The sequence below is a fragment of the Ranitomeya imitator genome, chromosome 2, assembly GCF_032444005.1.
Source record: "Ranitomeya imitator isolate aRanImi1 chromosome 2, aRanImi1.pri, whole genome shotgun sequence".
In the NCBI taxonomy this organism is placed as follows: Eukaryota; Metazoa; Chordata; class Amphibia; order Anura; family Dendrobatidae; genus Ranitomeya; species Ranitomeya imitator.
The window spans coordinates 22,849,741-22,921,829 of NC_091283.1; the positions used below are offsets into that span (position 1 = coordinate 22,849,741).

The 72,089-nt window shown below is 45.4% G+C and overlaps 1 protein-coding gene across 2 annotated transcripts; it reads right to left on the reverse strand.

Moving 5' to 3' along the window:
- Nucleotides 1-9,919: 9,919 nt before the first annotated feature.
- TBX22 (T-box transcription factor 22) lies at nt 9,920-37,734 on the reverse strand. 2 transcript variants are annotated; one of them, XM_069755422.1, is made up of 8 exons: nt 37,620-37,734; nt 30,276-30,420; nt 26,582-26,683; nt 26,186-26,360; nt 20,213-20,377; nt 19,950-20,014; nt 18,563-18,648; nt 9,920-10,751 (listed from the first exon to the last, which is right to left on the reverse strand). In XM_069755422.1, exons 1-8 carry the CDS (start codon nt 37,732-37,734, stop codon nt 10,180-10,182), a joined length of 1,425 nt encoding a protein of 474 aa, XP_069611523.1. In that variant the 3' UTR covers nt 9,920-10,179. The 2 variants fall into 2 exon arrangements, with proteins under 2 accessions (XP_069611523.1, XP_069611522.1); XM_069755421.1 differs by having other exon boundaries at nt 30,276-30,423.
- Nucleotides 37,735-72,089: the final 34,355 nt, after the last annotated feature.

Here is a 72,089-nt window from a genome sequence, read left to right on the forward strand (position 1 = left end):
CTCAGCAGACAGTATCACACAGGATAGGATTAGATACACAGCTCAGCAGACAGTATCACACAGGATAGGATTAGATACACAGCTCAGCAGTCAGTATCACACAGGATAGGATTAGATACACGGCTCAGCAGTCAGTATCACACAGGAGAGGATTAGATACACGGCTCAGCAGCCAGTATCACACAGGATAGGATTAGATACACGGCTCAGCAGTCAGTATCACACAGGAGAGGATTAGATACACAGCTCAGCAGACAGTATCACACAGGATAGGATTAGATACACGGCTCAGCAGACAGTATCACACAGGATGGGATTAGATACACGGCTCAGCAGACAGTATCACACAGGATGGGATTAGATACACGGCTCAGCAGACAGTATCACACGTGGTAGGATTAGATACACAGCTCAGGAGACAGTATCACACAGGAGAGGATTAGATACACGGCTCAGCAGTCAGTATCACACAGGATAGGATTAGATACACGGCTCAGCAGACAGTATCACACAGGATGGGATTAGATACACGGCTCAGCAGACAGTATCACACAGGATGGGATTAGATACACGGCTCAGCAGACAGTATCACACGTGGTAGGATTAGATACACAGCTCAGGAGACAGTATCACACAGGAGAGGATTAGATACACAGCTCAGCAGACAGTATCACACGTGGTAGGATTAGATACATGTGTGGCCCCCATTACAATCAGTGTTGGGCCCTGGTGTCTGGACATTTGCTGGATGCACCTGATGTATCTGATGTTTCCCCCTCGTGTAGACACGTGTCACTCAGCGTCTCGGGGGGGATTTGCTGACATTTGGCTGCAAATTGATCTACAAGATGTCGGGAAACAGATGGAGGCGAAATGTGGTTTCCATTAGACCTGAATGAACAGGAATCTCCACGTATTGGGGCGTCCGACATGTGGAGGAAATCATGAGTGATAGACGTGTGGGGGGTCCCCGACCTGCTGAGGGGTTCATGTCCTCAGCTCCATGACTGACAGGCGCCACGTGATGTCTCTGTCCGGCTCTCTGCTGAATCTCAGCGACAGGTAAAGGGGAGCAATACATGAAATCTGAGGGGTGACCCCAAATAACACCAGCGGAGGGGGCTACCTGGGGCTCCGCACTGGCATCATGCGACCCCAGGGGGCCCAATGTTCATATTCTGCTGAGAAATAATCTATTCATCCTGTAGAAGACGATGTCCATGTACCCCAGAAACGGGGACACAAACAGCGGAGACGCCAAGCCTGGACCCCGATAGAACGTAGTAAGACAGCGCCCCCAGAGTCCACCACATGCAGTATTACAGTGCCCCCCACAGTACTACAGCGCCCCCCAGAGTCCACCACACACAGTATTACAGCGGCCCCCCACAGTACTACAGCGCCCCCCCAGAGTCCACCACACACAGTACTACAGCGCCCCCCAGAGTCCACCACACACAGTATTACATCGGCCCCCCACAGTACTACAGCGCCCCCCCAGAGTCCACCACACACAGTACTACAGCGCCCCCCAGAGTCCACCACACACAGTATTACAGTGCCCCCCACAGTACTACAGCGCCCCCCAGAGTCCACCACACACAGTATTACAGTGCCCCCCACAGTACTACAGCGCCCCCCAGAGTCCACCACACACAGTATTACAGTGCCCCCCCCACAGTACTACAGCGCCCCCCAGAGTCCACCACACACAGTATTACAGTGCCCCCCAGAGTACTACAGCGCCCCCCAGAGTCCACCACACACAGTATTCCAGCGCCCCCCAGAGTAATACAGCGCCCCCCAGAGTCCACCACACACAGTATTACAGTGCCCCTCCCCCCCCACAGTACTACAGCGCCCCCCAGAGTCCACCACACACAGTATTACAGTGCCCCTCCCCCCCCACAGTACTACAGCGCCCCCCAGAGTCCACCACACACAGTATTACAGTGCCCCCCAGAGTACTACAGCGCCCCCCAGAGTCCACCACACACAGTATTACAGCGCCCCCCAGAGTAATACAGCGCCCCCCAGAGTCCACCACACACAGTATTACAGTGCCCCTCCCCCCCCCCACAGTACTACAGCGCCCCCCAGAGTCCACCACACACAGTATTACGGTGCCCCCCACAGTACTGCAGCGCCCCCCAGAGTCCACCACACACAGTACTACAGCGGCCCCCCACAGTACTACAGCGCCCCCCAGAGTCCACCACACACAGTATTACGGTGCCCCCCACAGTACTGCAGCGCCCCCCAGAGTCCACCACACACAGTACTACAGCGGCCCCCCACAGTACTACAGCGCCCCCCAGAGTCCACCACACACAGTATTACAGTGCCCTCCACAGTACTGCAGCGCCCCCCAGAGTCCACCACACACAGTATTACAGCGGCCCCCCACAGTACTACAGTACCCCCCAGAGTCCACCACACACAGTATTACAGTGCCCCCCCCCAGAGTACTACAGCGCCCCCCAGAGTCCACCGCACACAGTATTACAGTGCCCCTCCCCCCCCACAGTACTACAGCGCCCCCCAGAGTCCACCACACACAGTATTACGGTGCCCCCCACAGTACTGCAGCGCCCCCCAGAGTCCACCACACACAGTACTACAGCGGCCCCCCACAGTACTACAGCGCCCCCCAGAGTCCACCACACACAGTATTACGGTGCCCCCCACAGTACTGCAGCGCCCCCCAGAGTCCACCACACACAGTATTACAGTGCCCCCCCACAGTACTGCAGCGCCCCCCAGAGTCCACCACACACAGTATTACAGCGGCCCCCCACAGTACTACAGCGCCCCCCAGAGTCCACCACACACAGTATTACAGTGCCCCCCCCAGAGTACTACAGCGCCCCCCAGAGTCCACCACACACAGTACTACAGCGCCCCCCAGAGTAATACAGCGCCCCCCAGAGTCCACCACATGCAGTATTACAGTGCCCCCCCCCACAGTACTACAGCGCCCCCCAGAGTCCACCACACACAGTACTACAGCGCCCCCCAGAGTAATACAGCGCCCCCCAGAGTCCACCACACACAGTATTACAGCGGCCCCCCACAGTACTACAGCGCCCCCCAGAGTCCACCACACACAGTATTACAGTGCCCCCCCCCCAGAGTACTACAGCGCCCCCCAGAGTCCACCACACACAGTACTACAGCGCCCCCCAGAGTAATACAGCGCCCCCCAGAGTCCACCACATGCAGTATTACAGTGCCCCCCCCCACAGTACTACAGCGCCCCCCAGAGTCCACCACACACAGTATTACAGCGGCCCCCCACAGTACTGCAGCGCCCCCCAGAGTCCACCACACACAGTATTACAGCGGCCCCCCACAGTACTACAGCGCCCCCCCAGAGTCCACCACACACAGTATTACAGTGCCCCCCCCAGAGTACTACAGCGCCCCCCAGAGTAATACAGCGCCCCCCAGAGTCCACCACATGCAGTATTACAGTGCCCCCCCCACAGTACTACAGCGCCCCCCAGAGTCCACCACACACAGTATTACAGTGCCCCCCACAGTACTACAGCGCCCCCCCAGAGTCCACCACACACAGTATTACAGTGCCCCCCCCAGAGTACTACAGCGCCCCCCAGAGTAATACAGCGCCCCCAAGAGTCCACCACATGCAGTATTACAGTGCCCCCCCCACAGTACTACAGCGCCCCCCAGAGTCCACCACACACAGTATTACAGTGCCCCCCACAGTACTACAGCGCCCCCCAGAGTCCACCACACACAGTATTACAGTGCCCCCCACAGTACTACAGCGCCCCCCAGAGTCCACCACACACAGTATTACAGTGCCCCCCCCCACAGTACTACAGCGCCCCCCAGAGTCCACCACACACAGTATTACAGCGGCCCCCCACAGTACTGCAGCGTCCCCCAGAGTCCACCACACACAGTATTACAGCGGCCCCCCACAGTACTGCAGCGCCCCCCAGAGTCCACCACACACAGTATTACAGTGTCCCCCACAGTACTGCAGCGCCCCCCAGAGTCCACCACACACAGTATTACAGTGTCCCCCACAGTACTACAGCGCCCCCCAGAGTCCACCACACACAGTATTACAGTGCCCCCCCCACAGTACTACAGCGCCCCCCAGAGTCCACCACACACAGTATTACAGTGCCCCCCCACAGTACTACAGCGCCCCCCAGAGTCCACCACACACAGTATTACAGCGGCCCCCCACAGTACTGCAGCGCCCCCCAGAGTCCACCACACACAGTATTACAGCAGCCCCCCACAGTACTGCAGCGCCCCCCAGAGTCCACCACACACAGTATTACAGCGGCCCCCCACAGTACTGCAGCGCCCCCCAGAGTCCACCACACACAGTATTACAGCGCCCCCAGAGTTCTGCTCTCTGATGCAGTCACTGACCTGCAGGTGTCTGTTTCTCCAGCATCATTATATTCAGCTGTATCTGTGCCCTGAGGATTAGACCAGGGGCCGCTCCCCAAATTCAGAATAGTCCAATTTGATCTCAGATAATTGAAAAATATCTAATGGACTCCCAGTATAGAAAAGGTGCAAAAAGTAGAGGCCCATACCACTCCAGGGTGGGATACAGATTTGTGTACAGAGTTGATCTCTCCTGAACATTTCTGATGTAGAAAAGGCCACAGTCCAAACTATACTACACCTCTACAATGTTATACTTATAATCACCACAAGAGGGAGCTTCCTGCATTCAAAATTATTACTGAGGTCAGTGAGAGCTATATATATAAGCTTGCAGCTCCCCCTAGTGGTGGCTGCAGAAATGCTCTTATCATGTATCTCTGTATACAGGGAGCTCCCCCTAGTGGTGGCTGCAGAAATGCTCTTATCATGTATCTCTGTATACAGGGAGCTCCCCCTAGTGGTGGCTGCAGACAGGATCTTATCATGTATCTCTGTATACAGGGAGCTCCCTCTAGTGGTGACGGCAGACATAATCTTATCATCTATCTCTGTATACAGGGAGCTCCCCCTAGTGGTGACTGCAGACAGGATGTTATCATGTATCTCTGTATACAGGGAGCTCCCCCTAGTGGTGACTGCAGACAGAATCTTATGTATCTCTGTATACAGGGAGCTCCCCCTAGTGGTGACTGCAGACAGGATCTTATCATCTATCTCTGTATACAGGGAGCTCCCCTAGTGGTGACTGCAGACAGGATCTTATCATGTATCTCTGTATACAGGGAGCTCCCCCTAGTGGTGGCTGCAGACAGGATCTTATCATCTATCTCTGTATACAGGGAGCTCCCCTAGTGGTGACTGCAGACAGGATCTTATCATCTATCTCTGTATACAGGGAGCTCCCCCTAGTGGTGACTGCAGACAGGATCTTATCATGTATCTCTGTATACAGGGAGCTCCCCCTAGTGGTGGCTGCAGACAGGATCTTATCATCTATCCAGGGAGCTCCCCCTAGTGGTGGCTGCAGACAGGATCTTATCATGTATCTCTGTATACAGGGAGCTCCCTCTAGTGGTGACGGCAGACATAATCTTATCATGTATCTCTGTATACAGGGAGCTCCCCCTAGTGGTGGCTGCAGACAGGATCTTATCATCTATCTCTGTATACAGGGAGCTCCCCCTAGTGGTGGCTGCAGACAGGATCTTATCATCTATCTCTGTATACAGGGAGCTCCCCCTAGTGGTGGCTGCAGACAGGATCTTATCATCTATCTCTGTATACAGGGAGCTCCCCCTAGTGGTGGCTGCAGACAGGATCTTATCATGTATCTCTGTATACAGGGAGCCCCCTAGTGGTGGCTGCAGACAGAATCTTATCATGTATCTCTGTATACAGGGAGCTCCCCCTAGTGGTGGCTGCAGGCAGGATCTTATCATGTATCTCTGTATACAGGGAGCTCCACCTAGTGGTGACTGCAGACAGGATCTTATCATGTATCTCTGTATACAGGGAGCTCCCCCTAGTGGTGACTGCAGACAGGATCTTATCATGTATCTCTGTATACATGGAGCTCCCCCTAGTGGTGACTGCAGACAGGATCTTATCATGTATCTCTGTATACAGGGAGCTCCCCCTAGTGGTGACTGCAGACAGGATCTTATCATGTATCTCTGTATACAGGGAGCTCCCCCTAGTGGTGGCTGCAGACAGGATCTTATCATGTATCTCTGTATACAGGGAGCTCCCCCTAGTGGTGACTGCAGACAGGATCTTATCATGTATCTCTGTATACAGGGAGCTCCCCCTAGTGGTGGCTGCAGACAGGATCTTATCATCTATCTCTGTATACATGGAGCTCCCCCTAGTGGTCGAAAACATGAAGATAGCCTGTAAACTGATATGTTACCTTTAATTGTCTCCTACTAGTGTATCTAATCATATCATGTTTCTCTTTCTGCTGTGATACAACCTACTCAGCCACTGTATCTAATCCCGTCACATATGATACTGTCGTCTGCGCTGCTGTATCTAAGCATTTTGGCTGTGTGATACTTTCTGCACCCCACACATAAGTGATGTATTATAGTAGGGGTTTTTCTCAGTGTCTGGTCTCAGTGTCCTGCGGGGGTCCGTGGTGCCCCCTCCTACGCCTCGTCTTGCGCCCGTCTCGCAGGTGAGCTGCGCTGATTAGCTGTTAAGTGTTTGCAGGTGTCCGGGAAACGGGGAGGAAATTGTTTGCATGAGGATCATGATTGGGGGAGGTCTGTGTCATCACCCGGAGGATGCGACCCCCGACCATCCCGAGCCCCTCACTGATCATAGAAAATAACTTAGGAAATTGCCAGAACACTTCTCTGATAATTCCTGAGCTTCCAGGAGGTGAATGGTTAATACTTTCCTGTGTTTTTTGGGACAGGACAGAATATCTCAGCGGACCGGACCGACCTCCCTAGTAGCGGAGCCGCGGCCGAGGACTGATGACATCACAACGTGCCGCATTTATGTCACCATATACATGACTGCATCCGGCTGGACCCCTCTACATCTGTCGCCCTGTTTTAGTGGGGTACATATATTTACCACTTGTGCCCGTCCGCTCCTAGGGGCCGATTGTGTCAGTATGGAGCGAAAAAAACGAGTTTCTGGTTTGGAGACATTTTTAATTACATTAATAAAAGTCCAGAATTTCCCATCTGAATGCTTCGTCAATAATGTCGGGCAGGAGATGATGGGAGTGCGCCTCCAGGTGACAGACCGTCGAACGATTCTCCTTAAATCGCCCGAAAAAGAGGACAAATGGTGCCCGTTCCTCGCCCACCGCCCCTCCGCGCACAATGAGGGCGCTGTACGCATCACCCGCCATTTGTAAACATTCACGGTGGAAAGTTCAGCAGGAAATTAGACATCGGCCGCTTCTCCTTACTGACCTTTATTGGAACAACATGTTTCTGCGAGCGGCGAGGAGAGAATCCGGAACAGTCCGCCATCGGGTCCTCGCCTAATTGGCGGCTGCCGGATTGTTTCTGAATTGGAAGTTTGAGAAGTTTGTGGTTTCTGGGAAATAAAAGTTTTATAAATCATGAAAAATAGTTCAAAGGTTGAAAATATCTGATATTTGAAAGGAGACGTCCCCGGATGTGACGGCCGCGATCCGTCTATTCCCAGCATTCCGCTTTTCCACCCGGGACACAGATCAGAATTTCCCCCAATACCAAAAAGATCGAAATCTGATGAAATGGCAGAAAAAGAAACGAGAAGAAAAAACGCTTTTTATCATGCAGTTCCTATGTGTTCTGGAGATATTTAATCTCATGGACTGCAAGGAAAAGCCCCGGAATGCCAACATGGGAAAATTCCCCAAATCATTTCCCTTATGAGTATTAACTACTCATGTTCCACTTCAACAACACAACATTTATCTGATGAAGGTCCATGCGGAGCGAAACGTTATCCACTAGCTGTCGATCCACGGACTGTAAATAAATTCACCTTGTTTTTCCACATTTCCATTTGAGTGCTGAGTTACATTAGCATTAATGGTACGGATTGGAACCCAACTCGGGCACCTATGGCACCTCCGGAGTGCCTTGTATGATTTTTCTACTGAGGCCATAGTACCGCCACGTGCCTGAGGCTATAGTACCGCCACATGCTTGATGTCATAGTATCGCCGCGTGCTTGATGTCATAGTACCACCGCGTGTTTGATGTCATAGTATCGCTGCATGCCCGAGGCCATGGTACCACCGCGTGCCTGAGGCCATGGTACCGCCACGTGCCTGAGGCCATGGTACCGCTGCGTGCCTGTGGCCATGGTACCGCCGCATGCCTGAGGCCATAGTACCGCCGCGTGCCTGTGGCCATGGTACCGCCGCATGCCTGAGGCCATAGTACCGCCGCGTGCCTGTGGCCATGGTACCGCCGCATGCCTGAGGCCATAGTACCGCCACATGCTTGAGGCCACAGTACCGCTGCGTGCTTGATGTCATAGTATCACCGCGTGCCTGAGGCCATAGTACCACCGCGTGCTTGATGTCATAGTATCACCGCGTGCCTGAGGCCATAGTACCACCGCGTGCTTGATGTCATAGTATCACCGCGTGCCTGAGGCCATAGTACCACCGCGTGCTTGATGTCATAATATCACCGTGTGCCTGAGGGCATGGTACCACTGCATACCTGAGGCCATAGTACCGCCGCGTGCTTAATGCCATAGTACCGCCGAGTGCCTGAGGCCATAGTACCACTGCATACCTGAGGCCATGGTACCAAAGCATGCCTGAGGCCATAGTACCACCGCGTGCTTGATGTCATAGTATCACCGCGTGCCTGAGGCCATAGTACCACCGCGTGCTTGATGTCATAATATCACCGCGTGCCTGAGGGCATGGTACCACTGCATACCTGAGGCCATAGTACCGCCGCGTGCCTAATGCCATAGTACCGCCGAGTGCCTGAGGCCATAGTACCACTGCATACCTGAGGCCATGGTACCGAAGCATGCCTGAGGCCATAGTACCGCCGCGTGCCTGAGGCCATAGTACCGCCGCGTACCTGAGGCCATAGTACCTCCGCGTGCCTGAGGCCATAGTACCTCCGCGTGCCTGAGGCCATAGTACCTCCGCGTGCCTGAGGCCATAGTACCTCCGCGTGCCTGAGGCCATGGTACCGCCGCGTGCCTGAGGCCATGGTACCGCCGCGTGCCTGAGGCCATAGTACCGCCGCGTGCCTGAGGCCATAGTACCGCCGCGTGCCTGAGGCCATGGTACCGCCGCGTGCCTGAGGCCATAGTACCGCCGCGTGCCTGTGGCCATGGTACCGCCGCATGCCTGAGGCCATAGTACCACCACATGCTTGAGGCCACAGTACTGCTGCGTGCTTGATGTCATAGTATCACCGCGTGCCTGAGGCCATAGTACCACCGCGTGCTTGATGTCATAGTATCACCGCGTGCCTGAGGCCATAGTACCACCGCGTGCTTGATGTCATAATATCACCGCGTGCCTGAGGGCATGGTACCACTGCATACCTGAGGCCATAGTACCGCCGCGTGCCTAATGCCATAGTACCACCGCGTGCCTAATGCCATAGTACCGCCGAGTGCCTGAGGCCATAGTACCACTGCATACCTGAGGCCATGGTACCGAAGCATGCCTGAGGCCATAGTACCGCCGCGTGCCTGAGGCCATAGTACCTCCGCATGCCTGAGGCCATAGTACCTCCGCGTGCCTAAGGCCATGGTACCGCCGCGTGCCTGAGGCCATGGTACCGCCGCGTGCCTGAGGCCATAGTACTGCCGCGTGCCTGAGGCCATGGTACCGCCGCGTGCCTGAGGCCATAGTACTGCCGCGTGCCTGAGGCCATAGTACTGCCGCGTGCCTAAGGTCATAGTACTGCTGCCTGCCTAAGGTCATAGTACCACATGTTGGGACAGACATGACGCCGCAGCTGTTGAGTTCAGGCGTTTTTTTGTATCTGAGGAGTCACGATTTATTACGTATCAATTGCGCTGAATATTCAGAAAGTTCAGAATAATAAAATGGACAAAGCAAAAGGCGGAAATACATAAACTACACAGTAAATGTCCGTCCTACGGGACCGCGGAGCCGTGCGGCGTCCTCATCAATGCACAGAACACCTGAAGTTCCCGGTTGCTCCTCACGAGGGTCTCGGCATCTTCCGGCTCGTTATCCAACATTAAATAATTATCTCCATTCCCATCATCCCCCGTGAGCGTCCATTACAGGCAATGATTGACAGACGAGGGCGTCCAGCGGGAGGCTCCGGGCCGGATGTCTCTGAATGAGCTGGGACAAGTGTCAGTCGTCTGTACATTCCCGGCTGCGGTGATGAGATGTGACGGCACGGAGAAGTTGTAGCCGTAGAAGCCATAGGGCGGGTGCAAGGAGCAGTTTAGGGTTTCCCGGGCGAGAGGGAAAATGTTCCCAGATGTGGGAATCCCGTACAACATGGGGCTGGTGGCGGCCGCTCCGGGGACGCTGTGACCCTTGAACGTTTCCAGTTTGTTGTGTCTGGAGATGCCAAACGTAGACAAGAAAGGAACGTCCACCATGAGAGGAGAAAGTATGTGCCCCCCCGGGGATGCGGGCTTATCCAGCAGAGACCGGGGTCTTAGGATGCCGCTGGGGCAGATCTTGTAGCAGAACGGGGCGCTTATGTGGTGGAGATAGGTCTCCGAGCAGTGAAGACTCCCGGCGGGCAGGTGAAACGTAGGAGGGGAACAAGATGGAGACAGAAGAGGGGATGGAGCGCCCCCACTGGGCGTGAGCGGAGACGAACCGGAGCTTCCTCCTGTGCACGAGAGAACAATCATCAGGAGTAATAATCATCATCATAAGTCATCAATAATCATCAGACATCGCCATAGTATTCAGCACCAATCATTACTGGTCACTGTAGGAACGATCATCGATAAAATCATTACATGAACACAGTTTTTAACCCCGAAAACAACACTCGTGGCCTCTGCTGATTGTGCTGTCTACATCATGAGAGCTATTGACTTCCGTGATTGTCTGCAGTGGTCATGGGCGCTATAGTCATGGTGCCACCAATGCAATGAAGACCAGAGCTGCGGTGGAGAGCCGGGGCAGGGGAATAAAGCGGATTATATTTCCGTAATCATATTTAGAGCCAGCCGACGGAGTTAAAAACTTTATTTATGGAAGACCCCTTCATCTGTGGCATCAAACTCAGATTTCTTGCTCCTCAACAGACGTCAGAACGGCCTCGGTGGTCCTCCGACTACTTCTACTACAAAACTGGCAAAACAAAAAATGCAACATGTGGCGATTCCCGATCCGCGTCCTCGAACAGACCGATGTGACGAATGAATGAGAAACTATCGACACTGCCGCCCCGGAGGGAAAAGATGCCGGGAACGAGGGGAAATAATCATTCTCATCAATTGTCATTAGTGATCAATAACATCGTTAATTAAGGGAAGAATGAACACAAAAAAATGAATACGTAGGGCCCCATACATACACATGTACCGTCATACGGTGCCCACACTGTACATATTATATATATACACAATATATAACTATATAGTGCCCAATAATAGCCGCGCACAATGTCTACACAACACTGTCACCTAATAATCATTACTGCCATCCATTGCCTTCACAGTACGAGTAATACCGTCACATAATAACTAAATAATAATAATTGTAAAATGCTTGTAAAAAAAAAAGAGCTACTTCGCAGTTTACCTTTTGGCTTTCAAGAATGGAAGAAAGTGGACATGTTGTTGCCATGGTAACCAGCCACCCGTGCAGTGTCAGAGTGGTCGGTTACCTAGGTAAGGGGCAGGTGTCACAGTCAGTCTGTATGTATTAGAGGCGGTATGTGTCGCTCTGAAGTTGCCCGGATCACTGGAGCAGTGCGGAGCAGGGGCCCGATCATGTGTCCGGTCCGGTCTGTCAATCCTCAGGAGCGCACGGTCGCCGGCATCCAAGAGGCAGAGGAGCTGCTGCACACGGATGATACAGCCCTGGTCTATTAGGCCTCAATCCGTGTTTTATGGACGTGTTCTATACGTGATTTCTACAGACACAGCGTGTACCCATTACAGTCTATGTTCACATGTCCGTGCTTTTCTGCGGAACGTGTGTCCGTGCAAAAATTACAGAGATGTGCCCCTTATTTTACCAACTTCAAAGATGAAAAGTGCCAATATGTGTCTATAAGGATATGCAGATCACTGACAGCCCACGGACGGCATCAGTGTACCATCCAAGCGCTGTCCGTGATTAACCCTGCGATGTACAGGAGAAGCTGGCAGATATTATCCATAGAGGAAAAATCACTGAAAATGATGGTAAAAACTGACACACAGAGCACAGACAACTCAGATCCAAAACACAGAGGACCCTCAGATCCAAAACACAGAGGACCCTCAGATCCAAAACACAGAGGACCCTGAGATCCAAAACACAGAGGACCCTCAGATCCAAAACACAGAGGACCCTCAGATCCAAAACACAGAGGACCCCCAGATCCAAAACACAGAGGACCCCCAGATCCAAAACGCAGAGGACTCTCAGATCCAAAACACAGAGGACCCTGAGATCCAAAACACAGAGGACCCTCAGATCCAAAACACAGAGGACCCTCAGATCCAAAACACAGAGGACCCTCAGATCCAAAACACAGAGGACCCCCAGATCCAAAACGCAGAGGACTCTCAGATCCAAAACACAGAGGACCCTCAGATCCAAAACACAGAGGACCCTCAGATCCAAAACACAGAGGACCCCCAGATCCAAAACACAGAGGACCCTCAGAACCAAAACACAGAGGACGCTCAGATCCAAAACACAGAGGACCCTCAGATCCAAAACACAGAGGACGCTCAGATCCAAAACACAGAGGACCCTCAGATCAAAAACAGAGGACCCTCAGATCAAAAACACAGAGGACCCTCAGATCCAAATCACAGAGGACCCTCAGATCCAAAACACAGAGGACACTCAGATCCAAAACACAGAGGACACTCAGATCCAAAACACAGAGGACCCTGAGATCCAAAACACAGAGGACCCTCAGATCCAAAACACAGAGGACCCCCAGATCCAAAACACAGAGGACCCTCAGATCCAAAACACAGAGGACCCTGAGATCCAAAACACAGAGGACCCTCAGATTCAAAACACAGAGGACCCCCAGATCCAAAACGCAGAGGACCCTCAGATCCAAAACGCAGAGGACCTTCAGATCCAAAAACGCAGAGGCCCCTGAGATCCAAAACACAGAGGACCCTCAGATCCAAAACGCAGAGGACCCTCAGATCCAAAACACAGAGGACCCTCAGATCAAAAACAGAGGACCCTCAGATCAAAAACACAGAGGACCCTCAGATCCAAATCACAGAGGACCCTCAGATCCAAAACACAGAGGACACTCAGATCCAAAACACAGAGGACACTCAGATCCAAAACACAGAGGACCCTCAGATCCAAAACACAGAGGACCCTCAGACCCAAAACACAGAGGACCCTCAGATCCAAAACACAGAAGACCCTGAGATCCAAAACGCAGAGGACCCTCAGATCCAAAACGCAGAGGACCTTCAGATCCAAAAACGCAGAGGCCCCTGAGATCCAAAACACAGAGGACCCTCAGATCCAAAACGCAGAGGACCCTCAGATCCAAAACACAGAGGACCCTCAGATCAAAAACACAGAGGACCCTCAGATCAAAAACACAGAGGACCCTCAGACCCAAAACACAGAGGACCCTCAGATCCAAAACACAGAGGACCCTCAGATCCAAAACACAGAGGACCCTCAGATCAAAAACAGAGGACCCTCAGATCAAAAACACAGAGGACCCTCAGATCCAAATCACAGAGGACCCTCAGATCCAAAACACAGAGGACACTCAGATCCAAAACACAGAGGACACTCAGATCCAAAACACAGAGGACCCTCAGATCCAAAACACAGAGGACCCTCAGACCCAAAACACAGAGGACCCTCAGATCCAAAACACAGAAGACCCTGAGATCCAAAACACAGAGGACCCTCAGATCCAAAACACAGAGGACACTCAGATCCAAAACACAGAGGACACTCAGATCCAAAACACAGAGGACCCTCAGATCCAAAACACAGAGGACACTCAGATTCAAAACACAGAAGACCCTGAGATCCAAAACACAGAGGACCCTCAGATCCAAAACACAGACGACCCCCAGATCCAAAACACAGAGGACCCTCAGATCCAAAACGCAGAGGACCCTCAGATCCAAAACGCAGAGGACCCTCAGATCCAAAACACAGAAGACCCTGAGATCCAAAACACAGAGGACTCTCAGATCCAAAACGCAGAGGACCCTCAGATCCAAAACACAGAAGACCCTGAGATCCAAAACACAGAGGACTCTCAGATCCAAAACGCAGAGGACCCTCAGATCCAAAACGCAGAGGACCTTCAGATCCAAAAACGCAGAGGACCCTCAGATCCAAAACGCAGAGGACACTCAGATCCAAAACACAGAGGACACTCAGATCCAAAACACAGAGGACACTCAGATCCAAAACACAGAGGACCCTCAGATCCAAAACACAGAGGACCCTCAGATCCAAAACACAGAGGACCCTCAGATTCAAAACACAGAAGACCCTGAGATCCAAAACACAGAGGACCCTCAGATCCAAAACACAGAGGACCCCCAGATCCAAAACACAGAGGACCCTCAGATCCAAAACGCAGAGGACCCTCAGATCCAAAACACAGAGGACCCCCAGATCCAAAACGCAGAGGACCCTCAGATCCAAAACACAGAGGACCCTGAGATCCAAAACACAGAGGACCCTCAGATTCAAAACACAGAGGACCCCCAGATCCAAAACGCAGAGGACCCTCAGATCCAAAACGCAGAGGACCTTCAGATCCAAAAACGCAGAGGCCCCTGAGATCCAAAACACAGAGGACCCTCAGATCCAAAACGCAGAGGACCCTCAGATCCAAAACACAGAGGACCCTCAGATCAAAAACACAGAGGACCCTCAGATCAAAAACACAGAGGACCCTCAGACCCAAAACACAGAGGACCCTCAGATCCAAAACACAGAGGACCCTCAGATCCAAAACACAGAGGACCCTCAGACCCAAAACACAGAGGACCCTCAGATCCAAAACACAGAGGACCCTCAGATCCAAAACACAGAGGACACTCAGATCCAAAACACAGAGGACCCTCAGATCCAAAACGCAGAGGACCTTCAGATCCAAAAACGCAGAGGACCCTCAGATCCAAAACACAGAGGACACTCAGATCCAAAACACAGAGGACACTCAGATCCAAAACACAGAGGACCCTCAGATCCAAAACACAGAGGACACTCAGATTCAAAACACAGAAGACCCTGAGATCCAAAACACAGAGGACCCTCAGATCCAAAACACAGAGGACCCCCAGATCCAAAACACAGAGGACCCTCAGATCCAAAACGCAGAGGACCCTCAGATCCAAAACACAGAGGACCCCCAGATCCAAAACGCAGAGGACCCTCAGATCCAAAACACAGAGGACCCTGAGATCCAAAACACAGAGGACCCTCAGATTCAAAACACAGAGGACCCCCAGATCCAAAACGCAGAGGACCCTCAGATCCAAAACGCAGAGGACCTTCAGATCCAAAAACGCAGAGGCCCCTGAGATCCAAAACACAGAGGACCCTCAGATCCAAAACGCAGAGGACCCTCAGATCCAAAACACAGAGGACCCTCAGATCAAAAACACAGAGGACCCTCAGATCAAAAACACAGAGGACCCTCAGATCAAAAACACAGAGGACCCTCAGACCCAAAACACAGAGGACCCTCAGATCCAAAACACAGAGGACCCTCAGATCCAAAACACAGAGGACCCTCAGACCCAAAACACAGAGGACCCTCAGATCCAAAACACAGAGGACCCTCAGATCCAAAACACAGAGGACACTCAGATCCAAAACACAGAGGACACTCAGATCCAAAACACAGAGGACACTCAGATCCAAAACACAGAAGACCCTGAGATCCAAAACACAGAGGACACTCAGATCCAAAACACAGAGGACCCCCAGATCCAAAACACAGAGGACCCTCAGATCCAAAACGCAGAGGACCCTCAGATCCAAAACGCAGAGGACCCTCAGATCCAAAACACAGAGGACCCTCAGATCCAAAACGCAGAGGACCCTCAGATCCAAAACACAGAGGACCCTCAGATCCAAAACATTGAGGACCCTCAGATTCAAAGAGGACCCTCAGATCCAAAACACCAAGGACTCTCAGATCCAGAACGCAGAGGACCCTCAGATCCAAAACGCAGAGGACCCTCAGATCCAAAACACAGAGGACTCTCAGATCCAGAACGCAGAGGACCCTCAGATTCAAAACGCAGAGGACCCTCAGATCCAAAACACCAAGACCCTCAGATCCACAACGCAGAGGACCCTCAGATCCACAACGCAGAGGACCCTCAGATTCAAAATGCAGAGGACCCTCAGATCCAAAACACTGAGGACCCTCAGATCCAAAACACCAAGACCCTCAGATCCAAAACGCAGAGCACCCTTCAGATCCAAAACGCAGGGGACCCTCAGATCCAAAACGCAGAGGACACTCAGATTCAAAACGCAGAGGACCCCTCAGATCCAAATCGCAGAGGATCCTCAGATCCAAAACGCAGAGGACCCTCAGATCAAAAACACAGAGGACCCTCAGACCCAAAACGCAGAGGACCCTCAGATTCAAAACGCAGAGGACCCCTCATATCCAAAACGCAGAGGATCCTCATATCCAAAACGCAGAGGACCGCTCAGATCCAAATCGCAGAGGATCCTCAGATCCAAAATACCAAGGACCCTCAGATCCAAAATACCAAGGACCCTCAGATCCAAAACGCAGAGGACCCTCAGATCCAAAACGCAGAGGACCCCTCAGATCCAAATCACAGAGGACCCTCAGATCCAAAACACCAAGACCCTCAGATCCAAAACGCAGAGGACCCTCAGATCCAAAACGCAGAGACCCTCAGATCCACAACGCAGAGGACCCTCAGATCCAAAACACAGAGGACCCTCAGATCCAAAACGCAGAGGACCCCTCAGATCCAAAACGCAGAGGACCCTCAGATCCAAAACACAGAGGACCCTCAGATCCAAAACACAGAGGACCCTGAGATCCAAAACGCAGAGGATCCTCAGATCCAAAACATCAAAGACCCTCAGATCCAAAACACAGAGGACCCTGAGATCCAAAACGCAGAGGATCCTCAGATCCAAAACATCAAAGACCCTCAGATCCAAAACACTGAGGAGCCTCAAATCCAAAACACCCAGGACCCTTGGAGCATTTTTTGCATATGTAAATAAACACAGACATGTGAATGAGTTCTGACAATTGTATCCAGTCTGCACAGTAAACTCTCCCAGCTGCACAGAATTGTCTCCTATTGTTACAAAGTGTCAGTATGGAAGCCTCAGCACTGTCGGCACTGACACATTGTGTCCAGTTCCCAGCTGCGCACAGGGTCGTTCTGCGCAGGGTTCGCACAGGGTCGCTCTGCGCAGGGTTCGCACAGGGTCGCTCTGCGCAGGGATCGCACAGGGTCGCTCTGCGCAGGGTTCGCACAGGGTCGCTCTGCGCAGGGTTCGCACAGGGTCGCTCTGCGCAGGGTTCGCACAGGGTCGCTCTGCGCAGGGTTCGCACAGGGTCGCTCTGCGCAGGGTTCGCACAGGGTCGCTCTGCGCAGGGTTCGCACAGGGTCGTTCTGCGCAGGGTTCGCACAGGGTCGCTCTGCGCAGGGTTCGCACAGGGTCGCTCTGCGCAGGGATCGCACAGGGTCGCTCTGCGCAGGGTTCGCTCTGTTCTTCACATTCTGTTCATGCAGAATGTAGCATCTGAATTATTATTGCATTTGAGCCTTTTCTTTGTCTAGTTTTTTCTAAGTCATTGGCGTTTTTCATTTGTGTTTTATTCTTCTTTTAATTTGAGCCTTTTTTAAAGTCTATATTATGTGTTCACTGGATCCAGATGCTTCGGATGATCTATGATTTGTGACTTTTTAAAAAGTGGCAACATTTTTGTGCAATTGTGCTCCAGTCCTTTGGAGAGATTTTATGGATATTTACGTTTTTATGTAAGATTTGCAACATTTTAGGGGAACATGCGACTGTTTAGGCAAAAAGTTGCAAATATTTTTATACACAAAAATAAAGAGCATTTTTTTCTTTTCAAAAAACTCTTGAGCCTCCTCCACCATTTTAAAGAATTTGGCATAAAAGTCGAAAATGAATCAAGACAAAAACGAAATAAGTAAATAAAAGTAACTTAAAAAAAAAAAAGAAACACAAATAATAAATTAGGGTCAAAGTTTGTTTTTGGGTTTGCGATGGTGCGGGTGCAGGTTTCATTATGGGCGACAACCCCTGTATAGCAACTTACACTACAGTGAATGGATACAGAGCAGATTTATAGCAAGTGATGTCTGACAACTCCCTGAACAGCGGCCGTAATACAGATTCCATGTTCCCCAAATCACCGACACCTCATAATGTAACGTGCAACCGAGCAAGAGATCCGCGAGTAACTGCAAAGCCTCTTACCAGCTGGGTCTGCCCCGAAGGCCTTAAAGTCTAAGGAAAGAGAAGATCTCCAGGGGTAGTGCTCAAGAAGACCATCCAGAACGCCCCTAAAACACAAAAGTCTCATGATCAGCCCACGTCTTGGAAGATGAAGGCAGCAAAAAAGATTAAAAGATATATTCCTACACGTAGGGGCAGTATTATAGTAGTTATATTCTTGTACATAGGAGCAGTATTATAGTAGTTATATTCTTGTACATAGTGGCAGTATTATAGTAGTTATATTCTTGTACATAGGGGCAGTATTATAGTAGTTATATTCTTGTACATAGGGGCAGTATTATAGTAGTTATATTATTGTACATAGGAGCAGTATTATAGTAGTTATATTCTTGTACATAGGGGCAATATTATAGTAGTTATATTCTTGTACATAAGAGCAGTATTATAGTAGTTATATTCTTGTACATAGGAGCAGTATTATAGTAGTTATATTCTTGTATATAGGAGCAGTATTATAGTAGTTATATTCTTGTATATAGGAGCAGTATTATAGTAGTTATATTCTTGTACATAGGGGCAGTATTATAGTAGTTATATTCTTGTACATAGGGGACAGTATTATAGTAGTTATATTCTTGTACATAGGGGCAATATTATAGTAGTTATATTCTTGTACATAGGAGCAGTATTATAGTAGTTATATTCTTGTACATAGGAGCAGTATTATAGTAGTTATATTCTTGTACATAGGAGCAGTATTATAGTAGTTATATTCTTGCACAGAGGGACAGTATTATAGTAGTTATATTGTTGTACATAGGAGCAGTATTATAGTAGTTATATTCTTGTACATAGGAGCAGTATTATAGTAGTTATATTCTTGTATATAGGAGCAGTATTATAGTAGTTATATTCTTGTACATAGGAGCAGTATTATAGTAGTTATATTCTTGTACATAGGAGCAGTATTATAGTAGTTATATTCTTGTACATAGGGGCAGTATTATAGTAGTTATATTCTTGTACATAGAGGCAGTATTATAGTAGTTATATTCTTGTATATAGGAGCAGTATTATAGTAGTTATATTTTTGTACATAGGGGCAATATTATAGCAGTTATATTCTTATACATAGGGGCGGTATTATAGTAGTTATATGCTTGTACATAGGAGCAGTATTATAGTAGTTATATTCTTGTACATAGGAGCAGTATTATAGTAGTTATATTCTTGTACATAGGGGCAGTATTATAGTAGTTATATTCTTGTATATAGGGAGCAGTATTATAGTAGTTATATTCTTGTACATAGGGGCAGTATTATAGTAGTTATATTCCTGTACATAGGGGCAGTATTATAGTAGTTATATTCTTGTACATAGGGGCAGTATTATAGTAGTTATTACCTGTTCCTTCCTGGGTCTCTAAAGCCTTTTGCAAATGGATTTCTGTCAATTTTCAACTTTGTTATCTATGGAGAAAATGATTCTTCATGAAGCAGTAATATGGACATACGATTGTAGAATCTGATCTGCTGATTTGGGATTGATGTATGTGGTACAGGGTATTTTTTAGCTTTCTATTTTCTAGGCTATTTTCTTGGAATTGTTGTGCTCTATAACCCTATAGACTATTCCCCGCTGCCCATATGACACGACGGCGCCCCCACCTGCTGGTTCTGATACGCTGTCACCGTGGTGAATTCTGTTTCTTTGAATGAAAACGTCTTCACCCCGTCTGCTGGTAACGAATGAATCTGAGACAGGTCAAAGCGTGAGTCCTGGACTATGACGTGGACCCGGGGCTTGTACTTGTGCATCGACTGCAGGATGATCTGCAAACAAAAAAGAAGAATTACCAGTCAGCAGCGCACGGCCGCCATTGTTATCCGTCTTGTAGATGACTCCGCTGTTTCCCTGCAAAATCAAGTGACTGTACAGAGGGCCGGCAGAATAATGGCAGCGGAAAAAGGACCCCACAATCTACCGGCGCCACACACAGGTGTTTGTACATAAAGTGACGTGCGGAGGCTTCAGACCCTGCACTTTACTATATCAGAGGCGCAGAGCTCAGGACTTTAAATCCCCCCCAGATTACAAGACCCCAGACATAACCCCCTGCACCCCAAGGATTACAAGACCCCAGACATAACCCCCTGCACCACAAAGATTACAAGACCCCAGACATAACCCCCTGCACCACAAAGATTACAAGACCCCAGACATAACCCCCTGCACCCCAAAGATTACAAGGCCCCAGACATATCCCCCTGTACCCCAAAGATTACAAGACATCAGACATAATCCCCTGCACCCCAACGATTACATGACCCCATACATAACCCCCTGTACCCTAAAGATTACAAGACCCCATACATAACCCCCTGTACCCCAAAGATTACAAGACCCCAGACATAACGCCCTGCACCCCAAAGATTACAAGACCCCAGACATAACCCCCTGCACCCCAAAGAGTACAAGACCCCAGACATAACCCCCATTCCACAGATCATGAGACCTGCGACATAACCCCCCTCACCCCAAATATCATGTCCGCAGATGTGACGCCCCGCAGATCACAAGACCCCGGACATAACCCCGCACCGCACCCCATAGATCGCGAAACCCAAGACATAATCCCCTGCACACTACAGATCACAAGGCCCCAGATATGATCCCCGCACGCCAAAGATCATGAGACCCCAGACATAACCCCACACCCACAGATCACGTGACTTTACATGAAGCTTATTGTGCACCTAACAATGTGCAGGGATGGCGTCAGACACCTATGAAACCTATGTTTTTGGGGGTCTCTTGATGCTGGTGACATTGATGTTGCTGTGATGTGCGAGTGTCGTGCTGGACGGGGTCACACTGGGCATCCAGTGACCGGAGTAATGTGCTGTGACCAATGACACATCTGTTGCTGCCAAATGGTGGAATTTCAGGACTGTGGAGCACAGGGCAAAGAAGATGAATGCGGCCCCCACACGTCACTGGGGGTCATATACAGACACATAGGTATAAGGGGTTTATGTGACCGTACGGTGTACATACAAACCCAACACCAAAAAAGATTGGATGCTGTGGAAAATGTAAAGAGAACAAGAACTAACTATCTGGAAATCTCTTATCAACATATTTCATTCACACAGAACAGATCACAAAGTGAACGGTGGACATTTTTCCATCTTATCTGATTATATGAACTTATTTAGAAATTCATGAAAGTGACAGCTCAATAAAGTTGGGCCAAGGATAATAATAGACTGGAAAAAGGCAGAAGAGGCAGAGTCTCCCAGGAGCAAAGATGGTCGGAGATCACCGATCTGCATCTAACAATGATGGAACAAATTGAAAAAAATATTCCTTAACATAAAACTACTACGACTTTGAATTTCCTCCATCTACAGCACATAATATCATCAGAAGATTCAGAGATTATGGAGAGAGCCATGTGCACAAGTGACAAGGACGACGGTCACTATTGGAGGCTCGGGATCTCCAGACAATCAGATCTCACTGTGATCACAGGTCGCCGTACAATCCACAAATGTAAGTGAAATATCTATCATGTAAAGAATCCGCAAATCTACATAATCCAGAAATGCTGCCGTCTTCTCTGGGAGGAAGTGCATTTATAATGTATGGAGGCAAAATGGAAAACTGTTCTGTGGTGAAAATGTGAAATTCTTTATGAGAACCTCGGATGTCATAGCCTGCGGACGCAGTAAGAGAGGAACAATCCAGCTTGTTATAGAGGCGAGGGACCATCCATCTTCTTATTGAGGAGGGACCATCCAGTTTGTTATTGAGGAGAGTAAACATCCAGCTTGTTATCGAGGAGACGGACCATCCAGCTCGTTATTAAGGAGAGGGACAATCCAACTCATTGTCGAGAAAAGGAACTATCCAGCTAGTTATCGAGGAGAGGGACCATCCAGCTTGTTATTGGGGCGGGACCATCCAGTTTGTTATTAAGGAAAGGGACAATCCAGCTCATTGTCGAGAAAAGGAACTATCCAGATCGTTATCGAGGAGAGGGACCATCCAGCTTATTATTGAGGAGAGGGACCATCCAGCTTGTTATCGAGGAGAGAAACCATCCAGCTTGTTATCCAGGAGAGGGACCATCCAGCTTATCGAGGAGAGGGACCATCCAGCTTGCTATCGAGGAGAGGGACCATCTAGCTTGTTATCGAGGAAAGGGACCATCCAGCTAGTTATGGAGAAGAGTTACCAACAAGTTCATTATCAAGGAGAGGAACCACCCAGCTCATTATTGAGGAGAGTTACCATCCAGCTTGTTATTGAGGAGAGAAACTGTCGAGCTCATTATTGAGGAAACCATTCAGCTTATCAGCACACAGTTCTGCATCTCTTATGTATGGTGGGCATTAGTGCCTATGTCCCTGGCAGCGCACACATGAGAGGCGCCATCAATGCTGAACATTATATAGAGGTGATAGAACAACATCTGCTCAATCCAGACAATATCTATTCCAGAGAAGACCTTGTATATGTCAGCAGGACAATGGTAAACCACATCCATCATAGCAGCATGGCTCCGCAGAGGAATCTGAGTGATCATCCGGCCGCTGCAGTCAGGACCTTCCGCCAATAGAAAAGTTTAGCCCATTATGAAACGAAAAATTCAGCAAAGACCCTGAACTGAGGAGCAACAAGACCCCGACATCAGACAAGAAAGGGACAACGTTCCTCCCACAAAACTCCAGCGATTGTCTCCTCACTTGCCCTACGTTTACGGACTGTTGTAAGAAGAAGAGGGGACACTGCACAATGGGGGACACGGCCGGGCACAATGGTGGACACAAAATATCCAACCTTCACTTTATGATCTGTTTTATGTGATAGAATATGGCGATAAGACGTGACGTAATTGAAGCTTGTGGATCCCAATGCAAATTCTCCAACAGAACCCCTAACCATCAAGGGTAGGGAAAAGTTTGGGTCTTTTAATATAGACCAGAAGGACTGTTTGGGCCCCTTAGGCTCCAGGGTCCAAGTGTGACTGCAGCCCCTGCACCCATTATAGTTATACCCCTGGTTAAAAGAAATTTCTAAATCATTGCATCATCAGTGTGACATCATCAGTGTGACATCATCAGTGTGACATCATCAGTCATCTATCAAGTCATCTCACAGTGACCAGTAGTGACCTGTAGTGACAAATGGTGACCAATAGTGACCAGTGGTGACCAGTAGTGACAGTGACTGGTGATGACCAGTAGTGACCAGTAGTGACCAGTGGTGACCAGTAGTGACAAGTAGTGACAGTGACTGGTGATGACCAGTAGTGACCAGTGGTGAGCAGTAGTGACAAGTAGTGACAGTGACTGGTGGTGACCAGTGGTGATCAGTAGTGACCAGTGGTGACCAGTAGTGACAACAAGTAGTGACAGTGACCAGTAGAGACCAGTGGTGACCAGTAGTGACCAGTAGTGACAGTGACTGGTGGTGACCAGTAGTGACCAGTAGTGACCAGTGGTGACAAGTAGTGAAGTGACTGGTGGTGACCAGTAGTGACCAGAGGTGACCAGTAGTGACCAGTAGTGACAGTGACTGGTGGTGACCAGTGGTGACCAGTAGTGACGGTGACCAGTAGTGACCAGTGGTGACCAGTAGTGACAGTGACTGGTGGTGACCAGTAGTGACCAGTAGTGACAGTGACTGGTGGTGACCAGTAGTGACCAGTAGTGACAGTGACTGGTGGTGACCAGTAGTGACCAGTAGTGACAGTGACTGGTGGTGACCAGTAGTGACCAGTAGTGACAGTGACTGGTGGTGACCAGTAGTGACCAGTAGTGACAGTGACTGGTGGTGACCAGTGGTGACCCGTGGTGACCAGTAGTGACAGTGACTGGTGGTGACCAGTAGTGACAGTGACTGGTGGTGACCAGTGGTGACCAGTAGTGACAGTGACTGGTGGTGACCAGTAGTGACCAGTAGTGACAGTGACTGGTGGTGACCAGTGGTGACCAGTAGTGACAGTGACTGGTGGTGACCAGTAGTGACCAGTAGTGACAGTGACTGGTGGTGACCAGTGGTGACCCGTGGTGACCAGTAGTGGCGGTGACCAGTAGTGACGGTGACCAGTAGTGACCAGTGGTGACCTGCCATCTCAGCCCGATGATGTACTTCTACTCCATATTGCACCTGTTGTCTTTAGACGCCGTCCCTCCACCAGTCACACAATTACTTGTTGGCCTTTTGCCTGACTTCTGTCAGATTATATCTGGAGCTGCATTAATAAATCAGATGTTTTCTGCCACATATGAGGAGAGTGACTGCGGGGTCACAGAAGAGGGGCTCGTCTCCCCTGGTTCGGAAGCCGACACTCGGTATTCCGGCTGCTGGAGGTCGGGTCTTTGCTGGAATAAATGGAACCAGGGAATCTCAGAAAACCGATCCCATTATAAATCATTAATCATCACTATTAATTGTCATTTTTACAAGGCACAATCCAGTCATAATTCTCCGCAGATAATTATTGGAAATAGCGTTCCAGCGAGGTTTCCTCTATTTGTAACTTTATGTTTGCAGAATAATCGTTAAGAGCAATGATTCCATCTCTATCATTATCGAAACAATTTACTTACATGAAAAATGTGATGGATTAATAGATACAGTGTCGGACTGGGGTGCCAAGGGCCACCAGTAACATTGACTTTGGGGGGCCCACTTTTCACCTGCATACAAATATTACACTGCCCCTGTTCACAAATGTACCTATATCTACAGTATATATGATAATGAACTGGGTAGTTTGGTTAATAAATGATGAGATGCGGATTTTTTCTTACAGAGTGAATCAAGCGAATTATGCCAAGTACTGACCATACAATGGGGTTGGGGGCCCAGATGTGCACAGGGGCCCACCAGGGGATTGCCCTGTTCCTCTATGGGCCAGTCCGAGCCTGGCTAGATAGATAGATAGATAGATAGATAGATAATAGATAGATAATAGATAGATAATAGATAGATAGATAGATAGATAGATAGATAGATAATAGATAGATAGATAGATAGAAATAAATAGATAGATAGATAGAAATAGATAGCTAGATAGAAATAGATAGATAGAAATAGATAGATAGATAGATAGATAGATAGATAGATAGATAGATAGAAATAGATAGATATAAATAGATAGAAATAGATAGATAGATAGAAATAGATAGATAGATATAGATAGAAATAGATAGATAGATAGAAATAGATAGATAGATAGATAGAAATAGATAGATAGAAATAGATAGATATAGATAGAAATAGATAGATAGATAGAGATAGATAGATAGATAATAGATAGATAGAAATAGATAGATAGATAGAAATAGATAGATAGATATAGATAGAAATAGATAGATAGATAGATAGAAATAGATAGATAGATAGAAATAGATAGAAATAGATAGATAGATAGATAGAAATAGATAGATAGATAGAAATAGATAGATAGATATAGATAGAAATAGATAGATAGATAGATAGATAGATAGATAGATAGATAGATAGATAGATAGATAGATAGATATAAATAGATAGATAGATAGATAGATAGATAATAGATAAACATGCAGAGATCTGGAAGGTAAGTCCCGCGGCTCCACACCTACATGTCCTTTGTCGTCCATCTCGTTGTTGGTGAGTTTGACGCGGTCGAAGCTGATGATCTGTCTCATCCAGGTCTCTCCGGAGCAGGGAGAGTCGGGGTGCACGTAAAGTCGGGGGGAAATGCAGGAATGATCCGTGTTTCCAGCCACCATCCACTGTGAGCTGTGATAGACGTATCTGTAGAGACAGGGAGGACAGGGCTGATCCGCGGGGGCGGGGCTAACATATGAGCTGAGGACTGATTGGATGCTCTTGGCAACAATGACATTTTTATAGTTAAACAATTCCGATGAATGAGACCTAATGAGCGACGTCCTGTACAAACCGCACAGGGAGAGAGGCCGGATGTCGCGGCCCACCCTACACACAGAGCTGCTCACACATAATAGCGTTCATACCTGTAGCGCTTGGAGTCGACGGGAACCACGTCCAGAGCGATATAATACTGCTTAGCGGGGTCCAGACCCTTCACTTTGATTCGCACAGAAGGAAACATCCGCCTATAATGAGGAAAGTATATAAGGGAGAACACAGACCAAAACCAGGAGCAAAAACATCACCTGTACATAAATATACACTATAGGGAGAAAAGTATGTGCCCCCCACATCCACCTCCGGGGGCTTCTCTGTCCTCATCTACATCCATAGACATTAATATGGAGAAAGTATGTGCCCCCCACATCCACCTCCGGGGGCTTCACTGTCCTCATCTACATCCATAGACATTAATATGGAGATAGTATGTGCCCCCCCACATCCACCTCCGGGGGCTTCTCTCCTCATCTACATCCATAGACATTAATATGGAGAAAGTATGTGCCCCCCACATCCTCCTCCGGGGGCTTCTCTGTCCTCATCCACATCCAAAGACATTAATATGGAGAAAAGAATGTGCCCCCCACATCCACCTCCGGGGGCTTCTCTGTCCTCATCTACATCCATAGACATTAATATGGAGAAAGTATGTGCCCCCCACATCCTCCTCCGGGGGCTTCTCTGTCCTCATCTACATCCATAGACATTAATATGGAGAAAGTATGTGCCCCCCACATCCTCCTCCGGGGGCTTCTCTGTCCTCATCTACATCCATAGACATTAATATGGAGAAAGTATGTGCCCCCCACATCCTCCTCCGGGGGCTTCTCTGTCCTCATCTACATCCATAGACATTAATATGGAGAAAGTAAATGTCCCCCACATCCTCCTCCGGGGGCTTCTCTGTCCTCATCTACATCCATAGACATTAATATGGAGAAAGTATGTGCCCCCCACATCCTCCTCCGGGGGCTTCTCTGTCCTCATCTACATCCATATACATTAATATGGAGAAAGTATGTGCCCCCCACATCCACCTCCGGGGGCTTCTCTGTCCTCATCTACATCCATAGACATTAATATGGAGAAAGTATGTGCCCCCCACATCCACCTCCGGGGGCTTCTCTGTCCTCATCTACATCCATAGATATTAATATGGAGAAAGTATGTGCCCCCCACATCCTCCTCCGGGGGCTTCTCTGTCCTCATCTACATCCATAGACGTTAATATGGAGAAAGTATGTGCCCCCCACATCCACCTCCGGGGGCTTCACTGTCCTCATCTACATCCATAGACATTAATATGGAGACAGTATGTGCCCCCCACATCCACCTCCGGGGGCTTCTCTCCTCATCTACATCCATAGACATTAATATGGAGAAAGTATGTGCCCCCCACATCCACCTCCGGGGGCTTCTCTGTCCTCATCTACATCCATAGACATTAATATGGAGACAGTATGTGCCCCCCACATCCTCCTCCGGGGGCTTCTCTGTCCTCATCTACATCCATAGACATTAATATGGAGAAAGTATGTGCCCCCCACATCCACCTCCGGGGGCTTCTCTCCTCATCTACATCCATAGACATTAATATGGAGAAAGTATGTGCCCCCCACATCCACCTCCGGGGGCTTCTCTGTCCTCATCTACATCCATAGACATTAATATGGAGACAGTATGTGCCCCCCACATCCTCCTCCGGGGGCTTCTCTGTCCTCATCTACATCTATAGACATTAATATGGAGACAGTATGTGCCCCCCACATCCTCCTCCGGGGGCTTCTCTGTCCTCATCTACATCCATAGACATTAATATGGAGACAGTATGTGCCCCCCACATCCTCCTCCGGGGGCTTCTCTGTCTTCATCCATAGACATTGATATGGAGACAGTATGTGCCCCCCACATCCACCTCCGGGGGCTTCTCTGTCCTCATCTACATCCATAGACATTAATATGGAGAAAGTATGTGCCCCCCACATCCACCTCCGGGGGCTTCTCTCTCCTCATCTACATCCATAGACATTAATATGGAGAAAGTATGTGCCCCCCACATCCACCTCCGGGGGCTTCTCTGTCCTCATCTACATCCATAGACATTAATATGGAGAAAGTATGTGCCCCCCACATCCACCTCCGGGGGCTTCTCTCTCCTCATCTACATCCATAGACATTAATATGGAGAAAGTATGTGCCCCCCACATCCTCCTCCGGGGGCTTCTCTGTCCTCATCCACATCCAAAGACATTAATATGGAGAAAGTATGTGCCCCCCACATCCACCTCCGGGGGCTTCTCTGTCCTCATCTACATCCATAGACATTAATATGGAGACAGTATGTGCCCCCCACATCCACCTCCGGGGGCTTCTCTGTCCTCATCTACATCCATAGACATTAATATAAAGTATGTGCCCCCCACATCCACCTCCGGGGGCTTCTCTGTCCTCATCTACATCCATAGACATTAATATGGAGAAAGTATGTGCCCCCCACATCCACCTCCGGGGGCTTCTCTGTCCTCATCTACATCCATAGACATTAATATGGAGGAAAGTATGTGCCCCCCACATCCTCCTCCGGGGGCTTCTCTGTCCTCATCTACATCCATAGACATTAATATAGAGAAAGTATGTGCCCCCCACATCCTCCTCCGGGGGCTTCTCTGTCCTCATCTACATCCATAGACATTAATATAGAGAAAGTATGTGCCCCCCACATCCACCTCCGGGGGCTTCTCTGTCCTCATCTACATCCATAGACATTAATATGGAGAAAGTATGTGCCCCCCCACATCCTCCTCCGGGGGCTTCTCTGTCCTCATCTACATCCATAGACATTAATATAGAGAAAGTATGTGCCCCCCACATCCTCCTCCGGGGGCTTCTCTGTCCTCATCTACATCCATAGACATTAATATGGAGAAAGTATGTGCCCCCCACATCCTCCTCCGGGGGCTTCTCTGTCCTCATCTACATCCATAGACATTAATATGGAGAAAGTATGTGCCCCCACATCCTCCTCCGGGGGCTTCTCTGTCCTCATCTACATCCATAGACATTAATATGGAGAAAGTATGTGCCCCCCTCATCCACCTCCGGGGGCTTCTCTGTCCTCATCTACATCCATATACATTAATATGGAGAAAGTATGTGCCCCCCACATCCACCTCCGGGGGCTTCTCTGTCCTCATCTACATCCATAGATATTAATATGGAGAAAGTATGTGCCCCCCACATCCACCTCCGGGGGCTTCTCTGTCCTCATCTACATCCATAGATATTAATATGGAGAAAGTATGTGCCCCCCACATCCACCTCTGGGGGCTTCTCTGTCCTCATCTACATCCATAGACATTAATATGGAGACAGTATGTGCCCCCCACATCCACCTCCGGGGGCTTCTCTCCTCATCTACATCCATAGACATTAATATGGAGAAAGTATGTGCCCCCCACATCCTCCTCCGGGGGCTTCTCTGTCCTCATCTATAGACATTAATATGGAGACAGTATGTGCCCCCCACATCCTCCTCCGGGGGCTTCTCTGTCTTCATCCATAGACATTAATATGGAGACAGTATGTGCCCCCCACATCCACCTCCGGGGGCTTCTCTGTCCTCATCTACATCCATAGACATTAATATAAAGTATGTGCCCCCCACATCCACCTCCTGATGTTGGGGCGGTCCGGGCTCACAATCTCCGGTCTAGTACCGTAGGCCGCACAGTAGGATTTGGGGGACGTGATCCTTTGCCGTCCTTGTCGCTTCCTCACCTCCCGGCTTTGGTGATGATCATCTCGGTCCCGATCTGGTGGAATCTCCTCCACAGATCTCCTCCCTGGAGCTCCACCTGGACTTCACTGTCTTCGCTCGTCGCTGGGTCTGGAGTCGGAGTCGCTGCGGATTTGGGTCTTTTCTCTGCTGGGATAAGAGCAGTATAGAGGGGCGACCGTTAGGGGGGCTTACAGGGGTCATCAGAGGAGAAGCTGCAATGCAGCATGATATCCTGCAGACTCCCAGTTCTCAGCAATGTCACATTATGTCCCAGTGTCATTAATATAACGTCCTTCTTGTTAGACCAGGTTCACACCAGAGTAAAAAAAAATTGTCACAGTTTCGTCCAGAAAACTCCAAGGATTTTGTTCACACTTGTCATCTGATTCTGATCCGTTTTTACCGCAGCAGCTGTCAATCACTGTCAGTGTCTTATGTTACAGGACTGCAATGTAGCCATAAAAGAGCCGTAGACCTGAAATGGGAGGCGCATGCGAGTTTTGTAACAAACTAGTGCATGCTGCCATTTTTTTTTTTTCATTATTTTTAATTTTTTTTGTGTGATTTTTTTTTTGTTTCACATGCAGATTTGGTCAGTGAAAAAAAAAAATCGCTCTTCTGCACGGCCCCATTGAGTTACATTATTCTGAAAATGCGCAGATTGTCCACATCTCGCATTATGCAAAGGGTGACAGACGCAGAATAAACTGACTTGCTGGGACTTTCAGTTCCTGTAGCAGATTTTATTCTGTAGCACACGCTCTATGTCCAAAAAAAAAAAAAAAAAAGCTGAAAAGCACAAAATACTGATGACAAAAAAACCCAATGTGTGCGCAGGAGACGTCTGAAATCTCATAGGATTTGCCGGTACTGAAAAACGTAGCTGAAAATTTGCATTAAAAAAAAAAAAAAAAACGCATAAAAAAAAGACTTAAAAAAAAAGTGTGAACTCAGCCTAATTGTGGCATCAGATTATTTTCTGACACCCATAGACTTGAATGGGGGGGTCCCATCGGATTTTCGGAACGAAATGATGTACACTGACATTTTTAGCCAGTGGAATAAATGTGTTCATCGGCTCGGCCCCACTGAATAACACTGGTCCGGGTGCGATCCGATTTTTACGCCCTGATATCCAGCAATATTTCCCGATCAGATCGGCAGCATTTACACTAAACTCAGTATTACTGGATATTATCACACACTCATTACATAATATCATGGGACAATGCACCAGTGACATTATACAGATATTATCATCTGATATGGACGTTATAATCACCATACAGTAATGTGGGACAATATAATGCAAAACCGGCTAAATAAGATTAAAATAGATAAATCTCCGGGTCCGGATGGCATACACCCACGAGTACTAAGGGAACTAAGTAATGTAATAGATAAACCATTATTTCTTATTTTTAGGGACTCTATAGCGACAGGATCTGTTCCGCAGGACTGGCGCATAGCAAATGTGGTGCCAATATTCAAAAAGGGCTCTAAAAGTGAACCTGGAAATTATAGGCCAGTAAGTCTAACCTCTATTGTTGGTAAAATATTTGAAGGGTTTCTGAGGGATGTTATTCTGGATTATCTCAATGAGAATAACTGTTTAACTCCATATCAGCATGGGTTTATGAGAAATCGCTCCTGTCAAACCAATCTAATCAGTTTTTATGAAGAGGTAAGCTATAGACTGGACCACGGTGAGTCATTGGACGTGGTATATCTCGATTTTTCCAAAGCGTTTGATACCGTGCCGCACAAGAGGTTGGTACACAAAATGAGAATGCTTGGTCTGGGGGAAAATGTGTGTAAATGGGTTAGTAACTGGCTTAGTGATAGAAAGCAGAGGGTGGTTATAAATGGCATAGTCTCTAACTGGGTCGCTGTGACCAGTGGGGTACCGCAGGGGTCAGTATTGGGACCTGTTCTCTTCAACATATTCATTAATGATCTGGTAGAAGGTTTACACAGTAAAATATCGATATTTGCAGATGATACAAAACTATGTAAAGCAGTTAATACAAGAGAAGATAGTATTCTGCTACAGATGGATCTGGATAAGTTGGAAACTTGGGCTGAAAGGTGGCAGATGAGGTTTAACAATGATAAATGTAAGGTTATACACATGGGAAGAGGGAATCAATATCACCATTACACACTGAACGGGAAACCACTGGGTAAATCTGACAGGGAGAAGGACTTGGGGATCCTAGTTAATGATAAACTTACCTGGAGCAGCCAGTGCCAGGCAGCAGCTGCCAAGGCAAACAGGATCATGGGGTGCATTAAAAGAGGTCTGGATACACATGATGAGAGCATTATACTGCCTCTGTACAAATCCCTAGTTAGACCGCACATGGAGTACTGTGTCCAGTTTTGGGCACCGGTGCTCAGGAAGGATATAATGGAACTAGAGAGAGTACAAAGGAGGGCAACAAAATTAATAAAGGGGATGGGAGAACTACAATACCCAGATAGATTAGCGAAATTAGGATTATTTAGTCTAGAAAAAAGACGACTGAGGGGCGATCTAATAACCATGTATAAGTATATAAGGGGACAATACAAATATCTCGCTGAGGATCTGTTTATACCAAGGAAGGTGACGGGCACAAGGGGGCATTCTTTGCGTCTGGAGGAGAGAAGGTTTTTCCACCAACATAGAAGAGGATTCTTTACTGTTAGGGCAGTGAGAATCTGGAATTGCTTGCCTGAGGAGGTGGTGATGGCGAACTCAGTCGAGGGGTTCAAGAGAGGCCTGGATGTCTTCCTGGAGCAGAACAATATTGTATCATACAATTATTAGGTTCTGTAGAAGGACGTAGATCTGGGGATTTATTATGATGGAATATAGGCTGAACTGGATGGACAAATGTCTTTTTTTCGGCCTTACTAACTATGTTACTATGTAATGCACCGATACCGTTATATAGCGTTATCTACCAGTAAGGATATTATTACACACTATATATCATTATGTGACAAAACATAATGCATCAATGTCATTATATAATATTATCTAGTAATAGAGACATCATCGGAATCATTATAACGGGACAATATAATACTCCAGTGACTATTTATTGTACTATGTAATAATAAAGCTCCAATATTTATTCATAAGATTTCTTTCGGTTTCGCTACAATGTAACCACTTGGTATATAATATATTAGCAGGAGGCTTATTATTATCTAATATTTTAGGACATAGTAATATCCTAAGTGTCTTCTAGTATATTCCGGCTCATACAGTATTACGGCATATTATAACTCACAAGCTTCACTATATAATATGTTAGTGTAATATAACATCACATTATTGTATTACACCTTCATGGTTACAGTATTGGCATTTTGCAACATTGTAACATATCAGGTGCAAATATTGTGTTGTGTATACAAGTATAATAATGTTGTTCTAAAATATTATCAGTTATTACGACTACAGGACAGTATAAATCACCTGGGGGCCATGATTTAGGATTACAAGGTTTTAGATCTATGACTATATAATATATTGGGGTCATTATATGGTATTACGGAGTGACAGAGCTGCAGGATATTAGAATACTTTGCGGCCATTATATATTATTATGAGGCATTAGACTTGTCATGATGCTATAATGCACACGATTAGATGATGTCATTATGTGGCAGAATGATGTTATAACACTTCAGGATGTATTTGTGGAAATCTACATTTGCAGGATTTTACACTAGACCTGATAAAATGAAAGAAAACAAAAATTATCATATAACGTCAAGTAATGTAATAGAATAAATAAGAATTTCTACAGGAAAGGTATAAAGTGATAATAGTGCGGCAGGATGACACTTTTATTATCTAGTATTATAGGAATATAAAGGCACCAGGTGCCGTTATACGGAATCAACATGTTCTAGAATCGTAGAATGTGACCGCACTTTATATAGTAAAACTAGTGGCAGAATGATATCAATGATCAAATAATGTTCTCATATGGTTCTAGAATCTTATAATACAACATTCTGCCACCTGGTGCATTATATGCTATCATAGACTGGGGTCAATATATATGACATTATCAAGTTGTATCATTATTTGTTATTTTTCAGCATTAAGGCTACGTGCCCACGTTGCGGAATTGCCTCAGGAATTTTTGGTGCGGATTCGGCATCTCTTGGCAGAAAACGCAGGTGCGGATTTGACGCGTTTTTTTTGTGCGTATTTTGTACGGTTTTGCTGCAGATTTTGAGCAGATTTCTTGCGTTTTTTTACACCTGCGGATTTCTATAATGGAATGGGTACAAAAACGCTGCAGATCCGCAAAAAAAGAAGTGACATGCAACTTCTTTTAATCCACAGCGTTTCCGCACGGAATTTTCCGCACCATTAGCGCAGTGTTTGTTTGTTTTTTCTCATTGATTTACATTGTACTGTAAATCACTTGGGGATCTGCAGCGTTTCTGCACGGAAAAAAAAAACGCTGCGGATCCGCAGGAAATCCACAACATGTGCACATACCCCAATTTATTATTATTATTTTTTTTTAATGGCCTTCAGATCGATCTCGAGCCACGGTGACTTGGCGGATGAACGATCTGTGAGAAGATCGATCTTTATAAACATAGAATGTAATAATACAGTGAAAAAATGGTTATACGTTTATAGTATTAACTTCTATTACAATTGTAAAATTGATTAAATCGTTATCTAGTTGTAATATAAAATGACCGTGTAACACCGTGAATGTTTAGAATTATCTACATCTGTTACTGTGATACATTTTGATACACCAAGTAGGAAGTATTATTCCATTGTACTGATACCTGATGGGTTTTATGCACCAGAAATGTATCTTGTACCTGCAGTATAGAGCAATACTTGGTTGTACTTATATAATAAATCAGAATATTTATGATATATAAGAATATAATATTATCTATAATATATAAGAATATGATCTAGTTGCATCCCTATAACATATAATAACCATCATATTTGTATGTAACCCCTTCTCGTGTACAGCACCATGGAATCAATGGTGCTATATAAATAATAATAATAATAATAATAATAATAATAATAATAATAATAATAATGGAATCAATGGTGCTATATAAATAATCATAATAATAATAATAATGGAATCAATGGTGCTATATAATCATAATAATAATAATAATGGAATCAATGGTGCTATATAGATAATAATAATAATAATAATAATAATAATAATAGAATCAATGGTCTATATAAATAATAATAATAATGGAATCAATGGTGCTATATAATCATAATAATAATAATAATAATAATAATAATGGAATCAATGGTGCAATATAAATAATAATAATAATAATAGAATCAATGGTGCTATATAAATAATAATAATAATAAATAATAATAATAATAATATGTCAAGGATCTTATCCGGCTAAAGAGCAGCTGCTACAAATTCTGGTGTCAGAATCCAGAAATGATCGTGACTTATCACTGCCTCCATCCATTTCCAATGATCTGTCGTCCAAAAATAAGAAAAAACAGCAGGAAAGGAAATTTAACGGATCCCTGGGACATCTGTGTCCACATCAGGGTCGCCAACTTTCCAGGAATTCCTGGACGGTCCATGAGAATTGGGCTTTTTTATTTGCCCTGTCTGTAAAAAAAGACAAAAAAAAAAAAAAAAAATTGGGGGGAATCTGAAGAAAGATTATTTTTTACTGTAATTATCATCGTTCTCCAGTTTGCAGCTTATTTCTTCACGTGACAATTATGGGCTACGGACAGATATCAGATAACGATTTATTCTGGATTTACAATCTGTCTGTAAAAAATATTGATAAACTGTCCTGAAAAAAAAAAAAAAAAGAAGAAAAAGTCAAGTTGGCAACTTTGGTCCATGTCCTTTATCCACCGATGATAAATCCCCCAGTCCTGATGTCCTGGATCATCCGATCGGTCACACTCTGTGCCTGTCATGGAAGGATGACTTTAAACTTTAACAAAAAATATAAATCCGGATCTTTCCCAATACTTTTGCTCCTTTTCGTGTCCAAAGCATAAATATAAAGTCAATAGTAAAATATGAGGTGTGATATAAACTGGGCATTTTGTGGTCAGATATCGTTAGATTTGTTTTTTGTATTTTCGGAGCTTTTTTCCCCCAAATACAGCAATGCTCAGAGTTTATGCTTTTGATGTGTACATAGGGGAAAAAAAAGGGAAAAACACAACTATATATGAAAAAAGTCTCTTTTTTTTTTTGCATGAAAATCATTATCGCCTTTAGTGAGGCCTCAGATATCATTTTTTTGCTTGTGCTTGAATAAAAAAAAAGGAGCAATTGTCGTCCGTGTGACGCATCACAGCGTCCTCAGTGTCGCTCGGGGTCCGTATTTACCATCAGTGACTTTATAATGTAAACGTTTATAAAACAATCCTAACCTTCCACTCGTTAAGGATCATTCTATGATGTTTTGTCATTTTTATCGCATGCAAAAATAAACTGAACGATTTTTCCCAGTGTTTTTAATCAGATTTTTGCTCCGTTTTTCCTATCAGGAAATGGATTTTTCCTGTGCAAAGAAACCAAACTGTGGGCGGATTCTCTGGTTTCTCGGGCGTCACACGATGGCATCAGACGTCGCGGTGACTTCTTCACAGACCCATAGACTGGCATTGCCAAGATCGATGGACAACTTGGTCCATGAAAAACAAACAAACACAGAGGTGTGAACAGCTCCATAGACTGTTCAAAATCTGATCATGAAATGAGCCCCAAGGCCTCGTTCACACGGTCAGTATGTGGTCAGTATTTAATCAGTATTTGTAGCCAAAATCAGGAGAGGAACAATCAGGGGAAAAGGTGCTGCAGGGGCTAAAAGACCCCAATGAAGGGGAGAAACCGAATGTGGATATTGGGGCAAGTTGGAAGCAGAAATGTTCATTACAAAAAGAGAAATCTGCAGCGAAAAATCTGTGGATTTCATAACTCGGCTGCTATTTGTCTAAGGAAAAAGTTACCTAAAAAAAAAACTGCAAAAGAAAACTTTGTGCGAGGAAAAGTGACAGAGAATCAATGACCATCGGATAATGTGACTATAACGATCAGGACACAACCAATGAGGATCGTACGATAATAATTGGATCCCGTCCATGAACGATCGGATCCAGACTCTCACTGGTGTAAAAAAAAAAAAAAACATAGTCGGGACGGACTGCGGCTCCAAAACCGCACAGAGAACCGCAGAGAACGGGCCGCGGCGTCTCCTCCGTGCGCACATCTTCCCGGCTGCCTCCTCCATCATTCTCCCGGGTTTGGGGTCCCGTCCTCCCCCGTCCCCCCGGCACTAACCCGTGTCCTGGCGGTGCCCGCTCCGCTCCTCCGCGCCGTCCTCCTCCTGCGCTCTCCGCTTAGCGCCCATTAGCGCCTCCACGGAGAAGGCGTGCGCCCGGGAGCTGAGAGCCATGGCGACTGCACTGCGGCTCCACAGCGCCGACACCAGGGGAGGCCGCACCCTCCAATCAGCGGCCGGGGCCGGGGGCAGCGAGTGGGGGGGGGGGGGGGCAGCGAGTGAGGGGGGGGGGGGGCAGCGAGTGGGGGGGGGGGGGGGGCAGCGAGTGAGGGGGGGGGAGCAGCGAGTGAGGGGGGGGGGGGACCTGATCAATTATCGGGCGCGGCGGGACTCGTCTCAGTCCTATGTGCTGACACCAGAGAGAAGCAGCGCACAATCCTGCCGCCGCTGCTGTTATCAGTTTCTACAGATTATCGGCTCCTTGTACAGAGATGCGTATTATAGGGGGACTGGACCGGGTGCTGTCACTTGTCAGACATTATATATATATATATATAGTACGGTGACTCCACGGATCCGGCTGTAGCTTTGTATCTTAGCATCTATGGATTATACTCCGTATTATATGTGACTATTATGTCCTCTGCAGCTGCGGTGGCGGCTTTATATGTAACATTATTATTAATATTATTATTATTATTATTATTACTGATGGAAATCATATAGAAGATGAGATTTTTGTTACTATCACCGGTCAATCGTTTGTAATATACAGGATTGGGAGTCCGAGCGATATGATCGGGCGATCAGCAACTCATGGGGCTGTATACACACTAATAGTATATATACTGTATATATAGAGATGTCATATCATCAGGATTTGTACGATGATTCCTGGCACAACTTGGTACAAGCTGCAGAGTATACTGTGCACTTATAATATACAGAGCCCCCATATGTATAGTATATATATATATACTTGTCTGTGCAAGTCCCCTCTATAATTTGTAAAGCGCTGCAGAATATGTTGGCGCTATATAAATAAAAATTATTATATATTTATATATATATATATATATATACAGTATATATATAAACAGTTGGCAAGTGGCTTCATGAAACCTTGTATAAATCCTATATATAGTATATACGTCATTATCACTGAGGAAATGTTCTGTATTATACAGTGCATTATATTATATCACACTATGATGGCTCTTATGACTGTTATAGGGAGATGTACACTCATTATCACGCCATATTATGGTGCATTATATGATATATTGGGCTCTGACTCTATATTATTATTACTATATTGTAATACTATACTATAATACTATAGTATTAAACATACATTATATTATATTATATGAAGAGACTATCCATATATAATATTGCTGGCAAGATGTGATATATTATATTGTGTCACATATTATGTCTCTCCTATATTTTACTGTGTAATATTAATCATTATAGTGTTGCATTATATATGAGGCTCTCACCCTATTAGTATATTATGTGTATATTAACCAAGACACATATAGTGTCAGCGCTCCCTATCTTAGTTATATAACAGTGCATTGTGCTAGATATTGGGTATATATATATATATATATATATATATATACATATATATATATATAATATGTCTGTGGCTGTATAATATTACTATGGACAATGTAGTTTTGGGATATATTATATTTAGTATTATGGCACTCTCTATATAAGTTATATAATTATGTACTATAGTGGTGTAATGAACTAGATTTTCGGGCTCTCGTCATAATTATATATATATATATATATATATATATATATATATATATATATTATGGAGGAGCTTTACATTATGTATATATTCTGGCAGTGGATCATTATATTTGTTTTTACACTTTAGATAATGGTGTAATGTATTAGGCTATGTGCACACGTCAGGATTTCTTGCAGAAATTTCCTGAAAAAAAAAAACGGACATTTCTGCCAGAAATCCGCATGCGTTTTTTTTGCATTTTTTTCGCCATAAAAACGCGGAAAAAACGCATAATATGCATCCTATCATTAAGAATGCATTCTGCAATTTTTGTGCACATGATGCGTTTTTTTTCCGCAAAAAAAAAAACGCATCACGGTAAAAAAAAGCAGAATGTTCATTAATTTTGTGGATTTTGTGCGTTTTTCCCGCTATTTAATGCATTGGGAAAAAACGCACAAAAAACACGCAAAAAATGCATAAAAAAAGTGAAAAAAACAGCATGTGGATTTCTGGAAGAAATGTCCGTTTTTTGTCAGGAAATTTGTGCAAGAAATCCTGACGTGTGCACATGGCCTTAAATAGCAGGAAAAACGCGAAAAATCCGCAAAATTAATGAACATGCTGCTTTTTTTTACCGGGATCCGTTTTTTTGTGGAAAAAAACGCATCATGTGCACAAAAATTGAAGAATGCATTCTAACTGATAGGATGCATATGTATGCGTTTTTTATGTGTTTTTATCGCGTTTTTATAGCGAAAAAAACGCAAAAAATTCTAAACGTGTGCACATACCCTTAGGGGTCTCAAAATAAGGGCTCATTTCCACTTGCGAGGAAAACGGACGAGTGCAATCCGATAAAAAATCGGATTGCACTCGGACCAATGTTATTCAATAGGTGTCTTTTCATTTTTTCTCAGCCAAAATCAGACTGAGAAAAAAATCGCAGCATGCTGTGCTTTGCTGCGAGTCTCGGACAAGAGTCGCCAATGCCAATGGGTGCGAGAAAAAAATGCATGGATTATGGACCATCCGTATTCCATCCGTTTTTTACGGATACCTTACCATTCTGTGGCATAGAACACTGTAAATAGTCCTGTAAATGACTGTATAAAAAGTAGTTGCAGAGAAAAAACAAGGATTGCATACGGATGGTGCAATTAAAAAAATCGCATTGAACTCGCATGACAATCGCATACTTTTCATCCCTTTTTTTCGGTCCGGATTACGGACCCTTTTTTTCTCGCAAGTGCAAATGAGCCCTAAAGGCGGAAATCTATTATAGTGGTGCATTATATTAAGCATTATGGCTGGAGGCATTATATATTATAGCGGTTATTTCTAGGTTGTTATTATTGTATATTACATCTTTCACTGCATAATATGAGAGGACATTATAATATACTGGTGAATTCTGTAATAAAGCTCTTACATATATATACTGGAGACATTATATATTATGGGGGCTTATTATACTTTATATGCTGTGGCTGTCACTATATAATATGAGAGGACATTATAATATATTGGTGAATTCTGTAATAAGGCTCTTACATAAATATACTGCAGACATTATATATTATGGGGCTTATTATACTTTATATGCTGTGGCTGTCACTATATTATATGAGAGGACATTATAATATACTGATGAAGGCTCTTACATATATACACTGCAGACACTATATATAACGGGGGCTTATTATACTTTATATGTTGTGGCTGTCACTATATGATATAAGGGGTCATTATAATATACTGGTGAATTCTGTAATAAGGCTCTTACATATATATACACTACAGACATTATATATTATGGGGGCTTATTATACTTTATATGTTGTGGCTGTCACTATATTATATGAGAGGACATTATAATATACTGGTGAATTCTGTAATAAGGCTCTTACATATATATACTGGAGACATTATATATTATGGGGGCTTATTATACTTTATATGTTGTGGCTGTCGCTATATAATATGAGAGGACATTATAATATACTGGTGAATTCTGTAATAAGGCTCTTACATATATATATATACTGCAGACATTATATATTATGGGGGCTTATTATACTTTATATGCTGTGGCTGTCACTATATTATATGAGAGGACATTATAATATACTGGTGAATTCTGTAATAAGGCTCTTACATATATATATACTGCAGACAATATATATTATGGGGGCTTATTATACTTTATATGTTGTGGCTGTCACTATATTATATGAGAGGACATTATAATATACTGGTGAATTCTGTAATAAGGCTCTTACATATATATACACTACAGACATTATATATTATGGGGGCTTATTATACTTTATATGTTGTGGCTGTCACTATATTATATGAGAGGACATTATAATATACTGGTGAATTCTGTAATAAGGCTCTTACATATATATACTGGAGACATTATATATTATGGGGGCTTATTATACTTTATATGTTGTGGCTGTCGCTATATAATATGAGAGGACATTATAATATACTGGTGAATTCTGTAATAAGGCTCTTACATATATATATACTGCAGACATTATATATTATGGGGGCTTATTATACTTTATATGTTGTGGCTGTCACTATATTATATGAGAGGACATTATAATATACTGGTGAATTCTGTAATAAGGCTCTTACATATATATACACTACAGACATTATATATTATGGGGGCTTATTATACTTTATATGTTGTGGCTGTCGCTATATAATATGAGAGGACATTATAATATACTGGTGAATTCTGTAATAAGGCTCTTACATATATATATACTGCAGACATTATATATTATGGGGGCTTATTATACTTTATATGTTGTGGCTGTCGCTATATAATATGAGAGGACATTATAATATACTGGTGAATTCTGTAATAAGGCTCTTACATATATATATACTGCAGACATTATATATTATGGGGGCTTATTATACTTTATATGCTGTGGCTGTCACTATATAATATGAGAGGACATTATAATATACTGGTGAATTCTGTAATAAGGCTCTTACATATATATACACTACAGACATTATATATTATGGGGGCTTATTATACTTTATATGTTGTGGCTGTCACTATATTATATGAGAGGACATTATAATATACTGGTGAATTCTGTAATAAGGCTCTTACATATATATATACTGCAGACATTATATATTATGGGGGCTTATTATACTTTATATGTTGTGGCTGTCGCTATATAATATGAGAGGACATTATAATATACTGGTGAATTCTGTAATAAGGCTCTTACATATATATATACTGCAGACATTATATATTATGGGGGCTTATTATACTTTATATGCTGTGGCTGTCACTATATTATATGAGGAGCTTTAGGTTTTAGGCTCTGATTATCTTTGTTCTGGGCACATTCCTAGTTTTTGTTCACACCTGAGACATTTGTGGCAGTTTTTAGGCTGAGAAATCTGCGGCGTCCCCTATGGTGCAGAGATCTCCTGGAGATCCCATACAATCTATGGATTCCTGATCCCGGGGTCACTATTTACTGCTGCTGACATTTCTTAGTCCGATTTCCCGCCAGGAGCATTTGATGCTTTTTTTTTATTTTTCAGATTTTCTGCACTAATTCATTCTATTAAATTTATTGCATATTTTCAGCCACAATCTTTATCTCTTTTTGTTCATGTTTTCATTAAAACTCTTTTACTTTGGAAACTTCATGCTATTTAGTTTTGATAAAACTTTATTGATAAATTCCTGCACAGATTATGGGACTTTTTACTCCATTTCTGCTGCGGATTTTCCTTATCTAATTCAAGTGTATGGGGAAAATCCACAAATAAAACACATTTTACTGCACGAGAAACTGACTTGTTGCAGATTTCAAACACGAACCGAGGGTCCATTTACACAGAGGACACGAGATGTCTATAAATCCCATCACCCCGAGATACGGGCACAGCCAGGGGCCGGGCGACATCACCAGACGGACCCCCAGTCTGCACCATGAGGAGATGTTCACACCTTCAGGTAAATTTCACAAGTATTTTGCAAACTTGAAATCATCATTCACATTCAGCCCCAGAGAGCTGTAAAATAAGACAAAACAGCAGCATAATAATATACCGCCATATATACTGTAGATGTAAAATACACATAATATACCGCCATATATACTGTAGATGTAAAATACAGATAATATACCGCCATATATACTGTAGATGTAAAATACACATAATATACCGCCATATATACTGTAGATGTAAAATACACATAATATACCGCCATATATACTGTAGATGTAAAATACAGATAATATACCGCCATATATACTGTAGATGTAAAATACACATAATATACCGCCATATATACTGTAGATGTAAAATACACATAATATACCGCCATATATACTGTAGATGTAAAATACACATAATATACCGCCATATATTCTGTAGATGTAAAATATAGATAATATACCGCCATATATACTGTAGATGTAAACTACAGATAATATACCGCCATATATACTGTAGATGTAAAATACAGATAATATACCGCCATATATACTGTAGATGTAAAATACACATAATATACCGCCATATATTCTGTAGATGTAAAATATAGATAATATACCGCCATATATACTGTAGATGTAAAATACAGATAATATACCGCCATACATACTGTAGATGTAAAATACAGATAATATACCGCCATATATACTGTAGATGTAAAATACACATAATATACCGCCATATATTCTGTAGATGTAAAATACACATAATATACCGCCATATATTCTGTAGATGTAAAATATAGATAATATACCACCATATATACTGTAGATGTAAAATACAGATAATATACCACCATACATACTGTAGATGTAAAATACAGATAATATACCGCCATATATACTGTAGATGTAAAATATAGATAATATACCGCCATATATACTGTAGATGTAAAATATAGATAATATACCGCCATATATACTGTAGATGTAAAATACAGATAATATACCGCCATATATACTGTAGATGTAAAATATAGATAATATACCGCCATATATACTGTAGATGCAAAATACAGATAATACAGTTAGGTCCATATATATTTGGACAGAGACAACATTTTTCTAATTTTGGTTGTAGACATTACCACAGTGAATTTTAAACAAAACAATTCAGATGCAGTTGAAGTTCAGACTTTCAGCTTTCATTTGAGGGTATCCACATTAAAATTGGATGAAGGGTTTAGGAGTTTCAGCTCCTTAACATGTGCCACCCTGTTTTTAAAGGGACCAAAAGTAATTGGACAATTGACTCCATGGTAATTTCATGGACAGTTGTGGGCAATCCCTTCGTTATGTCATTCCCAATTAAGCAGATAAAAGGCCTGGAGTTGATTTGAGGTGTGGTTCTTACATGTGGAAGGTTTTGCTGTGAAGTAAACATGCGGTAAAGGAGCTCTCCATGCAGGTGAAACAAGCCATCCTTAAGCTGCGAAAACAGAAAAAACCATCCGAGAAATTGCTGCAATATTAGGAGTGGCAAAATCTACAGTTTGGTCCATCCTGAGAAAGAAAGAAAGCACTGGTGAACTCATCAATGCAAAAAGACCTGGGCGCCCACGGAAGACAACAGTGGTGGATGATCGCAGAATAATCTCCATGGTGAAGAGAAACCCCTTCACAACAGCCAACCAAGTGACCAACACTCTCCAGGAGGTCGGCGTATCAATATCCAAATCTACCATAAAGAGAAGACTGCATGAAAGTAAATACAGAGGGTTCACTGCACGGTGCAGCCACTCATAAGCATCAAGAATAAAAAGGCTAAAAAACATCTAAAAAAGCAGCACAGTTCTGGAAGAACATTCTATGGGCAGATGGAACCAAGATCAACCTCTACCAGAATGATGGAAAGAGAAAAGTATGGAGAAGGCGGGTACAGATCATGATCCAAAGCATACCACATCATCTGTAAAACACGGCGGAGGCAGTGTGATGGCGCGGGCATGCATGGCTGCCAGTGGCACTGGGTCACTAGTGATTATTGATGATGTGACACAGGACAGAAGCAGCCGAATGAATTCTGAGGTCTTCAGAGCCGCCATACTGTGTGCTCAGATCCAGCCAAATGCAGCCAAACTGATTGGTCGTTGTTTCATACTACAGATGGACAATGACCCAAAACATAAAGTCAAAGCAACCCAGGAGTTTATTAAAGCAAAGAAGTGGAATATTCTTGAATGGCCGAGTCAGTCACCTGATCTCAACCCAATTGAGCAGCATTTCACTTGTTAAAGACTAAACTTCAGACAGAAAGGCCACAAACAAACAGCAACTGAAAACACAGCAGTGAAGGCCTGGCAGAGCATCAAAAAGGAGGAATCACAGCGTCTGGTGATGTCCATGAGTTCAAGACTTCAGGAAGTCATTGCCAACAAAGGGTTTTCAACCAAGTACTAAAAATGAACATTTTATTTAAAATTATTGAATCTGTCCAATTACTTTTCGTCCCTTTAAAAACAGGGTGGCACATGTTAAGGAGCTGAAACTCCTAAACCCTTCATCCAATTTTAATGTGGATACCCTCAAATGAAAGCTAAAATTCTGAACTTCAACTGCATCTGAATTGTTTTGTTTAAAATTCATTGTGGTAATGTCTATAACCAAAATTAGAAAAATGTTGTCTCTGTCCAAATATATATGGACCTAACTGTATACCGCCATACATACTGTAGATGCAAAATACAGATAATATACCGCCATATATACTGTAGATGTAAAATATAGATAATATACCGCCATATATACTGTAGATGCAAAATACAGATAATATACCGCCATACATACTGTAGATGCAAAATACAGATAATATACCGCCATATATTCTGTAGATGTAAAATACAGATAATATACCGCCATATATACTGTAGATGTAAACTACAGATAATATACCGCCATATATACTGTAGATGTAAAATATAGATAATATACCGCCATATATACTGTAGATGCAAAATACAGATAATATACCGCCATACATACTGTAGATGCAAAATACAGATAATATACCGCCATATATACTGTAGATGTAAAATACACATAATATGCCGCCATATATACTGTAGATGTAAACTACAGATAATATACCGCCATATATACTGTAGATGTAAAATACACATAATATACCGCCATATATACTGTAGATGTAAAATACACATAATATACCGCCATATATACTGTAGATGTAAACTACAGATAATATACCGCCATATATACTGTAGATGTAAAATACACATAATATACAGCCATATATACTGTAGATGTAAAATACAGATAATATACCGCCATATATACTGTAGATGTAAAATACACATAATATACCGCCATATATACTGTAGATGTAAACTTCAGATAATATACCGCCATATATACTGTAGATGTAAAATACACATAATATGCCGCCATATATACTGTAGATGTAAAATACAGATAATATACCGCCATATATACTGTAGATGTAAACTACAGATAATATACCACCATATATACTGTAGATGTAAAATACACATAATATACCGCCATATATACTGTAGATGTAAAATACAGATAATATACCGCCATATATACTGTAGATGTAAAATACACATAATTTACTGCCATATATACTGTAGATGTAAAATACAGATAATATACCGCCATATATACTGTAGATGTAAAATATAAAATACACATAATATACCGCCATAGATACTGTAGATGTAAACTACAGATAATATACCGCCATATATACTGTAGATGTAAAATACACATAATTTACTGCCATATATACTGTAGATGTAAAATACACATAATATACCGCCATATATACTGTAGATGTAAAATACACATAATATACTGCCATATATACTGTAGATGTAAAATACAGATAATATACCGCCATATATACTGTAGATGTAAAATACAGATAATATACCGCCATACATACTGTAGATGTAAAATGTAAAATACACATAATATACCGCCATATATACTGTAGATGTAAAATATAAAATACACATAATATACTGCCATATATACTGTAGATGTAAACTACAGATAATATACCGCCATATATACTGTAGATGTAAAATACACATAATTTACTGCCATATATACTGTAGATGTAAAATACACATAATATACCGCCATGTATACTGTAGATGTAAAATACACATAATATGCCGCCATATATACTGTAGATGTAAAATACACATAATATACCGCCATATATACTGTAGATGTAAACTACAGATAATATACCGCCATATACAGCGTTAATATACGAGTAATATATCACCACATACAGTGGGGAGAATAAGTCTATGATTCACTGCTGATTTTTCAAGTATTCCCACCTACACAGAATGGAGAGGTCTGTAATTTTTTTCATACGCACGCTTCGCCTGTGAGAGACAGAATCTAAGAATTAAAAAAAAGAAAATCACATTGTAGGATTTTTACATAATTAATTTGGTCACGTTGCCCTCATGTGCGGCGGGCAGGGAGCGATCCCTGCAGCTCCACTGCCTACAGGAGAAAATGGCAGAGGAGTGGAGCTGCAGGGATCCGTCCTGCTTGCTGCCCGTGCTTCATGTTTGACACATCAGGACGGCTGGATGATGTCAGCATTCAGCGAGCGTCTGTATCAGAGTGAAAGCTGCCGGCGATGGTGATGCGGCGGCTGACGGGGAATGTGTGGAGAGGTGAGTGTGTGTGTAGGAGGAGAAGGCAATGATGATGGTGGTGGAAAGAGCAATGATGGTAGTGATAAAAAGGACAATAATGGTGGTGGAAAGGACAATGATGGGGTGGTGGGGGAGAAGGCAATGATGGAGATAGTGTTGACGGCAATAATGAGGATGGTGAGAGAGAAGGCAATGATGGAGGTGTTGGAAGCGGCAATGATGGGGGGCTGAGGGAGAAGGCAATGATGGAGTTGGTGGGGAAGAAAGCAATGATAGAGGTGGTTGAAAGGGCAATGATGGGGGTGAGGGAGAAAGAAATAATGGAGTTGGTGGGGAAGAAAGCAATGATGGAAGTGGTGGAGGGGCAATGATGGGGGTGGTGAGGGAAAAGGCAATGATGGAGGTGGTGGAAGGGGCAATGATGGGGGTGAGGGAGAAGGCAATGATGGAGGTGGTGGGGAAAAAAGCAATGATAGAGGTGGTGGAGAGGGCAATGATGGGTGGTGAGGGAGAAAGAAATGATGGAGTTGGTGGGGAAGAAAGCAATGATGGAGGTGGTGGAAGGGGCAATCATGGGGGTTAGAGAGAAGGCAATGATGGAGGTGATGGAAAGGGCAATGATGGGGGTGATGGGCGAGAAAGCAATAATGAAGGTGGTGGAAAAGGCAATGATGGGGTGGAGGGGGAGAAAAATGAGGGAGTGATGTAGAGAGCAATGATGGAGGGCAATGAGGGATGTGGGGGATTGGCATGGGAGGAAGGGGGACTTATACTGGACTTACAAACGGGGAGGTGGAGAAAGACGTTAGATATGGATGTAAAATTAATTGGGTAGTGGTGGAGGGTGCTAAGTCCCTGATAGTGTTCTCACCCATCTCACAATTCATTGTGATGCTATCAGGGACTTAAAATTTATCGAGGACAGGAGGCGATAGGGTGCACAGGACACTTTATAATGGACTGAAAGGTGGGAGAAGACGCTGTCAGGGACAGAGGTGGTGGAGGAGGCTCAGCACCTGATGATGTCTTCTCCCACTACCAAAATAATTATGATGCTATCAAGGACTTATAGTGAATGATGGGGGCACAGGACAGGACTAAGGCTATTATTATTATTATTATTATTATTATTATATGTGCTCACGTTCAGGATTTGCAGGTGAAAATTCTGCTTCATAGCCTAATGTGTTGGCAGGAAGAAAGTTGACTAAATCAGGCCGGTTTCACATTTGCGGTTATTCCGCAAATATCCGCATGCGTTGTGTATTCCTATATTTAACATTAGGGACGCATGCGTCTGCGATCGGTTGCTTTTGGCTGCGTTTGACGATGCATGCGTCGTTTCGTCGTCTGCGGGTTGGCGTGGTAAACGCTACATGTAGTAATATTAGAGGCGTCAATTTGCCGCCTAGAAACGTATGCGGTCGATTGCATAAGGAATGCGCCAAAAAATGCATTGCTGTCTATGTGAACACATGCGTTCACAAGCACATGCATTTACTTGCATTCGTGAACGCATGCGTTGCACCAGAGAAATACATGTGTAGACACTGATTAGCCACCCCCCACATACCAGGTGATAATGGGAGGGAGTGGACAGTTGCAGGTCACTACGCAGCAGACAGAGAAGCTTTCTAGACGCAGAAGAGCAGACACAGGAAGGAATCTACACCCAGAACAATGTGAGCATATCCTAGCCAATGCCTTTATTGTCTATTTTCTGTCTCTACATGTCCTAATTTCTGCCATTTCTTTCTTTCTGCATGCATCAGAATGTCTTCTTCTTCTGATGAGGAGCAACGTCCTGGGCCTTCTTAAGCCGAACATGTCAGTGAAGTGAGTACTCACCTCCGCAGATTGGTAAGTATTCACTGTCACATCTACACATATGACAATTTTTTTTCTCCATTTTTTAAGAGTACTAAACTGCGGCAGAGGCTGGGCAGGAGAAGCAGGGTCACGGTCTGGTGGCAAGGCGGCAGCGTGTACATATACAAGACTGACTGTTTACTGTATCCTCACTTTAGTATTCTTGAATCTTCCTTTCTTTACTTTCCTCTTTCTTTACATTTTTCTTCTGCACTCCTTTTGTATCTTGACTTTCCTTATTCATGCCATTTCTCAGCCTCTGTTTTCTTTCTTTTCCTTATGTTAATGTATCCAACATTAATGTCTTTATTTATTTTTTTGGTTCCAGAACGGGATGAAGACCTCATAGAAAATGACCTCCTCATCTCCCTGGTCCTGGAGCGGGTCCCGTTGTGGACACCTGGATTCCCCAGCATTCGGACAACGTGACGATCCGGCGCCTATGGAATGAGGTGGCCAAAGCGATGTGGGATGGCTGGGACAACGCCCCGACTCGGGTCCGAACTGCATTTTGTAAGTATTGCACTGCAGTGTGAAGCAGCAGAGACCTTGGCCGTGCTCACACAACTGTGTGTGATGAGAGAAACTCTCAGGAGTTTCTCTCATCACACGCAGTTGTGTGAGCACGGTCAAAAGTACATTGTGTAACCATAATTTTTTGTTTTTTCAACAGTGCAGAAAGTCAAAACACGGCTTTCGATGAAGGACCGCTTCAACAAGGACCTGCGTCAAGAGAGTCGTGGTGCCAGTGGTTCAGGAGCAAGGATCCGAAAGTACAAATACCATCGCGTTCTGGCATTTTTAAGACCGGTCCTTGCCCAGAGAACGTAAGTATTTCTCCCGTGCATTAGGTTGTGTTGTATTGCCATAATCTGTATGTTTCTATTCCACAGGATTTTGCGTCTGGTTAATTTTTGTTATTAATTTTTTTGTTCCTTTTTTGGCCTTCCGTACCGCCACCACCACGATGCAGCAGGACCCAGGCATGGCCTTCCGCTCTATGAGTACTATGGACTCTGGCATGGCCTTCCGCTCTATGAGCACTATGGACTCTGGTATGGCTGCACGCTCTACGAGCACTATGGACTCTGGCATGGCCTTCCGCTCTACGAGCACTATGGACTCTGGCATGGCTGCACGTTCTACGAGCACTATGGACTCTGGCATGGCTGCACACTCTATGAGCACTATGGACTCTGGCATGGCCTTCCGCTCTACGAGCACTATGGACTCTGGCATGGCTGCAGTTCTACGAGCACTATGGACTCTGGCATGGCTGCATGCTCTACGAGCACTATGGACTCTGGCATGGCCTTCCACTCTACGAGCACTATGGACTCTGGCATGGCTGCACGTTCTACGAGCACTATGGTCTCTGGCATGGCTGCACATTCTACGAGCACTATGGACTCTGGCATGGCTGCACACTCTATGAGTACTATGAACTCTGGCATGGCCTTCCGCTCTACGAGCACTATGGACTCTGGTATGGCTGCACGCTCTATGAACACTATGGACTCTGGCATGGCTGCACATTCTACGAGCACTATGGACTCTGGCATGGCTGCACGTTCTACGAGCACTATGGACTCTGGCATGGCTGCACACTCTATGAGCACTGTGGACTCTGGCACAGTGCAGTCGGACCCTGACAGGTCATCAACCACGACCATGCCACGACATATGAGCCCACTGAGGCTTACCAGAACCCGGCACGCACCATGCAGGAGACAGCACTAGAGGTAAGCGCTGTCCCCTGCTTTGGGTGCTGAATCCAGAATTCATTCCTTCTTCCCAGCAGCGTTCACTGGAGAGAAGGAATGAAAAATCTTTTTTTTTAAATTTTTGTTGTTGTTAAAATAAAGTTCCCGGTAATCTCCCCACTCCCACCCCCTGTGCGCCCGCCCGCTGGCATTAAAATACTTACCTGTTGTGAATTCTGTGGCAGAGCTCCCTCCTGTGGTCACAAGTGGTACTTCGGCTGATCCTCTCTGTGAGCTTCCGTTGGTGGAGGAGAGTGGTACTGCGGCTTCTGAGTTTCCTTCCTCAGGTGATGTGGTGAAGTCGTTAGGTGCTGCTCTATTTAACTCCACCTAGTGCTTTGATCTTGGCCTCCAGTCAATGTTCTAGTATTGGACCTGTTTCCTCCTGGATCGTTCCTGTGGCCTGCTGCTCTGCATAGCTAAGTTCCGCTTTTGCTATTTTGTTTGCTGTTTTTTCTGTCCAGCTTGCTTATTTGTTTTTCTTGCTTGCTGGAAGCTCTGGGACGCAGAGGGTGTACCTCTGTGCCGTTAGTTCGGTACGGTGGGTCTTTTTGCCCCCTTTGCGTGGTTGTTTGTAGGGTTTTGTGTTGACCGCAAAGTTACCTTTCCTATCCTCGCTCTGTTCAGTAAGTCGGGCCTCACTTTGCTAAATCTACTTCATCTCTACGTTTGTCTTTTCATCTTAACTCACAGTCATTATATGTGGGGGCTGCCTTTTCCTTTGGGGTATTTCTCTGAGGCAAGGTAGGCTTATTTTCTATCTTCAGGCTAGCTAGTTTCTCAGGCTGTGCCGAGTTGCATAGGGAGCGTTAGGCGCAATCCACGGCTGCCTCTAGTGTGGTTGGAGAGGATTAGGGATTGCGGTCAGCAGAGTTTCCACGTCTCAGAGCTCGTTCTATATTTTTGGGTTATTGTCAGGTCACTGTATGTGCTCTGACTTCTATGTCCATTGTGGTACTGAATTACCAGATCATAACAGTACTGGAGGCCGAAAGTACTAATGATTCTCAATAGAGGGAAAAAAAGAAGTTCTGAGACCATTTTTTTTTCTCTGCACTGTGTTTTGCCTTTTTTTTCCCCTAGACATTTGGGTGGTTCAGGACACAGGTGTAGCGATGGACATTAAAGGTCTGTCTTCATGTGTGGATCAGCTCACGGCAAGAGTACAAAATATTCAAGACTTTTTGGTTCAGAATTCTATGTTAGAACCAAGAATTCCTATTCCTAATTTGTTTTTTGGAGATAGAACTAAATTTCTGAGTTTCAAAAATAATTGTAAACTATTTCTGGCTTTGAAACCTCGCTCCTCTGGTGACCCAGTTCAACAAGTTAGGATCATTATTTCTTTTTTACGTGGCGACCCTCAGGACTGGGCATTTTCTCTTGCGTCAGGAGATCCTGCATTAAGTAATATCGATGCGTTTTTCCTGGCGCTCGGATTGCTGTACGATGAACCTAATTCAGTGGATCAGGCAGAGAAAAATTTGCTGGCTCTGTGTCAGGGTCAGGATGAGATAGAGGTATATTGTCAGAAATTTAGAAAGTGGTCCGTACTCACTCAATGGTTCGTGCCTTTCATGTGGCTCATCCTGGTCGGCCTGGGGGCTCTGGTGAGGGTTCGGTGACCCCTCCTCAAGGGGGGGGTACTGTTGTGAATTCTGTGGCAGAGCTCCCTCCTGTGGTCACAAGTGGTACTTCGGCTGATTCTCTCTGTGAGCTTCTGTTGGTGGAGGGAAGTGGTACTGCGGCTTCTGAGTTTCCTCTCTCAGGTGATCTGGTGAGGTCGTTAGGTGCTTCTCTACTTAACTCCACCTAATGCTTTGATCCTGGCTTCCTGTCAATGTTCCAGTGTTGGACTTGCTTTTCCCTGGATCATTCCTGTGGCCTGCTGCTCTGCATAGCTAAGTTCTTCTTTGCTATTTCTTTGCTATTTTTTCTGTCCAGCTTGTCTAATTTGTTGCTGGAAGCTCTGGGACGCAAAGGGTGTACCTCCGTGCCGTTAGTTCGGTACGGAGGGTCTTTTTGCCCCCTTTGCGTGGTTTTCTTTAGGGTTTTGTGTAGACCGCAAAGTTACCTTTTCTATCCTCGATCTGTTAAGAAAGTCGGGCCTCACTTTGCTGAATCTATTTCATCTCTACGTTTGTCTTTTCATCTTAACTCACAGTCATTATATGTGGGGGGCTGCCTTTTCCTTTGGGGTATTTTTCTGAGGCAAGGTAGGCTTATTTTCTATCTTCAGGCTAGCTAGTTTCTCAGGCTGTGCCGAGTTGCATAGGCAGAGTTAGGCGCAATCCACGGCTGCCTCTAGTGTTGTTTGGAGAGGATTAGGGATTGCAGTCTGCAGAGTTCCCACGTCTCAGAGCTCGTTCTATGATTTTGGGTTATTGTCAGATCACTGTATGTGCTCTGACCACTATGTCCATTGTAGTACTGAATTGCCTTTCATAACAGCGGAGTTACGTGAAGGAGTCCTTGGAGAAGGGGCATATTCGCCCGTCATCGTCGCCATTAGGAGCAGGGTTCTTTTTTGTGGCCAAGAAGGATGGTTCGCTGAGACCTTGTATAGATTACCGCCTTCTAAATAAGATCACGGTTAAATTTCAGTACCCCTTGCCGTTGTTATCTGATTTGTTTGCTCGGATTAAGGGGGCTAGTTGGTTCACCAAGATAGATCTTCGTGGTGCGTATAATCTTGTGCGTATTAAGCGAGGCGATGAATGGAAAACTGCATTTAATACGCCCGAGGGCCATTTTGAGTATCTAGTAATGCCATTCGGAATTGCCAATGCTCCATCAGTGTTTCAGTCCTTTATGCATGACATCTTCCGAGAGTACTTGGATAAATTCCTGATTGTGTACTTGGATGACATTTTGATCTTCTCGGATGATTGGGAGTCTCATGTGAAGCTGGTCAGAACGGTTTTTCAGGTCCTGCGTGCTAATTCTTTGTTTGTGAAGGGATCAAAGTGTCTCTTTGGTGTTCAGAAGGTTTCATTTTTGGGGTTCATCTTTTCCCCTTCTACTATCGAGATGGACCCTGTTAAGGTCCAAGCCATCCATGATTGGACTCAGCCGACATCTCTGAAAAGTCTGCAAAAGTTCCTGGGCTTTGCTAATTTTTATCGTCGCTTCATCTGCAATTTTTCTAGTATTGCTAAACCATTGACCGATTTGACCAAGAAGGGTGCTGATGTGGTCAATTGGTCTTCTGCTGCTGTGGAAGCTTTTCAAGAGTTGAAGCGTTGTTTTTCTTCTGCCCCTGTGTTGTGTCAACCAGATGTTTCGCTTCCATTCCTGGTCGAGGTTGATGCTTCTGAGATTGGAGCAGGTGCGGTTTTGTCGCAGAGAAGTTCTGATTGCTCGGTGATGAAACCATGCGCCTTCTTTTCCAGGAAGTTTTCGCCTGCTGAGCGAAATTATGATGTTGGCAATCGAGAGTTGCTGGCCATGAAGTGGGCATTCGAGGAGTGGCGTCATTGGCTTGAAGGAGCTAAGCATCGCGTGGGTGGTCTTGACTGATCATAAGAACTTGACTTATCTCGAGTCTGCCAAGCGGTTGAATCCTAGACAGGCTCGTTGGTCGCTGTTTTTTGCCCGTTTTGACTTTGTGATTTCGTACCTTCCGGGCTCTAAAAATGTGAACGCGGATGCTCTGTCTAGGAGTTTTGTGCCCGACTCTCCGGGTTTATCTGAGCCGGCGGGTATTCTCAAAGAGGGAGTAATTGTGTCTGCCATCTCCCCTGATTTGCGGCGGGTGCTGCAAAAATTTCAGGCTAATAAACCTGATTGTTGCCCAGCGGAGAAACTGTTTGTCCCTGATAGGTGGACGAATAAAGTTATCTCTGAGGTTCATTGTTCGGTGTTGGCTGGTCATCCTGGAATCTTTGGTACCAGAGAGTTAGTGGCTAGATCCTTTTGGTGGCCATCTCTGTCGCGGGATGTGCGTTCTTTTGTGCAGTCCTGTGGGATTTGTGCTCGGGCTAAACCCTGCTGTTCTCGTGCCAGTGGGTTGCTTTTGCCCTTGCCGGTCCTGAAGAGGCATTGGACACATATCTCTATGGATTTTATTTCAGATCTTCCCATCTCTCAAAAAATGTCAGTCATTTGGGTGGTTTGTGATCGCTTCTCTAAGATGGTCCATTTGGTACCCTTGTCTAAATTACCTTCCTCCTCTGATTTGGTGCCATTGTTCTTCCAGCATGTGGTTCGTTTACATGGCATTCCAGAGAATATCGTTTCTGACAGAGGTTCCCAGTTTGTTTAGAGGTTTTGGCGAGCCTTTTGTGCTAGGATGGGCATTGACTTGTCTTTTTCCTCGGCTTTCCATCCTCAGACTAATGGCCAGACCGAACGAACCAATCAGACCTTGGAAACATATCTGAGATGCTTTGTTTCTGCTGATCAGGATGATTGGGTGTCCTTTTTGCCGTTGGCTGAGTTCGCCCTTAATAATCGGGCCAGCTCGGCTACCTTGGTTTCGCCGTTTTTCTGCAACTCTGGGTTCCATCCTCGTTTCTCTTCAGGGCAGGTTGAGTCTTCGGACTGTCCTGGTGTGGATACTGTGGTGGACAGGTTGCAGCAGATTTGGACTCATGTAGTGGACAATTTGACCTTGTCCCAGGAGAAGGCTCAACGTTTCGCTAATCGCAGACGCTGTGTGGGTCCCCGACTTCGTGTTGGGGATTTGGTTTGGTTATCTTCTCGTCATATTCCTATGAAGGTTTCCTCTCCTAAGTTTAAACCTCGTTTCATTGGTCCGTATAGGATTTCTGAGGTTCTTAATCCTGTGTCTTTTCGTCTGACCCTTCCAGATTCTTTTTCCATTTATAACGTATTCCATAGGTCATTGTTGCAGAGATACGTGGCACCTGTGGTTCCATCTGTTGATCCTCCTGCCCCGATTTTGGTGGAGGGGGAGTTGGAGTATATTGTGGAGAAGATTTTGGATTCTCGTGTTTCAAGACGGAAACTCCAGTATCTGGTTAAGTGGAAGGGTTATGCTCAGGAAGATAATTCCTGGGTCTTTGCCTCTGATGTCCATGCTCCCGATCTTGTTCGTGCCTTTCATATGGCTCATCCTGGTCGTCCTGGGGGCTCTGGTGAGGGTTCGGTGACCCCTCCTCAAGGGGGGGGTACTGTTGTGAATTCTGTGGCAGAGCTCCCTCCTGTGGTCACAAGTGGTACTTCGGCTGATCCTCTCTGTGAGCTTCCGTTGGTGGAGGAGAGTGGTACTGCGGCTTCTGAGTTTCCTTCCTCAGGTGATGTGGTGAAGTCGTTAGGTGCTGCTCTATTTAACTCCACCTTGTGCTTTGATCCTGGCCTCCAGTCAATGTTCTAGTATTGGACCTGTTTCCTCCTGGATCGTTCCTGTGGCCTGCTGCTCTGCATAGCTAAGTTCCGCTTTTGCTATTTTGTTTGCTGTTTTTTCTGTCCAGCTTGCTTATTTGTTTTTCTTGCTTGCTGGAAGCTCTGGGACGCAGAGGGTGTACCTCCGTGCCGTTAGTTCGGTACGGAGGGTCTTTTTGCCCCCTTTGCGTGGTTGTTTGTAGGGTTTTGTGTTGACCGCAAAGTTACCTTTCCTATCCTCGCTCTGTTCAGTAAGTCGGGCCTCACTTTGCTAAATCTACTTCATCTCTACGTTTGTCTTTTCATCTTAACTCACAGTCATTATATGTGGGGGCTGCCTTTTCCTTTGGGGTATTTCTCTGAGGCAAAGTAGGCTTATTTTCTATCTTCAGGCTAGCTAGTTTCTCAGGCTGTGCCGAGTTGCATAGGGAGTGTTAGGCGCAATCCACGGCTGCCTCTAGTGTGGTTGGAGAGGATTAGGGATTGCGGTCAGCAGAGTTTCCACGTCTCAGAGCTCGTTCTATATTTTTGGGTTATTGTCAGGTCACTGTATGTGCTCTGACTTCTATGTCCATTGTGGTACTGAATTACTAGATCATAACACTTAGCCCTATGGGAGGTGGAGCCGCATATTCATCACTGTAATGTGCGGCACCACGTGACCGCTCATACAGGAAGAGCTGCGATGCGATGCGAGGATGGAAGCGCCGAGGAAGCTGGGTAAGTATTTTAATGCCAGCGGGCGGGCGCACAGGGGGTGGGAGGGGGGAGATTACCGGGAACTTTATTTTAGCAACAAAAAATTTTTTTACAAAATGATTTTTCATTCCTTCTCTCCAGTGAACGCTGCTGGAGAGAAGAAATGAATGGGTCTTCAGCACCACAAGCTGGGGGGACAGCGCTTACAGTAGCGCTGTCTCCTGCACGGCACACAGACTGCACACGGACAGCATCCATGTGCGGTACGTGTTTTACACGGACCCATTGACTTTAATGGGTCCGTGTGATCCGTGCGTTCCCACAAACACTGACATGTCTCCGTGTTTTTCAAACGGACACACGGTCTGTGAAAACACGCTGACATGTGCAGAGACACATTGATTTTAATGTGTCTACGTGAGTCAGTGTCTCCGGTACGTGAGGAAACTGTCACCTCACATACTGGAGCCACTGACGTGTAAAACCAGCCTTAGTCTGTGACTAGTGTTGCAAACTGAAGAGAAAATGGCGGAAATACAATGCAGAACTATACTCTACAGGTCAGGTGTAAAAAAAACTCATTAGTTAGGACACCTGACCTGGTGAGTAGAGAACTGCCTTGTATAGCCTCCTTTTTCTCTTCTGTGTACGTAATCTATTTCACACAAAGTGAAGGGACGATGGTGGTCATAAACACGGCATATCTATGCTCACCTGGACATGTGACAGAAATAGTGAATTCATGAGGGAGTTATATGTGCATCATGAATTCATTATTTCTGACACCTGACTTCATGAGTATAGATCTGTTTTGTATGACAGCCTTCAGTCTGTGTCCAATGGATACTGCATAGCAGAACGGAATCAGGACGCAATGACATCAACAACCTTACCACTAAAGCAACATGGCTGCCGTCACACTAGCAGTATGTGGTCAGTATTTTATATCAGTATTTGGGCTTGCTTCCATTTGCGAGAAACACGTCCGTGTCTCGCATGTGGAAATGAAGCTCTAGTGCCAGCACTCCGGAGCGGAGCGTGCGGCCGCATAGCAACACATGCAGCCGCACGCTCCGTTCTGGAGTGCCGGCACCAGAGCTTCGTTTCCACATGCGAGACACGGACGTGTTTCTCGCAAATGGAAACAAGCCCTTTGTAAGATAAAACAAGGAGTGGAACAATTAGAGAAAAATTATAATATTAACATATCTAGCACCTCAGCCTTTATCACCCACTCCTGGTTTTGGATTACATATCCTGATATTAAATACAGACCAAATACTGCTATTGTAAGGACAACCTCGGTTTGTAGAGGAAATACATATGAGACACGGTCAAGACACCAAAAAAATTAAAAGTTTATTAACGAGAAACATCAGTAACATGTAAGAAAATAACTGGTACAGATAAAATAACAACAGGACATTTACACAACATTGTCCTGCCATGACACACGTCCAATATTCGAATCAAAAAAGGCAGCAAATTGGTCTCGCATGTGGCTAACTTCAGCTGTTGACCGCAGCGGGTGATGCTGGAAATCGGGCAGTGGGTGTGCAACTGGTTCATCCAGTTCAATGTTGGGTTGCTCCTTAGCCATTATGTAATTGTGCAGAACCACACAGGCTTTTACCACGTCATCCACTGTCTCCATTTTTAGATTAATGGCTGATGCAAGAATGCGCCATTTTGATACTAGAATCCCAAAGGTACACTCTACTGTTCTTCTGGCCCTGGTCAGTCTGTAGTTAAAGATCCTTCTAGTGTGGTTCAAGTCCCGACTGGAATATGGCTTCAGTAAGTTTTCACACATCTGAAAGGCCTCATCCCCAACCATAACAAATGGCATTGGTGGACCTTGAGTGTTGGGGAGCGGTCGTGGCCATGGAAAATTAAAATTTTTGCCATACACACGGCGCCCCATATCCGAGTTCTTAAAAGTCTGGGAATCGTTGCTACGGCCAAAAGCTCCAATGTCCACGGCGATGAAGCGACAGTCCGCATCGGCTGTTGCCATGAGCACAACAGAAAAATATTTTTTTATAATTAAAGTACTCCGATCCTGTCCTGGCTGGTTTGATAATGCGGATGTGCCCCAAACATAAACGCTCCCAAACAGTTGGGGAAATCACACACACTCCAGTATTTTTCCGTAATTCCAATCCACATGTCCACGGTGGGTAGGGGTTTAAATTCATCCTGAAGTACATTCCACAAAGCCTGGCAGGTGTCCACAACTATTCCTGGCAGGGTGGATATTCCAAGCCGGTATTGGAAGTGGAGGGATGATAAACTCTCTCCGGTTGCCAGAAATCTGGAAGAAAAAAATAGAAATTACAATCAATTCTATTTATGGTGTTGTTATGCTAAAGACATAAAGGAAAATACCAAAAAAATACATGTCAGAACACCCACAATTTGCACTGTCATTGGTTTACATTTCTTACATACCTGTTGTGAATTCTGTTGTCGGGCTCCCTCCTGTGGTCATGAGTGGTACTTCGGCTGGTTCTGTCCATGGACTTTCTCTGGTGGCTGTGGGTGTTTCTGAGTTTCCTCCCACAGGTGACGAGGTTAATTCGTTAGCTGGCTGCTCTATTTAACTCCACTTAGATCTTTGCTCCATGCCACCTGTCAATGTTCCAGTATTGGTCTAGTTCACTCCTGGATCGTTCTTGTGACCTGTCTTCCCAGCAGAAGCTAAGTGACTGCTTGTTTTTCTCTGGTTTGCTATTTTTCTGTTCAGCTTGCTATTTTGATTTTTGTCTTGCTTGCTGGAAGCTCTGGGACGCAGAGGGGGCGCCTCCGCACCGTGAGTCGGTGCGGAGGGTCTTTTTGCGCCCTCTGCGTGGTCTTTTTGTAGGTTTTTGTGCTGACCGCAAAGCTACCTTTCCTATCCTCAGTCTGTTCAGTAAGTCGGGCCTCACTTTGCTTAATCTATTTCATCTCTGTGTTTGTATTTTCATCTTTACTCACAGTCATTATATGTGGGGGGCTGCCTTTTCCTTTGGGGAATTTCTCTGAGGCAAGGTAGGCTTTATTTTTCTATGTTCAGGGCTAGCTAGTTCCTTAGGCTGTGCCGAGTTGCATAGGGAGCGTTAGGCGCAATCCACGGCTATTTCTAGTGTGGTTGATAGGTTTAGGGATTGCGGTCAGCAGAGTTCCCACATCCCAGAGCTCGTCCTATATTATCAGTAACTATCTGGTCATTCCGTGTGCTCTTAACCACCAGGTCCATTATTGTCCTGACCACCAGGTCATAACACATACCTTAATGTAACCAGCAGACGTTCCTCGGGTGGAATCGCTATACGGAGCTGGGTGTCCTGTCTCCGTATGGGGTATAAACTCATCCCGGAGTACATTCCACAAAGCCCGACAGGTGTCCGCAACTATTCCAGACAGGGTGGATATTCCAAGCCGGTATTGGAAGTGGAGGGATGATAAACTCTCTCCGGTTGCCAGAAATCTGTAAGAAAAATAAACCCCCAAAAAATTACAAACTATTCTATTTATGGTGTGGTTACGCTAAAGAAAGAAAGGAAAATACCCAAAACATACATGTCAGAAAACATAAAATTTGGACTGTCATTGGTTTAGATTTGGAACGTACCTAAATGTAACCAGCAGACGTTCCTCCGGTGGAATCGCTCTATGGAGCTGGGTGTCCTGTCTCCGTATGGCTCCTTGGACACGAGCAAGCAAATCCCGGAACGAGTCTGACGACATCCTTGTATATTCCGGATATTTCTCTGGGTTGGCATTAAGCTCGCCATATAGCATGTGATAGGCTCCACGGCTCTCACGTAGTTCAATAATGGGGTGTCTCCAAAAATGCCTACGACGTCTCCTCCGTCTTTCTCAATTTCTGTCTTGCTCCCAAGCAAACGCACAGGCAAGAAACAGCTTGATGCTTAAATCCAGGTTGAAATAAAAGCTCTCCATGCGAAGATCCATCATGACACAGGATACAGGAGCAAAATCTGAAGATTTCAGCTGTTCAAGGGTCTATATAAAGATATCCCATAATACACGCCCTCTGTAGTCCAATTGGCGCTGTCTGGTTATCTAGATTTTTCTCCTGTAAAATTTGTCACCATGCGCACCAAAAACGCAAACGCAGGAAAAAACGCATTGAGAAGCATGCAAACGCGGCGTTTTTTAACCGCATGCGTTCCCGCATGAGTCTAAAAAACACCACGTTTGTACGTGTTTATATTCGTTTTTTCCTGCACTTTCGGATGCGGATTAAACGCGGCAGATTCTAACGCAAATATGAAACTAGCCTAACATTTATTTTTTTCCACATTTTTCTTTTGTTACTTTCCCTATTAGTACGGGAGAATTACACTGCAAAAATTGACATTATGCAGATTTTAATCTGCTGCAAATCTGCAAGGAAAAAATAAGCAACGTGTGCATTACTTTTCAGGGCTCTCAGTCACTTTTCCTGCACTGTAAAACCTTCCATATATTCTGTGTGCACAAAGCCAAACAGGTAATGGGGGAGTCACAGACTGAATAATTTATATTATTGGAGTCAGAGAATATAATAATGGGGGCACAGTGCTGATTATCACTTTATATTGGTGCGTGGCTAATAGTATATTAATGGTGGGGTACGTATCTGTATTCGGGGGAGACACATGTATGTATACAATATATGTGACCTTGTTATTTTCAGGGCTGTGATGATCATTGTGACAAGACGAGTCGTGGCTGGGAGATATCGACATGAAGGTCTGACCAGATGGAGAAGAAACAGCAGAAAGCGGCTCCGAGACGTCAGCGGTGCCTGATGTAGATATTATTCCGTATCTGCTCTGTGCGATAATGTTTTCTGTAACATCCCTTATTCTACATTCTCACATTGGTGTGAAGTGTCCGTGTGCTTCCAGGATTTTTTTATCGGATGGCACACGGACTCATGGTTTTTCTCGCTCTCTCTCTGTAAAAGGAGGGGGCCCAGACACATTTCTTGCACAGGGGCCCCAAGTTATCAGTGTCCGGCCCTGATCTGGTCAAGAACCTGAAGAAAGCTGGGACCACAGTCTCAAACATTTCCGTTAGTCACATAGTCACACTGTCATAGATTAAAATCCTGCAGGGCACGCAATGTCCCCCTGCTCACACCAGCACATGTCCAGGCCTGCTTGAAGTTCTTCAATGACCATCTGGATGATCCAGAGGAGGCATGGGAGAAGGTCATGTGGTCAGATGAGACCAAAACAGAACTTTCTGGTATCACCTCCACTCGCCGTGTTTGGAGGAAGAAAGATGAGTACAACCCCAAGAACACCATCCCAACCATGAAGCATAGTGGGGGAAGCATCATACTTTGGGGGTGTTATTCTGCAAAGAGGACATGATGATTGCAGCGTATTGAAGAGAGGATGGATGGGGTCATTTATTGCGAGATTTTGGCTAATAACCTCCTTCACTCAATTAGAGCATTGCAGATCGGTCGTGGCTGGGTCTTCCAGCATGACAATGACCTGAAACCAGTAGCGCAGCTACCGGGGGGGCCATCGCCCCGGGCCCCGCGCACTGAGGGGACCCACCCAGAGCTACGCTACTGTAACTGCATCTGTGTGCGCAGCACGCCGATACAGTTACATTCTGCGCAGAGCAGGGATAATTGATCTCCCTGCTCTGCCGCTATGGGGCCCCTGAGCAGGCGGGGGGGGGGGGGGGGGGCCCAGTGTCAGCAAGGGGCCCTCCACCGTCATCGCAAGGTCAGCTGTATTGGCATCTAGCAGATACAGCTGACCGTGGTGATGAGGGAAGGAGCGCTGCGCTCCTTCCCCCATCATCCCCCACATCGTCTGGCAATGGGCGCAATGACGTCACCGCCCGGCGCCCGCTGTCAGGAGATGAGCGTGAGCAGGGAGCACCGCTGGAACAAGGAGGAAGAGAGGTGAGTATTTATTGTTTTTTTTATGGGGGTGCTGCCTTACATACAGGATCTGCCTATGGGGGGTGCTGCCTTATATATAGGAGCTGCCTTACATACAGGATCTGCCTATGGGGGGTGCTGCCTTATACATAGGAGCTGCCTTACAGGATCTGCCTATGGGGGGGTGCAGCCTTGTATATAGGATCTGCCTATGGGGGGGTGTGCTGCCTTACATACAGGATCTGTTTTTGTGGGGGCTGCCTTATATACAGGATCTGCCTATGGGGGTGTGCTGCCTAATATACAGGATCTGCCTATGGGGGGTGCTGCCTTATATACAGGATCTGCCTATGGGGGGTGCTGCCTTATATACAGGATCTGCCTATGGGGGGTGTGCTGCCTTACATACAGGATCTGACTATGGGGTGCTGCCTTATATACAGGATCTGCCTATGGGGGTGCTGCCTTATATACAGGATCTGCCTATGGGGGGTGCTGCCTTATATACAGGATCTGCCTATGGGGAGGTGCTGCCTTATATACAGGATCTGCCTATGGGGAGGTGCTGCCTTATATATAGGATCTGCCTATGGGGGGTGCTGCCTTATATACAGGATCTGCCTATGGGGGTGCTGCCTTATATACAGGATATGCCTATGGGGGTGCTGCCTTATATACAGGATCTGCCTATGGGGGTGCTGCCTTATATACAGGATCTGCCTATGGGGAGGTGCTGCCTTATATATAGGATCTGCCTATGGGGGGTGCTGCCTTATATGCAGGATCTGCCTATGGGGGGAGTGCTGCCTTATATATAGGATCTGCCTATGGGGGGTGCTGCCTTACATACAGGATCTGCTTATGGGGGATGTGCTGCCTTACATACAGGATCTGCTTATGGGGGGGTGTGCTGCCTTACATACAGGATCTGCCTATGGGGGATGCTGCCTTATATACAGGATCTGTCTATGGGGGGCTGCCTTATACACAGGATCTGCCTATAGGGGTGCTGCCTTATACTACAGAATCTGCCTATGGGGGGTTGCTGCCTTTTATACAGGATCTGCCTATGGGGGGTGCTGCCTTATATACAGGATCTGCCTATGGGGGGGTGCTGCCTTATATACAGGATCTGCCTTTGGGGGGTGCTGCCTTATATACAGGATTTGCCTATGGGGGGTGCTGCCTTATATACAGGATCTGCTTATGGGGGAGTGCTGCCTTATATGCAGGATTTGCCTATGGGGGGTGTGCTGCCTTACATACAGGATCTGCCTATGGGGGGCTGCCTTATATACTCACCTACTGTATTCTCACTCATCCCTTGTAGATTGTGAGCCCTCGTGGGCAGGGTCCTCACTCCTCCTGTACAAGTTATGACTTGTATTGTTTAAGATTATTGTACTTGTTTTTATTATGTATACCCCTCCTTACATGTAAAGCTCCATGGAATAAATGGCGCTATAACAATAAATAATAATAATATACAGGATCTGCCTATGGGGGGTGCTGCCTTATGTACAGGATCTGCCTATGGGGGGGTGCTGCCTTATATACAGGATAAGCCTATGGGGGGGTGCTGCCTTATACAGTGGGGCAAAAAAGTATTTAGTCAGTCAGCAATAGTGCAAGTTCCACCACTTAAAAAGATGAGAGGCGTCTGTAATTTACATCATAGGTAGACCTCAACTATGGGAGACAAACTGAGAAAAAAAAAATCCAGAAAATCACATTGTCTGTTTTTTTAACATTTTATTTGCATATTATGGTGGAAAATAAGTATTTGGTCAGAAACAAACAATCAAGATTTCAGGCTCTCACAGACCTGTAACTTCTTCTTTAAGAGTCTCCTCTTTCCTCCACTCATTACCTGTAGTAATGGCACCTGTTTAATCTTGTTATCAGTATAAAAAGACACCTGTGCACACCCTCAAACAGTCTGACTCCAAACTCCACTATGGTGAAGACCAAAGAGCTGTCAAAGGACACCAGAAACAAAATTGTAGCCCTGCACCAGGCTGGGAAGACTGAATCTGCAATAGCCAACCAGCTTGGAGTGATGAAATCAACAGTGGGAGCAATAATTAGAAAATGGAAGACATACAAGACCACTGATAATCTCCCTCGATCTGGGGCTCCACGCAAAATCCCACCCCGTGGAGTAAGAATGATCACAAGAACGGTGAGCAAAAATCCCAGAACCACGCGGGGGGACCTAGTGAATGAACTGCAGAGAGCTGGGACCAATGTAACAAGGCCTACCATAAGTAACACACTACGCCACCATGGACTCAGATCCTGCAGTGCCAGACGTGTCCCACTGCTTAAGCCAGTACATGTCCGGGCCCGTCTGAAGTTTGCTAGAGAGCATTTGGATGATCCAGAGGAGTTTTGGGAGAATGTCCTATGGTCTGATGAAACCAAACTGGAACTGTTTGGTAGAAACACAACTTGTCGTGTTTGGAGGAAAAAGAATACTGAGTTGCATCCATCAAACACCATACCTACTGTAAAGCATGGTGGTGGAAACATCATGCTTTGGGGCTGTTTCTCTGCAAAGGGGCCAGGACGACTGATCCGGTTACATGAAAGGGGCCATGTATCGTGAGATTTTGAGTGCAAACCTCCTTCCATCAGCAAGGGCATTGAAGATGAAACGTGGCTGGGTCTTTCAACATGACAATGATCCAAAGCACACCGCCAGGGCAACGAAGAAGTGGCTTCGTAAGAAGCATTTCAAGGTCCTGGAGTGGCCTAGCCAGTCTCCAGATCTCAACCCTATAGAAAACCTTTGGAGGGAGTTGAAAGTCCGTGTTGCCAAGCGAAAAGCCAAAAACATCACTGCTCTAGAGGAGATCTGCATGGAGGAATGGGCCAACATACCAACAACAGTGTGTGGCAACCTTGTGAAGACTTGCAGAAAACGTTTGACCTCTGTCATTGCCAACAAAGGATATATTACAAAGTATTGAGATTAAATTTTGTTTCTGACCAAATACCGTATATACTCGAGTATAAGCCGAGATTTTCAGCCCAAATTTTTGGGCTGAAAGTGCCCCCCTCGGCTTATACTCGAGTCACGGTAGCGGTGGGGTCGGCGGGTGAGGGGGTGAGGGCGCTGAGGTATACTTACCTAGTCCCAGCGATCCTCGCGCTGTCCCTGCCGTCCCACGGGCTTCGGCGCTGCAGTTTCTTCCTCTCTTCAGCGGTCACGTGGGACCGCTCATTACAGAAATGAATAAGCGGCTCCACCTCCCATAGGGGCGGAGCCGCTTATTCATTTCTCTAATCAGCGGTGCCGGTGACCGCTGATAGAGAAAGAAGCTGCGGCACCGAAGACAGGAGGGGACAGCGCGAGGATCGCCAGGACTAGGTGAGTATAGCATATTCACCTGTCCTCGTTCCAGCCGCCGGGCGCCGCTCCATCTTCCCGGCCGGCGCCTCCATCTTCCCGGCGTCTCTGCTCTCTGACTGTTCAGGCAGAGGGCGCGATGACGCATACAGTGTGCGCGGCGCCCTCTGCCTGATCAGTCAGAGCAGAGACGCCGGGAAGATGGAGGCGCCGGAAGGAGGCGCCGGAACGAGACGCCGGGAGCTGCAATCAAGGGAGGTGAGTATGTGTTTTTTTTTCTTTATTGCGGCAGCGGCGGCACAAATTTATGTGGAACATCTATGGGGCACAGTGAACGGTGCAGAGCACCGTATATGGCACAGCACAGCTATGGGGCACAGTGAACGGTGCAGAGCACCGTATATGGCACAGCACAGCTATGGGGCACAGTGAACGGTGCAGAGCACCGTATATGGCACAGCACAGCTATGGGGCACAGTGAACGGTGCAGAGCACCGTATATGGCACAGCACAGCTATGGGGCACAGTGAACGGTGCAGAGCACCGTATATGGCACAGCACAGCTATGGGGCACAGTGAACGGTGCAGAGCACCGTATATGGCACAGCACAGCTATGGGGCACAGTGAACGGTGCAGAGCACCGTATATGGCACAGCACAGCTATGGGGCACAGTGAACGGTGCAGAGCACCGTATATGGCACAGCACAGCTATGTATGGGGCACAGTGAACGGTGCAGAGCACCGTATATGGCACAGCACAGCTATGGGGCACAGTGAACGGTGCAGAGCACCGTATATGGCACAGCACAGCTATGGGGCACAGTGAACGGTGCAGAGCACCGTATATGGCACAGCACAGCTATGTATGCGGCACAGTGAACGGTGCAGAGCACCGTATATGGCACAGCACAGCTATGGGGCACAGTGAACGGTGCAGAGCACCGTATATGGCACAGCACAGCTATGGGGCACAGTGAACGGTGCAGAGCACCGTATATGGCACAGCTATGGGGCACAGTGAACGGTGCAGAGCACCGTATATGGCACATCTATGGGGCACAATGAACGGTGCAGAGCACCGTATATGGCACAGCTAGGGGGCACAATGAACGGTGCAGAGCACTATATGGTTCACACCTATGGGGAAATATGAACGGTGCAGAGCACTATATGGCACAGCTATAGGGAAATAATGATCTATTTTTATTTTTGAAATTCACAGGTAAATGCTGCATTTCCACCCTAGGCTTATACTCGAGTCAATAAGTTTTCCCAGTTTTTTTGTGGCAAAATTAGGGGGGTCGGCTTATACTCGGGTCGGCTTATACTCGAGTATATACGGTACTTATTTTCCACCATAATATGCAAATAAAATGTTAAAAAAACAGACAATGTGATTTTCTGGATTTTTTTTTCTCAGTTTGTCTCCCATAGTTGAGGTCTACCTATGATGTAAATTACAGACGCCTCTCATCTTTTTAAGTGGTGGAACTTGCACTATTGCTGACTGACTAAATACTTTTTTGCCCCACTGTATACAGGATCTGCCTATGGGGGGTGTGCTGTCTTATATACAGGATTTGCCTATGGGGGGCTGCCTTATATACAGGATAAGCCTATGGGGGGGTGCTGCCTTATATACAGGATCTGCCCATGGGGGGGGTGCTGCCTTACATACAGGATCTGCCTATGAGGGGGCTGCCTTATATACAGGATCTGCCTATGGGGGGCTGCCTTATATACAGGATCTGCCTATGGGGGAGTGCTGTCTTATATGCAGGACTTGCCTTTGGGGGGCTGCCTTATATACAGGATCTGCCTTTGGAGGGTGCTGCCTTACATACAGGATATGCCTATGGGGGGCTGCCTTATATACAGGATCAGCCTATGGGGGGTGTGCTGCCTTACATACAGGATCTGCCTATGAGGGGGCTGCCTTATATACAGGATCTGCCATTATACAGTATGGAGCATCATGTGTGGCCATTATACAGTATGGAGCATCATGTGCGGTCATTATACAGTATGGAGCATCATGTGTGGCCATTATACAGTATGGAGCATCATGTGTGGCCATTATACAGTATGGAGCATCATGTGTGGCCATTATACAGTATGGAGCATCATATACGGCCATTATACAGTATGGAGCATCATGTGTGGCCATTATACAGTATGGAGCATCATATGTGGCCATTATACAATATGAAGCACTGTGTGGCCATATTTTTTTGTTTATAATTATTGTTTATGAACAGTCTGATCAGCAGTGCTAAATGGCTGTGGTTCGGATGTGGATATGGGTGTGACTAGTTGTGAAATGGGTCTGGTCAGAGGCGTGGCTTAAAATTTGCAGCTGCACGCGCCGCAAACTTTATCCCTCTTTCCCCTCTTCAAAAGTTGGGAGGTATGGTTTAACTGCACCCCTACTTGTATATTTTTGAGGTGTGTGTAAATGGGCGTGGCTTACAAAATGGGTGTGGTTTTCCTACACACAAACACAGAACCTGTTGTTAAAAATTTGAATCCCACCCAGTGGCGTAACTACCACGGTCGCAGCAGTCGCCACTGCGACCGGGCCCGGGGGAAGTCAGGGGCCCCGGCAGGTCAGATGCACGCCGACACCAGCAAAAAGTTAAAAACTGTTGCCGTGCAGGTGATTCCTCCCGCACGGCAACAGACAGACCGGCCCTCCACCTGACCTGCCGGGCGCACACATCAGATCAGCAGCCGACGCCTGATCTGAAAGGAAGAGCTGAAGATCCTGTGGTGACGTCATCACTATCATAGGGCTTTCACCATTTATCAGCTCCGCCTCCTGATCACATGACGATGACGTCACCACAGGTCCTTCAGCTCTCAGCAGCTCAGTCCTGGTTGTGTGCAGCTCGTGTTCTCTGGTATCAACCAGCAGCAGATTTCCGGTTCCTGCTGTTCTGGTGAGATGGGGAGACGGATGGGGCAGAATGTGGAGACGGATGGGGCAGAATGGGGAGACGGATGGGGCAGAATGTGGAGACGGATGGGGCAGAATGCGGAGACGGATGGGGCAGAATGCGGAGACGGATGGGGCAGAATGGGGAGACGGATGGGGCAGAATGCGGAGACGGATGGGGCAGAATGCGGAGACGGATGGGGCAGAGTGCAGAGTCAGATGGGGCAGAGTGAGGAGTCGGATGGGGCAGAGTGAGGAGTCGGATGGGGCAGAGTGAGGAGTCTGATGGGGCAGAATGCGGAGTCTGATGGGGCAGAGTGCGGAGTCGGATGGGGCAGAGTGCGGAGTCAGATGGGGCAGAGTGCAGAGTCGGATGGGGCAGGAGCATGGGCAGGATGTGGATTTGGGTGAAAAATATTTTGGCGGGGGGGGGCCCCATTTGAAAGTTCGCACCGGGGCCCATAACTTTGTAGTTACGCCACTGATCCCACCCCTGCCTATATTTTTACATAACTTTGTTGCGCTATGGGGGGGGGGGTCCCGGGAAGATTTCATGCACAGGGGCCCTCTGCAGTCTGTGTCCGCCCCTGATACCACTGACCATATGGCGGTAATATCCATGCTGGTCTTTGTATAGAGATTATCTTCAGTAACGGCGCGGTCATCTGCTGAGGTTCTCCTTCACTATTAGGGCGCGTCACCGAGATGTAATCAAGGTTACCTGGTTAGGGGCCACTCAGAAGCTTCACCCTCCCCTTCAACTTAGGAGCAGTTCTGTAAGAAGCATTTCAAGGTCCTGGAGTGGCCCAGCCAGAATCCAGCCCTGAACCCAATGATGCGCAGTCACAACCCCGAAACTTGAAAGATCTGTTGAAGATCAGTATGGAGGAGGAGGAGGGGGCCAAAATCCCTGCTGCAGTGTGTGCACACCTGGTCAAGAGCTACAGGTAACGTCTGACCTCTGTAACTGCAAAGAAAAGTGTCTGTATCAAATATTAAGTTCTGTTTTTCTATTATATCAAATACTTATTTCATGCAATAAAATGCAAATTAATTATGTAAAAATCCTACAATGGGATTTTCTGGAATTTATTCTTAGATTCTGTCTCACAGATAAAGTGTACCTACGATAAAAATTACAGACCTCTCCATTCTTATTAGGTGGGAAATCGTGCAAAACTGGCATTGTATCAAATAATTATTTTCCTCACTTATGGCTGTATATTTTCTCTGTATATGTCCTTTTATTATCTGTATATTATCTCTCTATATGCCGGTATATTATCTGTATATTATCTCTATATAGCGGCATATTATCTGTATATTATCTCTATATCGTGGTATATTATCTGTATATTATCTCTATATCGTGGTATATTATCTGTATATTATATCTCTATAACGCGGTATATTATCTGTATATTATCTCTATATCGTGGTATATTATCTGTATATTATCTCTCTATATGGCGGTATATTATCTGTATATTATCTCTATATCGTGGTATATTATCTGTATATTATATCTCTATAACGCGGTATATTATCAGTATATTATCTCTATATGGTGGTATATTATCTGTATATTATCACTCTATATGGCGGTATATTATCTCTCTATATAGTGGTATAGTATCTGCATTATCTCTGTATATGGAGGCATATTATCTGTATATTATCTCTATATAGTGGTGTATTATCTGTATATTATGTCTGTATATAGCGGCATATTATCAGTATATTATCTTTATATGGCGGTATATTATCTGTATATTATCTATCTATATGGCGGTATATTATCTGTATATTATCTCTATATAGTGGTGTATTATCTGTATTTTATGTCTGTATATAGCGGCATATTATCAGTATATTATCTATATGGCGGTATATTATCTGTATATTATCTCTATATATTGGTATATTATCTGTATATTATCACTCTATATGGCGGTATATTATCTCTCTATATAGTGGTATAGTATCTGCATTATCTCTGTATATGGAGGCATATTATCTGTATATTATCTCTATATAGTGGTATATTATCTGTATTTTATGTCTGTATATAGCGGCATATTATCAGTATATTATCTCTATATGGCGGTATATTATCAGTATATTATCTCTATATGGTGGCATATTATCTGTATATTATCTCTATATAGTGGTATATTATCTGTATATCTCTCTAT

Coding starts and splice junctions, on each gene's coding strand:
- TBX22 (XM_069755421.1), bottom strand. CDS start 37,734: ATGGCTCTCAGCTCCCGGGCGCACGCCTTCTCCGTGGAGGCGCTAATG. Junction 30,424..37,619: donor CGGGCACCGCCAGGACACGG/GTTAGTGCCGGG, acceptor CTCTTATCCCAG/CAGAGAAAAGACCCAAATCC. Junction 20,378..26,185: donor AGATGGACGACAAAGGACAT/GTAGGTGTGGAG, acceptor TTTTGTTTGCAG/ATCATCCTGCAGTCGATGCA.